Below are 72,089 nucleotides of genomic sequence, written 5' to 3'. Positions count from 1 at the left end.
AGGAGCCCTCATTTGGCTGGGCTTCTGGTCAGGGTCTTACCCCTGCCACATGTATTACTGAGTTTGGGAGGTCAGATGCTCTCCACTGCCTGCAGTAAAGGTCATCACATGCTGGACTAGGAAACATGGAGCCCAGGCATGCAATGCACCACATACTTCCCAGCTCGTTATATGCACTGACAACAGGTAGGACAGTTTGGCATTTGAGATGCAACGGACTTCAAAAATCTGAGCTGAACAGTGTCTATTCAGCAAAGAAGCAAAGTGGATCCATAATTGCCATAATCCAGCAAATTAGAAAGAGGAGATTAAAAATATGACCCTTTCTTTTCTTGCCTCACATAGAATCATAGAATCACAGAATAGTTAGGGTTGGAAGGGACCTCAAAGATCACCTAGTTCCAACCCCCCTGCCATGGGTAGGGACATCCCACCAGATCAGGTTACACAAGACCCCATTCAACTTGGCCTTAAACACCTCCAGGGATGGGGCAGCCACAACTGAGCAACCTGTTCCAGTGTCTCACCTCTCTCATCTGAAGAAATTCTTCCTTATGTCTAGTCTAAACTGCCCCTCTCCAGTCGATACCCATTGCCCCTCGTCCTGTCACCAAAAGCCTTTATGAATAGTCCCTCTCCAGCTTTCTTGTAGGCCCCTTTTGGGTACTGGAAGGTCACTATAAGATTCAGCCTTCTTTTCTCCAGACTGAACACACCCAACTCTCTCAACCTGTCCTCATATGGAAGGTGCTCCAGCCCTCAGATCATCTTCGTAGCCCTCCTCTGGACCCGTTCCAACAGGTGAGGGGTGAGGAGAGCAGTTGTTGGTGAAGATTGAGGCAAAAAAGCTGTTAAGTTCCCCAGTCTTCTCATCGTCTGTTGATACGAGGTCACCATTTCCAACCATCAGTGAGGGTATGTTCACTTTAACCTTCCTTTTTTGATTGATGCATCTGTAGAAGCCCTTCTTGTTAGTCTTTACTTCCCTTGCCATGTTTAGCTCCAGCTGTGCCTTGGCCTTCCTTTCTTCATCCCTACACAACCAGGCAGCGTGCCCATACACAACCCAGGTTACCCATCCCTGCTTGCACTGCCTGTGCAGTTCCCTCTTCTTTAGTTTAACAAGCACATTTTGACTGTAGCTCTCGAATGTAGCTAAAAGTGTTTCCATTTTTTTTTTGTTTGTTTGTTTTGCAGTTTGTGAGCTGTTTAAGACTGGCTGCTTCCAACAAATCCAGTTAGCTCACTGCCTGCTGAAAAACCACAAGAGGGAAAAGCCTCCTTCTTAATGAATACTAAAGATTTAGAGAAAGAAAAGTGTGTTTTCATTATTTGTATTTAGTTTTGTATTTAGTTTTGAGGCTTGATTAGACATCAGCCATACAGATGAACTATACACTACATCAAATACCAGAAAATAGCTGATCATTAGACATAGTGCTCATTGATTCTCATCTAATCCTGGTCTCTGTGTGAGCACGGCTATTGTTATTTCGTACATGGCAGATATTTGATATGGTCTGTGCCCTGTTACTGTGACTGTGTAAAGCTTCTGAGGATTAACAAAGAAAGGCCATAGAAATGTGCTGCCTGAAATGTCAAACACAGAAGAGGAGAAAAGGTAAAACAGAGGAAAAATGGACACATTTTACCTAAAGCCCTCAGGGAATCAGATAATGTAAGTTCAATTTCTTATTCCACTACCACTTTTGTTATATCACCTCGGGCAAATCATTTAACTTTTCTCTCTCCATTTTCTCTTCTGTAAAATTGACACCATAATTTGCTGAAAGGAAGGGAAAGGGACAGGTTTTGGCCTTATTTCATGAATGGATTTCTTTTAGGAAAGTAATTTATAATAGATGCTCCTCCTGAACTAGTTATAAAATACACAGTTCTTAAGTTTCCCTCTTTTTGTTATGTATCTCATATCTCAATAAAATAGGATGTACTGAAAACTAACTGCTTACCTACACCACCATCCCCCACAAATGACAGCAGGCATTTGACCTCTTGAAGAATAAAAAAATGCACATTTAACTATTTTTTTTTCTCCATTAAACTGCTAGAGTTTATTTCTACCTTTGGCAAAAGATTAATTTGTTGTAAATCTTGAGAAACTATGGCAGAAACCTGCATTGTAGCTTTCCATTTTTTGGAGGTGAGCAAAGTCTCACACATTTCAGCAGCAGCTACAAAACAAAGTGAGAAGATTAAAGTATTTCTCTTGTCACCTAGAAGACTTCTGCTAGCACTCCCTTGGGCTGACAGCACTTTAAACATTTATATGAACTGGGTTTTATAGCCTAACTCTGTGCAACTAAAAAATTACCCTAGTTGGTACTAAAAAAGCCTTACTGAATGTGTTATTTTGAAATCAGTTATTTAGTTTCATGCTGAAGTCACATGTTTCTGCCATGAAGAACTGCTTCTGTTCCACTGTTTACATACCGTGAATAAATGTTTAAAAAACTCCTTCCTGTGAGCAAAGCTCAAAAGGAAGAGCTTGGCTACTCTTTACAGAAAGCAGGCGAGATCTGGTACTGCATGCTGGTTCCTGGGACTACCAAGGAGCTGAGCTCTGGCCTGGCCTCCATCCTGCTGCAGTCAGGGAAAAGGTTTGTGCCAATATCGTGAGTTCTCCTCTGCCAACCCATGGGATACAGGGTTGGCTGGGGGACTGTGGTGGCAAGGGCATATTTCCATTTATAAAATGACATGAATTCTTCAACAGATTAGTCTGGTTTGCTCCATGTGGTGGGAACTGTAACCTTCTTCCTACAAATATATTTCAGAAATATTGAAGAATCCAACCTATACAAGAAAAAAATTCTTCAAAGGAGAAATGAATTTATGATCAAACAAACTAAGCACACTTTGAGCTGCTGTAACATCGGTATCTGGAACATCTGTAGAAAAAAAATAGCTTTGGATAGCATTAAAATTATCTAATATTGCATATATATATAAAGAAGTTGAATTAAGGTTCTTTAGGTCTTTACCTTAATATTATCACTTCCTAAGTTTTCTATATTTAACTTGTCATCTTCTGTTGTGTCCTTAGTACTCTTCATGAGTCATACGTGGAGTATCTGGACAGCATATGCTCTCTGAATGAACAGATTTTTAAAACATGATTATTCATAGCTGCATGAGGAAAACTCTGTTCTCAAACATCAGTATGTACAAAAATCACGGTCATCTGAGTACTCACAAGAAAGGAAATGCAATGATATGAAATGGAGAAATTATACTTTATCGTACATTTCATAAGCTCATTCTATCTGCAATTTCTTATTTGTGAACTTCAGGCCTGTCTAAATACCTACTAATTCAGAAAAAGCCCAGTTCCCATGCCTTCACAACACTGATAGAGACAAACAGATATTTTTATATGTTCATTACAATAAATGCACTCCAATTTTTTAAAAATAATTATATGATAGTCCCTTTCTTTCTGAGACTTCTGACCTTTCAATGTATCCCTGCATTTTCTAGCATTATGCACTAATGTGACATGGGAATAAGGCTGAATTGAAAGCCTTTATCACAGGAAAATGCAATAGGTACAGATTCTTTTCTTTCCAGATACAGTTATTTCTTCCTTTCACATTTAAGGAGCAAGCCCTGAGGAATACTTAAGGTAATATGCATTATGAATTGCACATGGCATGATGACCTATTTTTAAACACACTTTATTCTTTTTTTTAGTAGACAAATTGCTTGATTTTTTTCATGTGAAGTTTGCATCCAGGCCAAGGATATGGCAGCAGCCAGTGATTCAGGCTTATGAGTTATTCTACCAAGTTCTGCCTTGTTAAATTCATACACACCACATCATCTTCTTGACCTCATTTACCTCTTAAGAAGCCAGTGCCTGAAGCGAAGGAGATTTCATTTTAAAGCACTTGTTTTGGCTTCATATGTTAAAGCTATTGAATAGATTCCTCTGTAAAAGGGCTTGTGTCCTTGCGGCTGTTGTTCAGTACATAAATAGCACCAGAAAGCATTATACTGTACTATAACAGCAAGCAAGCAACCTTTGACAAGATCATGAAAAGAATAAGGATATGTTAACTACAAACATTCACGTTCTCAACTTTTGATTTCATTTTTCATAAAGAAAAAAAAAAGAGATTTTTAAAGCAGCAAATATGCAGGAATGACACAGACATGATGATTTCTTGAAGGCTCTGAGTCTAAATATAGATGTGGGCTGTGACAGAGGTCTGTTGCTCCCTGAAGTGCAGAAGGTCCACTATGGGACTTGCAAAGTTTTGAAGAAATGCAGTGAACACATTTGGTCAGAGAAAGTTTTTTTACACAGACAAGGTGCTTATTATGGCTGGTTGGAAAGGGATCTGTACAAATGAATGGGCAGATGGGGAGTAACCAGATGCAAGTGTAACTACAAAAGAAGTCGCATACTTCAAAATAGGTCAGATTACATACAGCATATTATCCTCTGTTTAAATATGTGGGTCTCTGCAGCAGCTGGAGGACTAAAGGCTTTCAACTGCAACAGTAGGATTTCATCAGTCCAGAGGGGTGGGTAGGTGTATAAAAAATAGCTACAGAAAAGATGGTGTCCACAGACATAATATAAAATCACATGTTGCTGACTCTGTGTGATACCAGTACTACTTCTCAGCTCAAGGGAGACTGAGATAGGTCTGATCCTCCTTCCAGAACTGCTTCTTAGATGTTTGTCTAATCATGGCTTGCTTGCTTGCTTTTGCTTTCTTGCTTTCTCGCTTTCTTTCTTTCTTGCTTTCTCTCTCTTTTTTTCCTCTCTCCCTCTCTAATCCTTTCTCCCCAACTACTACATATTTTGATTTGTCTTCTGAGTTCCTAGGCCTTTCTCCATGTTTATTTTCATTATAAAAAAGGAGAAAAGAAGTCTCATGCACTGCAATGCAAGTCAAAGGAATTGGGTCTAAAAACCTAGTGAAATGGTTTGTCTGCTTTAAAGGAAAAATCTAGAACTACAAATTCATATGACTCTCTCCTGTGAATCTAAGTTATACATGTGGTTGCCATTAGCTGTAGAATCTGAATGAAGTTGTGTGATGTTGTGGACAAGGTCCTTTGAGGGCACAGGAAAATCCAGCATTTACTTATGAAAATTAAACACCAAAAAACCCTCTCTTCTGGTACACATGTAAAGTTGCTTAATGTTAATTATGATTTTACTTAAATCTTTTAGTTTCCTGAAATAATAATACATCAGAATTATTGCTCCATGTTCATGATTTCTGTTTATTTTTGTTTCTCTTTCTGGTGCTTGGTGTCTAAAGCTTAAATGCATTTTGGTGGTTTAAATTTTACAGCTACTCACTGCTTGTCTGCAACAAATATTCGTGAGAAACAGTGATTCAAGGCTTTTGTATTCCAACTCACTTTGTGCATCATTTGATTTTAGCTTAAGGAAGTTTAAGGAAGTGCAAGCTGATGTAATCCTCCCATAACAAAATACACCTTGAGCACCTCCATACGCATCCAGGGTGATAGTGCCCAGGATCTAAGTTCAGAGGGAAGAATGGAGTGGCTTTGGCCACAACCAGTATTCACAAAATGTTTGGTATAATGAACTCCTAGGCCTTTATATTTTCACCGTTACAGCTTAGAGAGAGTTGGGGTCATTTAGCCTGGAGAAGAGAAAGCTCCATGGAGATCTTTTTATGGTCCTTCATCACTTGAAGGAGGCTTTTAAGAAAGATGGGGACAGACTTTTTAGCAGGACCTGTAGTGATATGGCAAGGGGTAATGATTTTAAACTAAAAGAAGGTAAAGTCACACTAGATACAAGGAAGAAATTTTTTACAGTGAGGATGGTGAAACCTTGAACAGGTTGCCAAGAGAGGTGGTAGATGCCCCATCCCTGGAAATATCCAAGGTGAGGTTGGATAGGGCTCTGAGCAACCTGTTCTAGTTGAAGATATCCCATCTCACTACCATCTACACAGAGACACAGAGACAGCCTCCTCTCTGCCTTTAGCTGCTAAGTCAGTGGCATGTTTTACTCTCCTTACCCCCAAACCATCCAAACTACTGTGAATTGATTCTAGATCTTGCTTTTCACGGCTGTTGGTGAACAAGAAACTTTTCTGAGAAAGATGATGGTAGAAGTCACTAAACCTTAATCCTTCTGGTGGAAGCAGGTGCTTGTTGTACATGCTGTGGTCCCTCAGGAGGGCACATGTCAATCACATCCCTCCCAGTCAGTCCTTGGCAGGTCCTTCCTTACCATAGTGTCCTTTCTTTGCTCCCTGGGTCTCCTTGTGTCAGAACACTCTTCTCTTAGAAACTACTGGGTGTGCCAGCACACTCCTCTTCTAGAAACTACTGGGTATGGACAAAGGGAAAAGGTAGGCTTTGTAGAAATCTCACTTCTCAAATTCAGATTTCTCTGCGGATAGCAAATCCTTAAACCCCACATGTACTCCAGCACAAAATGCTGGCTATACATTCTGGCATTTCTCAGCTGGGCTGAGGCAACCTTTCAGACCACCCTAATATAGTGAAGACTAATTCACAAAGCTGAGGAGATAAATGAACTGCATGTTGTCAAACCCAATTCAGTCTTTCCATGCACTGTTTTCATAAAAATAGTGTGTGAATCATGGTATTTTACCTATATATTTTCTTTTGCAACAACTCATTCTGCAGCCACTTATGGAAGTTGTTTCCACCTAAAACTTTCTGTTTTCATTGTCTGGCCCTTTATTGTAGACTCCTAATCCTCATCTATTACCTTAGCCAGTTTTGCAAGCAAAAACACCAGCCAGCACCTACTTTTACACAACGGAACAATGAAGAAATAGATGTATGTTTATTTCTTCACTGATAATCTTCAAGATTCTTCCACATTAGGCTCAGTACAACACAGTCTTTTATTGAAGCTCAGCTTTATTGCCTTTTGCATTTCTTCTAACCATTACTTCTGTTAGGGAGAGAAGAAAGCAAGGAGACCATCCGTATAAAAGCATTTAGGGAAACATCTCTGTGGATGTCATTATTGCTTTCAGATTAAAAAATAACCAAAAGTGCATCCAGAACTCTTTCTGTTGATACAGTATTTCTTCATAATTTAATTCTGCGGGTCTTACAGTTTTCAAAATCTATACTTTCAGGGATTACCAACTGCAAACTTGTTAAGGATAAAATTAAATTATTGAATTTCAAGAGTGCTTCCAGAAACTGAAAAGTTTCCTGCTCCTTATATAATTTTTATTTGTGCCATTTTCAATGTTCTTTTTCATATCTTTGACCCAAAGATTATTATTTTAATAAATTAGTGCCTCCAAGAAGATATGACATTGTTAAGTATGTAGTCATTTTTTTTAAGAGACAAGATTAAGGATAATAAGATAATGATAATGAGAAGCTATTATTTATTTATTCCAAAGGCTCAAAGGTGTAATTTAAATTTTATTTGAAAGTATTAATTAATGATTGTGCTGCTGCTGCTGCTAATACTGAGCTTACAAAGAGTTGGAATATTATGTCAATGAAGTGCATGGGAAGTGATTCAAAACATTTGTCTCCAGGCTGTGAGCTGGCAACGTTGGTTAGAAATAAAACATGAAGTTTTGAGGCTGATGATTTTAACCTAGATAATGTTGTATGGAGATCTTTGTGCTTTTCAACAGTGTCTGGTTTTCATCATGTTTTCTGATGATTGTATCAAGAATGTAAACATAATCATGAAGGTGGACGTGAGTCAGCATGAGAGTAGGCTCCTGTCTTTTACAGAAAACACTTCACAAACAGGCAAACACATCAGCAAGATCTTACAGCTTTGATTTTGTTAGGTTTTTAAGTAAATGACAGCTAGTGACCAGTTACAACACTGAGACAATATAGTAGTGACACTCCAGGGAAGATGACAAAACAACACTCAGGATGACAGAAGATCTTCACTTGGGGAATAGGTTACTGCAATTACTTTGACCTCTTCTGTATAGCACACTGAGAAGAAAACTGCCATATCAAGACTCAAGGAAATATGATTTCTTTCACAGGATTTTATGAAGGTAACATGGGGATCAGCTCTGTCCCCAGGACTCTTCTAAACCGTGTTTGTTTTGGCCTGCATCAATTGAAACAAGGACAGTGCTTGGAAGAAAAATATAGAGGAGAGGATAATTTTACTCACAGACCTACAACAGTAGCCATTAAAATTACCATGGCTCTTAAAAACACTGATAAATTCAGTGAAAATACTCCTTTTTTGGGGGGGAAGGGCTCTGGATGGTCTTACTGGATACAAAGGAAGTCAGTGCCCCTCAAGACATGATCAAAAAAAAAGGGTTAATAAAGACTTGTAAAAATTTGCTATTTCAAAGACACCTATTACCATTTTCAAATTTAATAGCGTCCAGATTCTTAAAGATATGGCATCCTTTTCCGGACTACTGCTTAAAGACTGAAAATGTATGGTTAACATATACTTTATATTCACATCTGGTCCTTTTTATTAAGAAGATATTTTTTGAGATCACTTGCAATATAATTGTGGTGTGTTTATAAAAATAGATGTGGTACATGTGTTTGTGTTGAAGCCTTCATTTATGCATTTACATGCACCAGTGAAGGGTGAAATATTTCTCACTAACCTCAGCAGGAGCCTGTCTCAGCTTACGTGGGATTCAGGCTTTCATTTACTAATGTCTGTGAGGGATGCTAAGCCTGCTGCAAGGTACCTATACAAATACAGATGGTTGCACACACAAAATATCTGATACTTCACGTGCCTTTTCAGTCTCACCTGCAAATTATGTTGTAGTGTACAGTCGCTGAGAAAGTTAGCCAAAATTCAGTGGTCACAGTTTGTAACTCATGGCTTTGTTACTGGGGCAACTTGGGGTGAGGGGGCTTTGCTATGGAACCGTCGCTTTCAGATTTTGAGATATTGTCAATGTTGGACAGACTTATTTTGATTATTAAATAATTTTTAAAGATAATACTGGAATTAATGGACATGCTTTAAGAAAAACTGGAAAACTTTGTTTGCTATAAACAGTTTAACTATAGCAGCAGGTTAGCAGCAGATTCACAAAACGGAAGTGAAATGAACTTCCAAGCCTTTTGACATAAACAAGATTATATGTCAGAAGGGAGAAAATCTGCTTTAGTAATGTGCTGGACCGTGATTTCAAATCCAAATTTATATCTTGAAACACATTGCTCCAGAAAGACAATGTGGACATTAAAAGAACCTGCAGAGTGCCAGACGCATAAAGACCTGCCCAAATCTTCCATGATCTTCTTTATTTTATAATGCTTCTTTCCCATTTTATTTGGTCTGATGCTGATTTCTAATATGCCATGATGGACTAAGCATCAAATCTCAAATCTCAGCTTTTTTTCTGATGTGCTGTGACTGTGTGATGGAATAGAAGCATCCACTTCAGACTATCAAAGCAAGAGTTCTGACTTGCTGGTATCACTGAAGTCCAGACAGACCTCCTGCTGTCCCAGTTCAGACATTGTTAGAAGTCTGCAAAGGGCCATGTGCCAGCAGTCAGACGTAGCAGAAGCATATGTGGTTCTGATATGTTCTTACTTTACTCCCAAGCTCTCTGCTTTGGGAAACTCAGTGCAGTTCTGTCGATTACTGCTGTTACCCCAACTGCTACCCAAGCGACTTTTCCTTCCCTGTTTGGACAAGGTCCCATATTTTTTCCCATGTCCTTTCCTGAAAATTTTCCTAAACCAAAGGTTGCTTATGCTTAAATGCTGATCCTTTCCTAAGCCACTGTTCAAAATGAGCTCAGGCAAATCATAGGTATTTGATGAGAGAGGAGAAAGTAGTGAGTTATATCATCTAAACTCAAATTATCATGAAGAGAAATGGGATTAGTGTCCCCTTACTCTAGTTGTCTTCACAGCATGTCTGCTTTCAGCAGAGCTACTCAGCCTTGGGGCTCTTGGTAAAATCAAAGGAGAAAAATAGGAACCTTTATAGCAAGTCACCTGGACTGTTTTATCTTTACTAGGCTGCTCCAAAAGTGTCTTTTTCTCTCCATGAGCTAAACAGCCTAAATGACTGGCACTACACTGGGAATGCCTGCACTTAATGAGCTGAATTCCACTGCTGCTGACGGGTTTTTTTTGACATGTAATAAAGAGCCTTCTGACGAAGCAGAGACACCAGTACCTGTTTGTCACCCACACTGCTGTGATGTATTGTGAGGGGGCAGTGGAAGGAAGTGATCACTCCCCATGCTATTTCTGTCTCAACAAAAAATAAAATGGAAAACAACAGTGAGTTTTTTTTATCTGAGTAAGGATGGGCAGGGAGTGAGGAGAGTCAGCCAGTTGTAGATAAACAAAGGATTTGCAACCCTGTCAGCATCAGTCTGACATCTCCCACCTTCTCCTATGTTCACCAGAAAATCACGCTTGCAGAGAAGTCAGAAAGCATAGAAAATATAAAATGCAGCATGAAAATAAACTGAACAATTAGGAGAATTTGTCAGAAACAAGTTTTTCAGAGTAAAGATGCCTGTTGTTACCTATTCTTACATATAGCTGATGTTATTTTCTGAAGTACCAAAGTATAGTTTCTCACTAGTTTTTCTCTCATATTTGCCAGCTACTCATCAACAAAATCCATCTTCTGACTGTAAGAAATGGGATAAAAAAAATATCCTCAAGTTTTTTTATGCAGCTCATAAGCTGGGTTCCAGCTGCATGTGAATCATTATCTCCATGCTGGGCACAACCCATCCATGGCTTTTCGTGGGAAACTTTGAAACTTGTCTTCGGAGCCAGATATGAGAGACCCTTCCATCTCCTTGTAGGCAGAGACTTTTCTGTGGTATAGGTGACCTGCTAAAAATAACTTCTAGGTTTTTTTTTCTCAATGTAAAAAGTGACCTGGAGACTGCAGAGTGCTGCTTCATTACATATTTAATACTTAATATTAAGTGGAGTATTTATCAGGAAATATTAGGAAATAATCACTCTCATAGTTTGCTTGCATGGACAAGCCCTTAATGCCTGTGTTCTTGATTCCCAGCGTGATCTGACGCTGGGTGGCCACAGCCAAAGGGAATGCTGAAATAACCGTGTTTCGACAAAATTCCAGTTTTCAGTAAAAATATTTTTCCAGAAGTTCTCAAGTAGCCCCAGGTCCCGGTTCCACTAATGGTCATTGTGGCTCAAGAGCATTTTTCATGCAGTGGAGACTGTCTCCTGGGTTTCAAATGAGGGATTAAAAAATAAGAAGGTGAAATAACAGCTTGAAAAATATGTTTTAGAAGGACCTTTCTCCTTAGTGTCCTGAAAATTGTAGTCAAAATGTAACCTGATGGAGAAACACAACATGGGCTGATTTATAAATAGCCTGAAGATAGCTTTTTCCCAATTCATCCAGACAGGCTCCTCAGGGAAATTTTAAACACTATGAAAGTTTCCAGGAGGTAAAATGGATGGGTGAATCTTCAAATGTTAGTCACATTAAAATGATCTAGTTTAAATTCATCCTCTGTCTTGTACTTGCTATAATTGCCTACAGACAGTAAATTGGATGCCATTTCTGAATATCAGTGCAGTGCATCTCTTTTATGCAGATAATAGTGCAGATAACATGGAAAACTCAGTCTGTGGATTGAACACCCACGTGTCAAGTCTAGAAGCATGAAGCTTAATTTAATACTAGTTGTTACGATAAGTTAGTGACAGCAAGGTTATTGTTCTGTTTTATATGTAGGAATTCTTGGTCTGCTATCAAAGGAGGAATAAACATCCAGAGAGAAGTGACTGAAAAAAAAATTGGTAGTATTTTCTTATTCCTGACTCTCTCAGCATTTCAATGCAAAAAGGGATAATCCTCCAGATCCCTCTCAGAGATGCTGAGTTCTGCTCTGACAGCACCTCTTGCTCCAAGCTGGGGCACCTAACAGGTGCAGGCAAAAGGCTCACCAGGGGAGTAATAGAGGAGTTCAGACATTCAAACCCAATATGTGCTCAGTGGTGGAGACAGGCAGGTTGACCTAGCAAAGCAAAAATGTTTCTCTGATTAGTTGAACCAGGCCAATGAAAGTGAAATGTAATTGGAATGGTGTCTATTTCTCTTGGTCACAGGAAAACATGAACTGAAGCAAGATAGTTATTTCCGAATAAACCTGTGTGCAGATCAGCCATAGGTAGGCAGTCATCATAGAACAGCTGAAATCTCAGATATTAGAGAGATTGTTTGGCTCTGGTCCTTCAGCTTTTCTGATTCACCAGACGGGACCCCACCACCTCATTCAGCTGAAAAATTATGCAGTCGTCAAGGAACTGGCAAGATGAGCTTCCCCAAACCAGGAGAGCAAACTGAGATGATATGGCACTTGGTAAGGCAGTGGTGGCTGAAAATAAAGCCCCCAAAAGTGATGTTAAGATTTTGATTGATTCCTTTGGTATTTGGATTAGGCTTTCACTGGAAGAGAGTTGCTGTCTGTGTTGTGCCTTCAAACACTGTTGGGCTAATCCAGGTGTTTTGTTTAGGGATTTCTAAGTGACTAATAAGGGACACTAAATATTAGATTAAAAGATCTGGAGAGATTATTTTCCTGATTGTATATGTAAGTTTAAGAGGCTATTGTAATTTTTAGTAGATCTCCACTTGTATTTTCCTTAAGTGTCAACATAACCTGTGGAGGAGAACAGAATGGAAAGCTTTATTATAAAGGATCCTAACTAAACATCCTCTTCCTCCCCTGGGCAATCATTTGGGGCTCACTGTCACAAGTGATCCCACTGGCTATTTTTATCAGTGATTAGTTAATGCATACAAGCTATTCCTCAGTGTGCATAGACTGGGCATTCTGGAAAGCTGAGAAGTTGACGGATGGGAAAGGACTCAGTGAGCCTAACATAGGAACCAAACTTAAGCATTAAGTCTGAAATTTTCCTCTGCGCAGGCATGGCCACAACAGAGGGCAGGCAGCAGTGTTTCCATACGTTCCATACGAGTTTTCCATACGCTTTCACTTGAAGAAATTTATTCCCCAGCAGATGACCAGAGGGGGACCTAGTTCACTTAAATTACGTAGTCATTTCACTGAGGTTGTAGTTAAAAAATTTGAAGCATGAGGTGTGATATCCAGTCAGTGTAATTCTGAATGTAGATGTGCAATGGGGACAGTTGGCTTTAAAAAAATTGTACCTGTACCTTATTGTCATTTCTATAGCTGCCTGGGAGGCATTGCTAAATCAGAGGGCTTGGACCTACACTTGCCTCCTTCTGGAACAATGCCCTTATGAGGAGGCTGATGTGCACAAACTACTCACAGCCATCCCTGTTTGTCACAAGAAGCTAACAGTGGTCAAAACATAGTTACTCAGCTGAAGAGAAATATAGTTGCAGCTTAGGTAGCTGTCATATCCAACTTTTGTGTATCCAGCTTGGAATCACAGAAATGCTCTCTAGGTAAAAGATAACTTTCAAACCCACCAATTTCAGTGCAATTTGTGAGAAGCAGGGTAGCATCTAATAAGCTTAGCTGCTTACAGAATCAGCTGTTTTGTTAGTCTTCTTTCCAATATCCTCTTTGTGACATATCCAACAAGTATTTCTTTAAGTTTTTTTAATAAATTTTATTACACTTTTGTGTAATCTTTTCTTTCCCAGAAAAAGCCAAATTTAGTGATGGTAGTGATAATCCTTTTTGAGATTGTGATATTTTTGGACTCTGACTTTCAAAATGGATAGGAAAATAGGTACTGCTGGCCCATATATATAAAGAAGGATTATCACACAACATTCAGTTGAGTTTTATCACAACATATATTCTTTGCAGTTCATGAATACCACGCTTTTGATATGAAAGATGTATTAATTTCCCCTCTTTTTTTTTGCCTGGAAGTAACATTCAAGCTGTAATCAAGTAACCTTCATTCTTCTTGTTCAAATATCCATTAATATGGAACACGATACTCCAGGGATTTGAACTGATTCCCGCTGATTATCTGTAGATTTGAAAATGCTTCAGATCACAATACAGTACCAAAATCCAAATGGACAGTTCCTATGGCAACTACTGTTTACATGTAGAAATCATCTGTCATAAGCAATCCATTTGTTAACGCCTGAATCAGATATTAGTAATAATTAAGGTATTTTCTATTACATTGATTTGAAATTCTAATTCTTTCTCACTAAGGCTAAGATCACACTAGGCAGACTAATGCTAGACTGTTGCCTTGATGAGTTGCATTTAAAAGACCGTGGCTGTTTGTAGCAAGGATGCTGACAATTCATTCTAATAACATTTGGCAATTTATAATTTCTATGTTCTGTCTGAAGACCTTCTGTCATATTCATAAAATCTCCATCAGAGATTTCCAAACAAAATGAAACATAAAGAGCCATAATTAATTGGAAGAAAGCCAAATATCTAAAACAAACACTACCATTTTGCATCTTCTGCAAGCCCCAAATAGCCTCTAGAATGTCACTGTCACAGTGAAAAAGCTTTCAAAACAGTATGAAGACATATTCTACATGTTAAAGGAATGATTCTTCACAGTCCAAGACCTTGAGAGCTATATTTAGAACACCATTTTGTGAAACTAAGGCACTACATCATTGCTGCTAGCTGTGTAACTGCTGTCTCTAATTTAAGGATCAGGTTATGGTGCAGTTTGTTTGCCTACAGAGTAAAGAGAACAAAAATGCCACCTTAACCCAGCAGCCTAGAGGGCAACATGAAGGCAGGAGATTTCACTCAATTATTTGGATCACACCTGTTACTCAACAGAAATCTGAATTAATTGCATACTTCATAGTCTGTAAGACTGAATCTCAAATTCCTCCCAAACTCTGGATATGCTTAGAAGAATTTAAGATGTATTTATGCTACTAATAAAAAAATAGATTACTCTTCTTCAATTTTTCTGATATACCAAAAAAAACCCACAGTTCTGTAGTAGATCTCCCTGCAGATATATGACTTCATGGCACAGAAAGAATTGAATGTAACTGATTGGCTAAAGAGGAAAGTTGGGTGAGTATGGGAAGTCTATGAAGTGAAACATCTTTCCCGAATGAATAAAAAATCTACATGTCTGTGTTGATTTATAGGTGTGAGCGTTCCTTCTCAAGTGCAAAGTGGAAGCCCTGGCAGCAATCAAGGGCAGTCCTAGATGAGGCAGAGGAGATATGTCTATATTACCATTGTCAGGAAATATAACAAAGCACTACCCTTCCTCATTAAAATGGGAGGCTAGTCTGAAATGTAAGCACATGAGCTATCAAAGAGTAAGATTAGCCTGAGGGATGGATTTGTGGATGAGTCATGCTGATGAGCAGGCCTACAAACAAAGATCTTTTTAAAGGTCTATTTTGTCTCTGTGTGACTCTCAAGTTCTCATACAGAAACAAAAGGAATTGAGTGAAAATCAAAGAGGATTTAAAAATTTCTAAAATCTGTGTTTTATCTATTTCTGTATAGCTTTGAAGATAGATTGGTTTGATGACACAGGTGATAAAAGCAACACAACTTTACTTCAATCAGCTACTCCAAGGAAAGAGCTACTCACTATGTCTTCACTTTCTCGGCATGCAGTAGCTCACCTCCTCCCCATGCTCAATCTCCTTGTCTTCCTAGTCACCTCTTCCTGTCTCCTTGCCTGCACACTGCATGCAATAACACTAAGCCCTTCAGAAAAGCTGTTGATTCTCTCCCAACGGCATAGCTAAAATGTGTATGAATAATTGATATGCTGTGACCCAGTCCTTTTCAAGTCAAAATAAAAATATTTCAGGGTAGGTAGGTGGACAAGACTCCTTCAGCAGTTTCAGGGGTGTTTGATTAACCTGAATGAACTTGAAGATTTTGGCAAGAGTCCACAAGCCCCACCTGCTCTGATCTCTAACCTCTTCAGTGCAATCCTACCCCGTTGTCGTCCCCCTGTGCCAGAAGGAAAAGCCGGTTGGTTTCTATGAGAAGTACCTAATTTCTATGTTGCAAAAATTAGGAGGAAGTATACCCCATTTAACTGCTGCATTTATCCTGGATGATAGTACTTTTATACCCCATTCTCCTTTGGAAACCACAGAATTGGTAATATTGCCATGTCCATTTCACTAATACGTTGGCAAAGGATCTGTCTTCCAATAAACCTTATAGCTGGGAGATGATTCTGTGAAGGGTGTTTGGGAGCTGTTAAATGTGGACATAAGTTTCTGAACGTGCAGATATCCCAGTATGATTAAGAACCTTAATGTCTTTAGTTGGATCAATGCATTTGATGGATGAGATGGACACAGTGCTGCGTGTGAATAGCTAGTGCTTTGTGGCTTAATGACACAACAACAGTGACGTTCTCTGTTATTAAGATGATTAGGAAATGAGTTTTGTTTTGAATGATACTTGACAAAGGATAGCAGGAGTAAAGAGAGACATATAAGGTATCTCGTAATCAAATGAAGGGTGGGGAAGTTCAGCAAGACATATTGAAAGGTGGAAGCTTCTGTATATACACACTTCTAATTTACTGCTCAGTGCAGTCTGATGTTAAGGACAAGCAGTTCCTCCAGGACGAGGCTTATCCATGATGATTGGCTGATGGACATGTGAGTATTGTCTGGATGTTTGTCTGCTAAAATCAGACCACACCAGAGATCATATTAGGAATTAAGAGCCTTTCTCCCCAGAACTGAAATCTTGGAGCATAAATGTGTGAAAAACTACTCACTGAGGGTTGCATTAAGCCAGGACCTACCTAGGGAATTACTGCTAGAAAGTTGTCAGTTGAGAGATCAGTGGTCTGTACTCCTTCCTTGTGTGAGCAAGGAAAGTTGAGCATGCGAAGACTCACAACTGTTTAGCTTGCTTGTCTTAAATCTAATATGCATATCTCTCTCTCTCTCTCTCTCTCTCTCTCTCTCTCTTTTCTTAGGCCTAAGAAGGCATAAAGCATAACTCACCCAAAGAGATAACTTCCTTAACTCTTAGAAATCTAGGATGTATCTTTGTGTCTTAAAACAAAAAGAGATCTCTGAGAGGGAACTGAAAATTAGTAACTCTGTCCATGGAGTACATGATATTGCTGAGAAACAGAGGGGAATGTGGAGGAATCTGTAGACTGAGTAATATTTTCCACTAGCACAAAAAATGAAACGTCTGATGTGTATTGCACTGCTGCCTTCCATCTTCATTTAATTGTGTTGCTTAGTGATCTTCAGGATGGCTGCCTTGAAGCTGTGGCTGTGCGGATACCTCCTACGAGAGTGAAAATCTCTACTGTATCTGAAAATATTTTCCTTTTTTAATGAGGAATTGTGCTGAAATTGCTTTCTTTCAAAACGAGGAAATGTTACTGGATATCTGCTGATTTCATCTTGCTTTCCTCCAAATGATTTTGCTTAGATGAGGAAAACATTTAAACTCTAACCTCTCCCCTCTCTAGTGTTTGCTGGTGTTTTTTTGCTTTTAGTTTTCTGATAAGTATAAAAGGTCCATATAACTTTTCATGGAGATGGAACGTAAGAAACATTTTAAATCTTGCTCTTGCCATTTGAAATAGAAGACGGTGAGAATCTTATTTTCCTTATCTCTAGTAGGCCATTTTGCACCTGGAATGGAGCAAAAGGAGATTATCACCATCATATGTCATCTTATCCCCTAGCTAAAACCGATAAAGAATGATAAAGTAGCTGTAGTCCTGCCCTGATAGAGGAATTCAGCTCTTCAAGTGGCCTTTTACATACTGTGTTGGTATTCCTTGCTCCTAATACTGCTTATAGCACAGGTTGGCGTTCTGGAAAAGACTGAAGACTATGTATTAATGAGCTTCTGTTAGAAATTTTCATGCAGGTTCTCCTTTCAAAGAGCCAAAATAACATGCCAGGAACTATTTAATGACAGACTCTTCAATGATTAGGAGAAAATGTTAAATACATTGGGTAAAAGCACATCCAATAGGAAGACATCAGTAAGTCCCACTCATGAAAATAGTTTTTCAATAGAAGAATATAATATAGATGTAAAGCCTAAGTGAAATGTCACTACAGCTATGATCTCTGTCTCCTGTGGCATCATTCATGTCATTGTAGATATTCGAGTGAAGTGTGTACTTCGCTTCATCTTTCCTTTCTTTTCATCTTCAAAGAGGAAAAAAGCGCTAACTAAAAAACTCAGTCTGTCAATGAGAAATAAATTATGTGAGCCCTTGTACTCAAGATCCAAATGTATCAGACTGCAAAGTGGATTCATCTTTGGAAATCCACTTTAAATTCAAATTGAGGTCATGTGTTATCATTTTAATATGCAACAGTAGTTTTGTTTTAAATCTTAGCCTACTAATCACTCTGTGAAGAGTTAAAACAGGACTTTCCAAATGAAATGGGTCATAAAACAGAGAAAGCTTTTCTGTTTGTTTGGTTGTTTTTTTCCAGTAGGAACTTTGGAATTCAGTTGAATATTCACACTATCCTTCCTTAGTTGTTTTTTTTGTGGTTTTTATTTTTTCTACTTTTAATTTTGTAGTTTGGAGGTCCTGGAAAACATGAATATGAAAAAATCCATTTTGGTGTACTCTACTATTGAGTCAAAAAAGAGTACTAGATTTTACAAAATGCATCCCAACAAAGAAAAAATAAATCTCCATAAGGCTATTGCTTATCTTAAATAACCCAATGCAACAAGCAGATACTTGCATATGGAAATATATTTTCTATCTTCTCAGATAAAGTAGTTAGTGTTTAATGTATACACCTTTATTCATACAAAAAGTTTAATGAGTATGCACATATACAAAAGTTAATGAGTAGTATGATAATCAGAATCAACTGGACAAGTATATTGTGTTCCTTTGATAGCCAGTATCCCACTCTTCGAACACAACTTATTTTGGAAAGAATACTTCCCCAGAATTCTGACACAGAATTCTGACAGTTATGTGTTAAGGGTAACAACAATCACTTAACAGAGGTTTTATTTTTTAAGTGCACCGAACTAAAGTAAGCCTGGGTCATTTTTTCTGCTTCTATTGTTATTTTCTTACATTTCAAATAGTTTTAAACAAAATAGACAACATAGAAAAATGCCTTCACTCACAAAAAAGCTTTCAAATTTCTTGAGGAAAACAGGAAATATTTTATAGAAAGTCCTTGAGAATCTCAAAAACACAGTGGTCTTTGGGACTTCAGATGACTGAAATTCTGATAAATGAAATGAAAGACTGAGGCGAGACCTTGAGATCTCCTGAAGCTTGGAAAGAATTGCCTGCTCACAAGTCATATATTTTTAATTTACTATATTAAAATATTTTGAAAGGATTTTAAAGAATTTCATATAAAATATTTTCTTAATTTACACAGTTACTTTTATTATATGTTCTGCTTTTATTTATTTGAAATTATAGTGTCAGCTACTTTCTGTCTTGCAAATGTAACTTTATACAGTTTAACCTCTATGCTTCTATGTTGCTAAAACATCAGAGATTACAATTACAAATGCCTTCTCATCCATGTTTGTCATCCCATGAAAAACAATGGGAAAGTTCCTGAATATGTAAAGTTTGTAGTCTGTTTGAACTTTCTTCAGAAATCAATTTGTTTTAGCCTGCTACCTGCAAATTCAGTGTAAATCCTAAATAAATCTCCTAAATGCACTGGAATCATCTGGGATTTACACCAGGATGTACAAGGAATGGCAGCACTTCACTAATGTCGGTGACTGGAGGAGCCCACATGCAGTGCTGCAAAGAGCACAGAGAAGAGGCAGGAGTGAATATGGGCAGGGTAGCAGTTCCCTTGGATCTGGTCCGTGCCTCCAGCACAGTGATGCGGGCCATTCAGGATGAGAAAAGGCATCAGACTGCGCACACATCTTCCACTTAAGGAAAATACTGCAACAGCAAAATCTCCTGCTACACTGCATGAAAATAAAACCATGAATGGACTTGAAATATTTTGGTGCAAGGTCGATTTCACTATCTTCTTTCTACGGTATGGCTGTAAAATGACGTCAGCAGTCAGCTCAGACTTTATAGCTGTACATTTGTCACCATGCCCAGAGTACTCCCCTAAAGCAGTATAGTTTGTGACATACAAAGAAGATCCCCAAAACAGGATTCGTGGCTATGTGTCCAGCCCACCTTCCACCGATTCAGATTACATTCTGCAACTGAGGAGAGGAAAAATAGTATCACATCCTAAAATCTTCTGCCCTGAGAAGAAATCCAACAGACAGTAACCAAGAGAAAAAAATGCAATGATCTAATATTCTTATTACGTTATGATGAACTGCAGAGCTCTGGCTCTGTAGTCTTTCTCTCTTTCTCTTGCTCTAATCTACATGGACATTTCTATTATGCCTGTCAGCACAGCCTCTGAAAGTTTTACAAGCAGGAAGAAATACTACTTCTTCCCCCTCCCCCCCTCCATGAAATACAGACTTTATCTCGGCTGGCATGGAACCTTCTAAAAATGTCAGTGTGACAAGAAGGAGAACATGGAGATTTATCATAGATAAAACACCTTATTCTCTGGCCTGTTTTCTGCTGTTTATGCATTGTGTTGGGTCTCTCTGTGACAATGAAGACAAGCTGAAGACTATTATTAATATCGTATTTATATAAGCAGTACTTCTTTAAGTATAGCAACAGAGTTTAGTGTGATGTAGCAACTCTAGAAATGCTTTCAATAAACTGGGTAACTCTTTCCAGAAGAGTGTTGTCTGCTTTATTTATATTGCAAGGTGCACTTAAATGTAAGATACTTGGCAGCACTACTTGCAGTACTAGGTCTGCCTTCTTTATGGTTTCATGGTACACAGTTTCTGTAGAAAGACAGAGACCTACCATAAGCCACAAAGTAATCACAAGTCACCGTGTAACAGATGTTTTAGTTGTGGTTTACCTGATGTAAAATGCATAAAAAGGTGTTCATAGTAACTTATGCTGTCTTGACAGGGTTTTAATTAATGTTTCGTGATGTTCAATCAGTCTCTGTTATGCTGCTGACCAGGGAAATATACTAGAACCCTCTCATCTCCATTCACATTTCGAAACGAATCAACCTACTAACAATGCTTTGTTTGTATTTTCACTGAATAGATGGAGAAACAGAGAACTAATCTCTAAAAGTCCTTATTAGTTTAACAACATTTATTTTACTGTCATACTTCTTATTAGTTATTCAGACTATCATACAGTATACTTCAAGAATGAGACAGGAAGAAGCTTGTTCACTTCTTTGCGTGTGGTTTTTTGTTTTTTATTTTTCTTCTCAGAACAGTCCTTTGAAACCTTATTTGCATTGAAAATACTTCTTGAAAAGCCGAGTCTTATGTCAGGGTTTGTATTCTACTCAGAGGATGTAATTTTGCTTTGTAAATTGTTCTTTCATCTTGAATGAACAAATAAGCATCCTGATGGATACCAATTAGATGAACTTTTGTATCCCAAGTAGAACTGCTGAAAGCAATTTTGATAGATGGATTTTGCATTTGAATATGCTTTCAACTGGATCTAAAATATACTGTAAAATCAGATTGAACTCTCCAGTGTTTCTCCAAAGACAAATATTCCAGTAGTGTTTAGCATTTTATTTGGACAGATTCAGAGCAAGACATTTTGATTTCTGTTTAATTCCTAAGGCTTTTTTTTCATATAACTATCCAAATATCATATCTAAAACAGTCAGTGTGAAAATATTTCAAATTTGCTGAAAGCAAATATTGAGAATGACTGTAGCATTTTTATTTTTGTCCTTATCAAGAAATAAAACTCTGGGACACTGATTCCTATCAGAATCAGGTCAAACATTGAAATCCTGAAATTCTTTTGAAATGCAACTTCCATTCTCACAGCTCATTTGTAGAAGGAAATGCATTGGTTGCTTAAAATGTTTCCAGCTGCAATGGTCTAAATAAGGAATTTGAAGACATTTTAGATATATGCTACCATAGGTAATGACAGCACTGAGTGTAATCACTGATACGATCAGCACTGATTACTGGTATAAGTTACAAGCTTTACCAGCACAGACGGCCTGTCTGTCATTTAGAGCCAGTGTCCATACCCTTAATGTTATATGCAGTGTCTCAAGAACTGCTGGCATTTGTACCAGGATTTGAGCCTATTAGAGTGCGTACTAACCTGAACTTTCCCTGCTTCCTCATATCTGAGGCTGATGTTAAATTTCGGGGAAATTATTTTTCAAGACGAGGTGCCGATCACTATCCTTTCATAAGCAGGCAGGATGTGTGTCCACTTTTAAAACCCTTTCCACTGCATCCTAACCCCCCCAGGCCCCAATGAAAGCAAATTATTCCCTTATTTTGCCTTTGGACAAATGATATATCAATCTTTTGCTGTAAAAACACTTTTCTCTCAGCTCCATGGGGCTGCAGACTGGTGCTATTGAGGTACTGCTCTAATCCTTGTTCATTTGGACTCAGGCATGTAACAGCAAATCTTTTGGAAGCAACTGTCAGGGAAGATAAAAGGTACTGAACTTCCTATAAAACCAGTCGTGAATTATTAATTCTGGTTGGATTTAAAAGAACAGCTTCAGCAGCAGTTGGTATTGCAGCATGAGGACAGACACTGGCCAGTGCTCTGTAATAAGGGATCACAGCAACTGGCTAAACAAATGTTCCCCAAGATGTTACACTTATGCAGTTTCTGAAGTCTAAAATAGAATTCTGTATCAGTGAGAGGCATTAAGTGCAGTATTGTAGGCTAAAAATCAAGAACTAAAAGAAAGAGAATTCAGTGAACACATAAAAAACCTCCAATTCTTCAAAGTAGCAATGGTAAAAGACACTGTGCTTCACTGAAAAAGAGCGAGATTTAGCAGGAGGTGCCTCTCTCCCTTCGTTTGTCAGCAGCCTACTCCACGTTGAAGATTCTTTTGTAAGGATTTATCAGCATGGCTAACCTTATCCAAGTGCTAGGTGGCTCTGATGGGAGCCCTGGTGAAGATGTTTGGCCACTACTGTTGTTTTATGTAATCCTGGTCTGAATAAATCTAACTGAATCAGTCATTTAAAAAATATTAGCAACCAGAGGCTGAGCTGGAGGAGCCATTCTGTGGGAAGCCATCTCCTGCAAAGAGCAGCTAAGAGATTGCTCTGCAGTCCAGAGCCCCCTGAGAGTTGTCATCCACAGATGGCTTCTGTGTCCACCCCACTGGCTCAGTCCCAGTCCCAGCACCCCTTCTCTGATGGAGTTCGCAAGAGATGGCTTAACACCAGCACTGAGGACCTGCGCTTCTTCCACTGCCTCTCGGAGCACTTGTATGCTCAGGAAAACTGGGAATAAAGGAGAAATGCCTTTCCTAGCTTTTTGCCCTTTCTGTTGAACAGATCTATTTCTTCAGTCAACACCTTTACAATTCTGCCACACTCTTGTGCCATGCGCTATTCCATTGTAGCCAAAAGGAGGCTGAATTTGGCAAATGACTTCTGTTCAGCCACTACATCTGTATCATGGTGAATGTTTCTGCAGACAGCTGATGTAATGACAGGGAACCTATGAAGGGACTGGATGGAGAAGAAGAAGGAGGAAGAGCTGTGTCATCTTGACATCTGAAAGTTTATCAGTTTCCAGGAATAAAGATCACCCTTAACCCTTCCAGACCCTCCCAGCCATCAGATCCCATCTCCCCAGATCCATCTCCCACAAAACTCTGAGCTATATTGCCCTATGAAGGACAACCCTACAGTCTTCTCAGTTTTTACATAAAGATCTGATGTCCATAAAGGCAGGCCTGTGTTTATAATGGCAGTTAGACAAACTCATAACCGACAAACCTTCATGACAGCCCAAGTTCATATAGAATCCTAGTCTTCAGGAAGCTGGAGGATAAACATGAATCTGTGTTATGCTTTTGCAAATGGTGAGGAGCAGAACCTTAAACAGAAAGTTCTACAATAAATCACATCTTTGCCTCTTTAAATGTCTGTCCCACAATTTTGTGGGATAAAGTTTGACTCTTTATTGTAGGTTACTAGAAGCACAAGAAACACTTAGCTACAGCTAAGAAAAGCCTTCAAATCATTATGAGTTTAAAGCTTCATGTTGTTCATGCTGCTGGGTTAGCAGCTTCCTAACTGTGCTGTAATTTTTATATCTGCAGAAAATGGTATGTTGCAATTCAGAACTGCTTGGGAGAAAATATCTATTGCATACAGATGGAGGGGCTGGGATATTTTATCCCAGGAGGACTCTGTGAAATGGAATATATCAAAAGCAACCCATAAACTCTTCATATTCTCATGTAAAGACTCTTGCATGTATGCACACATGCACATTTTGGCACATTGCTTTGCTCTGACTTATGTACAGTGACAGTGCTTCATCTTGTGGACCAACTTTGCTTTACCCATTTATTACATCTTCACCTCACTTCTATTTAGCTATCCTGCTGAGAGGTCAGAGTTAGAAGTATAGTTCCCAGAGACTGCCTGTATAACCAGTGCCAAGGTGTAGTCACCTTCAGCAAAATTATCCAGGTCATCCCTCCCCCAGGAAATCTGGAAAATGCTGCACCTCCTTCCCCCCACCTCCCCCAGACCTTTTCCAGAAGAATCCCTTGGATTGCTTGTCATAAGGTGTGTGGGAAAACATGATTCTAATGCTCTGCTTGTGCTTCTTTGTGCTGGTGGTCAGTTGATGTTGCTAACCTGAATCACTCCTCAGACAACACAAAGGGTTATCTGGCAAGTGCTTTTATAGTACTTTGAAAACGTGAAATAGAGATTTGATGCAGTGCTGCTGAAGGCCACTGGCTTGTCTGGTGTAAACTGAAGGCAAGATCTGCCCTCGTTACATTGCATGTTTTTCTCCTCATCAAATAGAATTGCTAAAGTGCAGAATATTTCATGGCAAATTGTTTTCTTCAGAGGAATAAAGCAGAGCTAATGAACCTGGGAAAGGGAACCTCAGTGTTAGCAATACAGACATTTTATTCTCTCTGTTATTCATGAGGAACACTCTGTTTCAGCCCGCCAGATTGAACAGTCATTAACAATTTTATTTCACAGTATTGGTTACAGTAACATTACTCTTTTGTATTGTACAATACTGCATAATACTAAAACCTTAAGGAGCTAAAAACTAAACAGGGAGGCAAACAAGACAAATGCATTACTGCACAAGCTGGAAAAAATCTAACCTGTGACTGGTGCATCTTGAGCAGGAAAAATTCATTTCCTAATAAACTATTCAGAGAGACAGAGAAAGATCTAGAGAACAGGCTAAACACTTCCACAAGATGCTAAGTGCAAGATTTTTCTTCGCTAGAATCTTTTTTAGTCATGACCACTCTCAGTCAATTCCAGATGAAAGCAGCTGCTTCCCTAGAATGCTTCCCTAGAATGGGTTGTAGCTTTACTAACTTTTCTCTCTTGGCCTGATGTCTGTCAGTATTTGATATACAAACTTTCACTAAAAAACATACGTAAGCCTTTTTTGGGGGGCTTACCTGAAAGGAGGTTGTAGAGAGGAGGGTGCTGGCCTTTTCTCCCAAGCGACAGGGGACAGGACAAGAGGGAATGGCCTCAAGCTCCGCCAGCAGAGATTTAGGCTGGACATTAGGAAAAAATTTTTCACAGAAAGGGTCATTGGGCACTGGAACAGGCTGCCCAGGGAGGTGGTTGAGTCACCTTCCCTGGAGGTGTTTAAGGCACGGGTGGATGAGGTGCTAAGGGGCATGGTTTAGTGTTTGATTGGAATGGTTGGACTCGATGATCTGGTGGGTCTCTTCCAACCTGGTTATTCTATGATTCTATGATTCTATGATTCTATGATTCTATGCTTGCTCTTGCTACCTCCCTCCGACTTGCTGAGCTTTGTAGAGAACTTCACCACTGTGCTCAGGAAAGCGACTTTTGCTTTGAGAGCTTCCTGTCCCTGCGTAAAATGTGAGCAGAAACATTTGCTGGCACCCAGGTCTGGATGTCTGTCTGAGCTACCTGACAATACTGTGATGAGAGCTTAAGAACAGAGAAATCTAAAAGCAAAGGCAATCTTTGAATATGCTGTATTTTAAAATCAGTGAGCCTGTTTGCTTTTTGCTTTCTGCCTCCTACTCCTTCACAATCCATCTGTTGGATCTGTACCAACAGTCAGAACCACATGACTTGCACTACAGGATGAAATGACTTTAAATGGCAACGTGGCACTAGTACGGCATTAACATCTCAGCGGCAGACTGTCACAATTAGCAAGTGGATGTTGGATATCTTAACCCCAAGGATTCATTACACTTGTAAATCTGCAGGGGCTCAGTTGGGTGCTCAGTTGTTACAGATTACAGAGATAATGTAAAGAGGCATTTACTGGGGAGTGGTGGAACCAGAAGGTTTCTGTTTGTATGAACAGTCTTTTTAAAAAGTAGGAAACTTGTTGTGATATAAACACCAAGGTATGTGTGCATAAACACTGTTTTATGGAAGAAAATGTAATAAATCTAAATTCAGTGTACAGAAGTTAAAAGCAGCTCCATCTTAAATATTGAAAGGGGAAAGCTGCAGCTCCTTCATGCATGTGAGCTCAGAGGGGATAAGTTTAAGCAAATATTGTCAGCAGAACTCCTCACTGTTCCTTTCAACATAAAGAAGAAAATAAATAGGAACAGCAAAACAGCTATCACCTATGCAGAATCTGAGGTGCAAAGATTAAAGCATAGCAAGCAAACCTAATTTTGAGAGAGCTTTCTGGATGCCACCTGCAAGTTAGTGCCCACAGGACTCACTGTGTAATTAAACCAAACAAAACCCACTCAGATCTTCAGAGTCTAGCCCTTAATGATGGGGACACTACTGCTCTCTGCTGGTGCAAAGTCATGACTTCATAAAACATTGCTTGAAGCAAATCAGCTCTGAGAAAAATAAATGCTGCTGCCCAGAGCTATACAGAGAACGGGCAATCCCCAACAGGGAAGATACTGAGGTTTTCAACATTTGTCTTTGTTTCTGTTTTTAACAGATACTGGTAGTTCTTCACATATGAAAAAGAAAATAGTTGAGAGCTATCAAAATATTTTATTTCAAAAAAACCCAAACTCTTTTGTCTGAGCTTTGAAATTTCTAAGTTATAATCTGTGAAATTAAGAAAAACAAGCTAACAATGTTTTTGAAGGGAGAAAAAGAATGTTGCTTAGTTTGGAAATGTACCTGTCCTCCATTTGATTCCCTTTCCTTTGAGCCTGGTCACTTTTACCTTGTTTCTCACGTTCCCTGAAGCCTCAAATCCCTTACACAAGTATTTTCTCTGCCTCTTGTGGCTTTTCAGAGGGAAATTCATTTAGAATTTCAGATAGCTCACAGTGTGAAAAATACTAGCTGTAAATGAGCTCTAAAGTAAATGATAGTTTGTTCCAAAGAAGAGGAATATTGTATTTTATTAAGATCTAGCTGTCATTTTTCTTTCATCTGAGTTCTGCTTACAGTCTCTATTTAACCAATGGCTTCTTTTTTTTCCAGTGGAAGAAATTCTGTTTTTTCTACCTTATTCTAAGCATTGAATTGAAGCACATAAAACAAGACATATTATTCAACAGGGTAATTATTGATCCCATGTAAAATGAAAAAGAGGGAAGACAGAAGAAAATAAATTTAGACATTCACACATACACAGAGTAGAAACTCTTGAAGAGCCAACATACAAACTAACTGCTAAATGCTGTTCTATTATTAATACAATATATAGTAAATGACAATTGCATGCAGAACTCCTAAACAAAATTTGTATTGGTTTTCCAATAACAACATGGGAGAAAAAAGTTACTTGATCAAACTGAACACTAAGAAAAAATACCCCTTATAGTACATCCTGTTACACAGAACAATCCACTAACTTTTAATTCATGGTAAACTCTGGTCAAAACTTAGTAGCATGAAGTGGTCCACCTATAACTACAGCTGGTGCAACTCACAAACCAACTAAACACATACTTTACAGGAAAAAAGTACATTTAAGAGAGACATTAAGGTTTCCTTTTTACAAATCTCTATTCGTAATAAGAATGAACATGACATCCCCTTAAACTGCAGCTCTTGAGCACAACTTCAATCAACGCACACAACTTGTAAAATTATACTCAGCTCTGCTGTGTTCTTTCCCCTTATAAACTGAGCAGAGGATCAGTCCATTTTGCTGCTCTCAACACATCCTGCTATCAAAAAAACCAGCCGCTGAACAGTGCTGCTAGGTAGCAAATTGCAGTTTTGTATCTTCTGAGTAAGGTTCCATATGAATGCATCTCCTGGTTGTATAATTTCATTTTACAGCTATATTATCCTACATAGAAAGGATTTGCACCCCTGGATAAACTAGAGGTTTTGATCAATGCATGTTCAGCATGTAAATGCCCTTGGGTCTCAGATGATCTTCCTATGTGTTTCAGAATTTACAATTTGTTTTTAATGGACTGTACCAAGGACAAGAAGCTTTCACAATGCTCATCATCAGAGTCTCACTGTCCTGTGATTTATATACCTTCCTAGGCTTTTAAAATCTTATAGAAAAGGGCTGTATTTATGGTAGATTTTCTGCAATGTGGCGTTAGGATATGTAATGTATCTTACAGATGCACATTGTAAGGAGGGTATATTATCTTTTCTGAGTGTCTTGCAACCTTCATTGACACTAATAAGATTTACATGTCCCAGTGGATGAAAGAAGGGACTGCAGAGTCTTTAATTCAATTTATTAGAATAAGTGTCTGACTCAGAGTTGAGAAGGAGTATGACCTTTCCACATCAGTCATTTGCTCCTAGGGCCAATGTAGCAAAACTCCTTGTAACCCCCAGGGAGAAAAGTATTCTTTATGTGTTTCTTGAGTGGCCTCTTTGGCCATTTGTCCCGCAGTACTGCAGCTCTACAGTACAGTGGTTTCACTCGTTTAAAAGGTTCCTTTCACATTCTCAGTGACCAACAATTTTGCTGTATCAGGACCTTGGGAAATGTTTTATCTTCAACGATAAAGCAGAGCAAATGTAAGGATATCACAAGGTGAGTTGTTTTCTTCTCTAAGACTTTCCTTATTGCCAGTTCTTAAGGCAAGAGTAGAGTTAAGATTGTATTTTCCTGTCTTATAATAAAAGGAGTGAAACATTGGAGTAGGTTGCCCAGAGAAGCTGTGGGTGGCCCAGAATGTTTTCAAGGTCAGGTTAGATGGAGCTTTGAGCAACCTAATGTACTGAAAATTGTGTCTGCCCATGGCAAGGGGAGTTGAACTAGTTGATCTTTAAAGATCTCTTCCAAGCCAAACCATTCTATGATACTTACTGACTCTGGATATTTTCTGGAATTAGATGCAGGAAAACAGAGGAATGAATGGGGATGCAGGTTGAGGAAACATTTAGTCAAAAGTGAAAAGAGGAAGAAGACTGACATAAACCTAAGAAACGGAAATTTGCAGTGCATGTAGAGACATCTAGTTGCTGAAGTAGCCCATATCCCAGAGGAAACCTCATGGATGTTTTACTTTTAATTTTTGGATTTCAGAGAAAGGGAAAGCAGTCAAGGCCTAGTCTATTTCTTGTAACTGTAGAGATAATAAAATTAATGATCAATAAGACATAAAAAATAAACCCTTAGTGTTCTTATAGTTTATATACATATGTATAAGTCTATGTAGAAGCCATCTTAGCAATGGGTAAGGTTGACACACAGTGCTCTGTGCTTGTTGTGTAACAGAGGAACACACCATCAGTGCAAGTTCAATACATCAAGAAAATAATCTCACACAGACAATTGAGCTGGATTTGCAATGCTATAGAAACAAAGCTCCTCTGTGAGGTTTTGGATGCCAGTTTCAAATTAAAGATGAATCATTCAAACATTCATGGGCTATCAAGGCTGCATGTACAATATCATAACAACAGCACAAATAAAAATAGCCTTAAAGAACAACTGAAAGGTGGTAGCTTTCGATCATTCCATCTGTAGGTTAGTGTTGATTGTTGGAGAGCTTGCAGAGTAAGCAAAAGCAATTTTTCTTTTTTTTTTTTCCTTTGTAACAAATACATTATTCCATACCCAGAATAAATGCTGAAGAAGCTTAGGAAATAAAATATACAGAGTCAGAAATGTAGTTCTTGAAATCATAGTATTATAGAATTATAGAATCTCAGAATCATAGAATAATTTAAGTTGGAAGGGACCTTAAATATCACCTAGTTCCAACCCCCCTGCCATGGCCAGGGACATCCCACTAGATCAGGCTGCCCAAGGCCCCGTCCAACCTGGCCTTGAACACTTCCAGAGATGAGACAGCCACAGCTTCCCTGGGCAGCCTGTTACAGTGCCTCACCTCTCTCATTGTGAAGAAATTCTTCCTAATGTCTAGTCTAAATCTGCCCCTCTCCAGTTTATATCCATCCCCCCTTGCCCTATCACCACAAGCCTTTACGAATAGTCCCTCTCCAGCTTTCCTGTAGGCCCCTTTCAGGTACTAGAAGGTCGCTATATGATCTCCTCGTAGCCTTCTTTTTTCCAGGCTGAACAAGCCCAACTCTCTCAGCCTGTCCTCATAGCAGAGGTGCTCCAGCCCTCGGATCATCTTTGTAGCCCTCCTCTGGACCCGTTCCAACAGCTCCATATCCTTCTTATGTTGAGGATTCCAGAACTGGACACAGTACTCCAGATGAGGTCTCACAAGAGAGGAATAAAGGAGCAGAATTACCTCCCTTGACCTGTTGGCCACACTTCTTTTGATGCAGCCCAGGATACAGTTGGCCTTCTGGGCTGTGAGCACACATTGCTGGCTCATGTCGAGCTTCTCATCCATCAGCACCGCCAAGTCCTCTGCAGGGCAGCTCTCAATCACATCATCCCCCATCATGTACTGAAATTGAGGATTGCCCCAACTCGGGTGTAGGACCTTGCACTTGGCCTTGCTGAACCTCATGAGGTTCTCATAGGCCCACTTCTCCAGCCTGTCCAGGTCCCTCTGGATGACATCCCATCCTTCCAGTGTGGCAACCGCACCATTAAGCTTGGTGTCACCTGCAAACTTGCTGAGGGTGCACTTGGTCTCACTATCAATATCATTGATGAAGATATTAAACAGCACTGGTCCCAGTACGGACCCCTGAGGGACACTACTTGTCATGGATCTCCATCTGGAATTTGATCCATCGACCGCTACCCTTTGAATACAATCATCCAACAAGTTTCTTACCCACTGAATTGTCCACCCATCAGATCCATATCTCTCCAATTTAGAGATGAGGATGTTGTGGGGGACAGTGTCAAAGGCTTTACAGAAGTCTAAATAGATAACATCCGTCAGTTTACCCATGTCCACTGCTGCGGTCACCCCATCATAGAAAGCCACTAAGTTGGTCATACAGGACTTGCCCCTGGTGAAGCCGTGCTGGCTGCCATTAATCACTTCCCTGTCCTCCATGTGCTTTAGCATAGCTCCTAGGAGGATCTGTTTCATGATCTTCCCAGGCACAGAGATGAGGTTGACAGTTTGGTTGTTCCCAGGGTCATCTTTTCTACCCCTTTTAAAAATGGGCACAGTGTTACCCTTCTTCCAGTCACCGGGGACTTCTCCTGACTGAGAGGCTCAAAAAGAATTAGGAAGAGATGTAAGGGCAAATATAAGACCTTCTAAAGTACAAGGGCAGGAATGATGTTACAAATATGATACCATGACTACCCCAGAGTATTTATATATGCCACTAATTCTGTGGTTAAGCATCTTGTTAGAGTCACAGGAAAGACCATGTCTTGTACTGGAAGCCAAAATCTTATTGTTCATCTATTTTAAAGGTTTGACAGCATAACCAAAATATAGTAAACAGTTAATGACATTTAAATCTGGTTTAAATTTTCCAGATAAAAAATATATATCTCTCTAACTATATTATAGTTAAAAGTTATAATAAAAAAAACCTTCCTAGTATCCAATCCTTATTTGCTGGTTCTGCATTTAACTCTCCACTGCTCCTCTAGCTTCTAATGTTGATGGGTTTTGTCTGAGCGAAGAGGCAGGACAGCAAATTGTCCTCCTGATATGTTTACTGGGTGGAGTATGATGTTCATAGTGGGGCTTTTTCTCCCCTTTGCTAGGAGGAGTATGATGCTGATGTTGGCAGCTGCTCCCTTCTCCCTGTAGGGGCCACTTGGGCCCATTTTTATATGTTCACTAACATACTGATTTTTCTTCCTTGATCTGCAGTTCTAGTGTCACAACCAACTTTACTAGTTATAGTAAGGCTTACAGTCAAGACATTTTTATTCTTTGTTGTGCCTACAACTGGTTTTATTCATCTGCTAGGTTTGCAGTGCCCTCACTGGCGAGTTACTGACAGCCCTGGAACCTCTGCTATTCTACACTCAAACCTTTACAGCCCTGACTTTCACGACATAACTTTGCTTCTTTATGCTTCATCATTACTCGAGGGCCACAGACATTTCATTCTACAATCTGACTTATTTGTGATTCCTATTTATATAAAAACTTCTAACAGCAGATATTACATCAATTGTAGAAAGCTAAGCAAAATTAAAACAAAGAAGGTAAGAGCCATCTGCTCATTAGACAACTGCTGATACAGATAAACAAACTGAAAACAAGCTCCAAGCTAGTTTAAACTTGTCCAGACAAAACCTGACAAGCTCTCAGGCCTGTGTTAACATAAAACACAAAGCTTCTGGCTTGTTAGCAGCAACAGCAATACTGTATTTACTAATGCAAAGGGCTACACAGGGAACTCCTAGGGTGATGATAGGATTACAATTTGGACAAGAATAGTTTTGATAAATCTAAATTCTCAATGCAGAAAAATTGGAAAGGGCTCATCTTATTTTCAAGTACTGCTTTATTTTCTGTCGTTCACTTCTCAAAGACTGATTCTGATTTCTAGCCTAGGGTAAATTTAAAATTAGGAGTAGGGCTATAATTTTGTAAAGTGCAGGCTGAGAAGAGCAGGCTTCTTTTACACCTTGAAGATCTCCTGGAGCTGGAAAGAAGACTCATGCAGTTTACCTCAGAACTATTTTTCTTTAACTCTTCATTGACTCCTGCTTCATGTCTACCTCATTCATGCCTTCATTTTGAAATGAGGTAGTACCAAGATCAGTATTACAACTCTAGTTTGGGAAAGCAGGCTCAGGACTGAGATTTCTGCTGTAACTTGGAGGTCCCTGAGTGCACAGAACTGTTTTCAAACTGTTGAAGATACCTTTTCTTGATCATTCTCTGCTGATGGGATCAACTTCATTTCTAGCTAAGGTAAAAACTGTAATTAGGTTTAGGGACTGGGAAATTTGTTTTCTATTGTTTACTGCCTTTTTTATGGAAGTGAAGACACATTCCTGGGAAGACTATCTGACCTCTAGCTATCTTTTTTCTGGAAGTCATGTTTCATCTTTCCATCTGATCTCAAAGATTTCTTTCACTTGTAAATAATAAACCATTTTCAACAGATTTGGGAAGATGTTTTTCCTGTGTGTATATGGAGAGAAAAGTATAAATAGTCTACTGTGCACAAAAAATACATGGCAGATATCACGGTTTCCCCTCTTCTTCCTCGCTGTCAGCACAGCCTGCCCACTGAGGTCCTCTTCACACCTCAGCTTTTGGCTTTTGGGAATTCAGGAGCGGTTTGGGTTACTGCAGAGCTACAGCAGGGTCAGGCTTCAGTGCCCAGTGGCCTGTCAGCGCAGGTCTGGCACTGCCAGTCACCACCTGGTGCCTCTGTTCAGACGCTCAGTGATTCCACAAGGTAATTAGGAGATATTTAATGATTTTAATGGATTAATGAGTCTTGAGGAGAGAGAGATCCAGCTTTCTGCCTAGGATAATCCAGGCCAAGTGGCACGGAAGTCACCTAAATTAAACCCGAGGTCGCCAGCACTGATGCATTTGGATCTGCCAAGTTCTGATACAAGAAGTAGTTACTATTAAAAAACATGGAATATTTTGATTTAAGCTAAAGTAAAGTTTTCTCTGAGCAATTGTGTATTTTGAAAGTTATGCAGAATGTCCCTCTGACAGCACGTTTTCTTTCTCTCATAGCATGTTCTCTTTCAGGCAGTGGTTTTTTTTCCAGACATTGTTCATTCTTTGAAGATGATAATGTCTTGTGTTAAGTTTAATACGTGCTGAACAGATGTCTCTTCTTCTGCAATCACCTTTGTTTGGAGTTTCTCTGTATCTCAAAGGCAAGGTCAAACAGAGAGTTGGAGCCAGCTCCAAATTAGCAAAAGCTTTGACTGTTGTGAAGTTTATAATAACATTAAAGTTAGTCCTTGGAGAGTAATAGAATATGCATAAGATTTCTGGGAGAATATCTACATATGCATGTAAGTAGGAAATCTATTCTCTAATCAGCTTTTGATGGAGATCACTCCCTCGTGTTGCCCAGGCCTGATTAAAGGCTGCTTGCTTTACAAAACTCCAAAACGAGTCTTAGAGAGAGTTTGTTTGCAGACATTTTCATCATCATTTCCCCTAAAACCCACAAAATTAAAGGTGAAGAACTTGTCAGCAGGAAAGGGGGTTCTGCCTCCCTACTCTTTCCCTGCCTCCCTGCTCTTTCCCTGCTTCCCTCTGCCAACAGAGCTCTGTGTATGGCTGGAAGAAACCAGAAGGATGCTGAGATTGCACTCCTGGCTAACTGTGCCTTCCTGGACCCAACTAGAACCGGGATGGGGAAGGGGATAGGGTTTGGGATGGAGATGAGAATGGAGATGGGATGGGGAAGAGAATGGGGATGGGGATGGGGATGGGGATAGGGACTGGGGTGGGGACTGGGAAGGGGATAGGGACGGAGATGGGGATGGGGACGGGGATGGGGATGGGGATGGAGATGGATTTGGGGATGGGGATAGGGATGGGGTTGGGGATGGGGATAGGGATGGGAAGGGGGTGGGGATGGGGATGGGGATGGGGATGAGGATGGGGACGGGGATGGGAATAGGGGTGGAGATGGGGATGGGGATGGGCCTGAGATGGGGATGGGGACGGGGATAGTGATAGGGACTGAAGTGGGGACCTGGATGGGGATAGGGACAGAGATGGGGATGGAGATGGGGATTGGGATGGGGACGGGGATGGGGATGGGGATGAGGATGGGGACGGGGATGGGAATAGGGATGGAGATGGGGATGGGGATGGGGATGGGCCTGAGATGGGGATGGGGACGGGGATAGTGATAGGGACTGGAGTGGGGACCTGGATGGGGATAGGGACGGAGATGGGGATGGAGATGGGGATTGGGATGGGGATGGGGATGGGGATGGGAATGGGGATGGGGATGGGTACGGGGATGGGAATGGGGATGGGGATGGGAATGGGGATGGGGATGAAGACAGGGACTGGAATGGGTGGGGACCAGGGTGGGGATAGGGATGGAGATGGGGAAGGGGATGGGAGTGGGAACGGGGATGGGGATGAGGACAAGGAAGAGGATGGGGATGGGATGCGGATGGGGATGGGGATGGGGATAGGGACTGGAGTGGGGACCTGGATGGGGATAGGGACGGAGATGGGGATGGGGATGGGGATGGGGATGGGGATTGGGATGGGAATGGGAATGGGAATGGGAATGGGGATGGGATGCGGATGGGGATGGGGATGGGGATGGGGATGGGGATGGGGATGGGGATAGGGACTGGAGTGGGGACCTGGATGGGGATAGGGACGGAGATGGGGATGGGGATGGGGATGGGGATGGGGATGGGGACGGGGATGGGGATGAAGACAGGGATGGGGATGAAGACAGGGACCGGAATGGGTACGGGGATGGGGATGAGGATGGGGATGGGGATAGGGACTGGGGTGGGGACCGGGATGGGGATAGGGACGGAGATGGGGAAGGGGATGGGGATGGGAACGGGGATGGGGATGAGGACATGGACAGGGATGGGGAAAGGGACGGGTAGCGCGGGCGCAGCGGTTCCACTGCTCCCCCTGGCGGCCTCTCTGGGCAGCGCCGCAGGGCCCGCGGGGCTCCTCCCGGAGCAGGTGGGTTGGGATCCAGCCTCCAGGTTTGATCCCTGTGCCCCCGGCGGAGCCGAGCAGCATCACAAACCCCGCACCTCGGGGCTGCACTGGCGTGCTAGAAATTCGGGAACTCTGCGGCCAGCCTGACTTCTGAGAGCAGGAGGGGGAAACCCAGTCGGTGCAGCCTTACCTGTTCGAGGCTGCGGCATAAAGTCATCCCGTTTCTGAGGCGTTTGCTTGAAAACCTCCTTTGAGAAATGTGTTTGCCCATGGACTTGTTTCTTAAAGGCTTTGGCTTTTATTTTCCCATCAAGGCATCCAGAAATTCATATGGATGCCACTATAGTTCAAATTATCCAATTTAAAATAGATTTTTTGCTGGGAATGAATGCAGAAACCTTACCACCAGGAATCCGTTGCTTTCAGTGCAAATGATGTACAGATCAGGCAGCAACAGAAGTCCAGAAGATCCAAAATATATTTTCATTCTCCCTTTCCTAGTGGTGCTGAGAGTCCTGCACAGACTGATGACCCTGTTCATGTGGAGAACTTGGCAGGACCGCTGTTCAGTGGCCAAATTGCCTACTCTAGTGTTTGCAATAATTAGATTAAGCAGAACACAATGAACGTATGGTAAAAAAATACATTGAAATGTCCTTTTTTTTTTAAAAAATAATGTATTATCCATGACCAGATTTCATAAGTGAGCATTACTTTAAGAGGGCCAACCATGTCCTGGGGTCTATCTAGCAGGGCGTTGCTAACTGGTTTAGGAAGGTGATTGTCCCACTGTACTCTGCACTGAGGTGGCTCCACCTTGAGTATTGGGTGAATTTTCAGGTACCACAGTATAAAAAATATATAAAGCTACCAGAGAGTTTCCAGAAGAGGCCACAAAGTTGGTGAAGGGTCTAGAGGGGAAACCATATGAGGAGTGACCAAAGACATTTAGTCTCTTCAGCCTGGAGAACAGGAGACTGAGGGGAAATCTCACTGCAGTCTATAGCTTCCTCACAAGGGAAGGAGGGGAGCAGGTACTGATCACTCCTCTCTGGTGACCAGTGATAGAACCTGTGGGAATGGCAGGAAGATGTACCAGGAGAAGTTTGGGTTGGATATTTGGAAGAAGTTCTTCATCCAGAGTGTGACATAGCACAGGAACATCTCCCCAGGGAAGCAGTAATGATGCCAAGCCTGATGCATTTGAACACCACCCCCAGACACATAGTGTGAATGTTGGGGCTGTCTTATGCAGGGAAAGGAGCTGGACTTGATGATCTTTGTGAGTCCCTTCCCACTCTGGACATTCAATGATTCTACGACCAAATTTTATAATTCAGCTTAATATATTTAGAACTCCTGTTTAATGTAATTAAATATTTTCTGTAGTTGTAGCCACAGTAAGTCAGGAGGAGTTGAAGAGGGAGCAGTTCTTCAGTAGTAAGATTTTTGCATAGAGGATGGATGGCTGTGCCAAAGTCATGAGGATGTGCTTTTCCTACGAAGACTGGTGGGTTTATAGCTCCTCTGCACCGGTGGATGAGACTGTTGCCGTCACAGGGCACTGGAGAAATTGTCCAGCAGAAAGACTATTAATTATTATTAAAAAAGTCAGATTTTTAATTGTTAAAAAAAATATTTCATCTTGCCTTTATGGCCTGCACAGGAATTGACAGGTACTATAATATTTTTTTTCTCCCTTAGAATTCAAAAAACTTGCCTCCATCATACTGTGTTTTGTTTTTTTTCCAGAAAGGATAGCAGAATCTATGAATATTATACATGCGTAGTTTTCACGTATGTGTCCCTCAGCTCTTCTAAAAAAACAGTATAATTACACATTCAGTTTTGCAGTGATTTTTTCAGTTATGTCTGGCTGGATTGCATTTTTTGAATTAATGGTATGTCATTTTTAGCAGTTTATGTAACAAATAAACGAAAGAGTACTGAATTGAGATTATCCATTGATATTGTTTAATGCTATAGCTTTCTTAATGCTTCAAATATAAATAGAAGTCAGTTATCTGTTATACATTATCCTTTTTCCTCCCATCACTAGAAAACACAGGATACTGGGCTGTCCTCAGTTTCCTGAGAAATGCTGATTACTGTCAAATTGTGTTGATGAAAATAGGATTTTCCCTTTGATTCCAATAGGATATATCAGCAGCTAGCATATCTGTGGAGCAGGAACTTTTTTTTGAATCTTTACATGACAGACAGAAAGTCAGTGGTGCTGCAATGCTCAAGTTACAACCCAGGCTTCAGCTGACAGCTAACCAAAGCTTAATTGATACTGTTTCTTTCCTAGAGTTTTTTATTTCAGTCAACACGCTGGAGGAAGAGAGGAAAATGGACAGAGATGAAGTCAGGCTATGAGCAAGGGGATAAAAGGTTAGAAAAGCCCACAGTCTTTCAGATTTTCTTTGATTATTATGTCTGTGACTGCATCAAATACAAACTTGACATTCTGCGTGTCTGTGGCACATGTCAAGTGAGAATAGATCTCTTTATCTCCTTTCTTCATGTTCAAGTCTAGGAATTGTTTCTTGATGTAATTTCCAGCATCTTCAAATGTATTTAGTCCTAGTGGAGAGAAGAGTAAAAGGAGAAGACACATTTCAGCTGCTACTTCCTTACAGCTGCTAAGAAACAAGACTTTTTTTTTTAACTGTTCCTTCCTTCTTTCTTTCTTTTTCTTTCTTTCTTTCTTTCTTTCTTTCTTTCTTTCTTTCTTTCTTTCTTTCTTTCTTTCTTTCTTTCTTTCTTTCTTTCTTTCTTTCTTTCTTTCTTTCTTTCTTTCTTTCTTTCTTTCTTATTTCTCTCTTTCTCTCTTTTTTTCTTTCTTTCTGTCTTTCTTTCTTTCTTATTTCTCTCTTTCTCTTTTTCTTTCTTTCTGTCTTTCTGTCTTTTTCTCTTCCTTTCTCTCTTTCTCTCTTTCTCAGGAGATTAACTTATATCTAAACTACCCCTAAATTTCAATTTAAATTTCAATTTCAATTTACTAACTGGTAGTATTCATTTCTGAAGTGAAATGCCTTTGAATAAATCAGTGTGAAAGAGTTAAGGACCTTAGGGAGAAAGCAGAAGGTAAGAGAAACAGACGAGGAAAGGAAGAAGCATAAATTCAAAGGGAATCAGGCAGACAGCAGGCAAAATTCATGGGAAGTATAAAAAAGGAAGAGGTAAAGAAATGAAGGAAAGATACCTCTATATTCAGTCACAATACCTTCAAGCAACTTTTCTGCCTTCTGGTAGCACTCCTTTAGAACAACAGCAGGAGTGAACACCCTGGGTTTGCTGTGTGTTAGGTAGACTTGTGCCTAGAGCCCTTGCTGGCTCCCATTGTGTCTGCAGCCTCAGGCAGTGTTAAGAGATGTAGTTCCACTGAGTCTAGCCCATAATGTTTGATTATCCCAGTGAAGCACTGATCACTTTTGTGTTGCTGTGTTGATGCATTCTAAGAAAGTGTAGCTGGATTTCAGGAAATGCACTGGACCCATCTTCTAATAATAATTCTTTTTTAAGTATGCTTGATTCTAGACACTGCCTAACACAATTACATTACTAAAAAACTGACAATGTTTGGTTTTTCTCTGGCACTTTCTGACAGTTTCATAGATTCTCTTGCATCAGCTTAGAACAGCTGCATTTTTCTCTGTCCAGGAGACACTACCGTGACATACAGAAAGATGCAGACTTCCTTTGTGGAACAGGTCTTCAAAACAGTGCCAAAACCCCTGGATTCCATTATTGTGTGTGTGTGTGAGTGATAAGTCACTAACTTATACTGAAATGCTGGCTGAGTTCTATACCCCATTTCAGCCATCAGAAACTTCTAATTCCCTGAACTTCCTCTACTGCCAGTGGAGATAAATAATCATCTCCAGAGAGAGATGATACTGCCCTAGGACAGGCATCATGAATAGGTCAGATGAATTGCATTCTGGCCACATCTGTCCCATACTATTTTTCTGAGAGAAAGGCTAATTGCTTGAACAAGAAGTTTAGTATTTAAATTGGTGACCTGAGTCAAGCTCTCAGTCTTTAATGTATGACCTACACTAATCACCTGAATGCATTTTCTTCTGAAAATCCCAAACTTACCATTATACTCAGGAAAGCAGATATTCAGATGAACTTTTGTTATTTTTTCTCGAAAGAGGTCTTTTTTATTTAGGAACAGCACAATGGAAGTGGCTGCAAAGCACTTGTGGTTGCAGATGCTGTTGAACAGCTGAAGGCTTTCATGCATTCTGTTCTGTTGAGATTCAAAAGGTGAACATGAGAGACAGACAAATCTTATCCTCATGTGTCATTTTTACTGCAATGTTCTTTACTGACAACAACCAATACAGCATAATAGACTTTAAATGGTTATCAGGGAACAAGAATAGTTCTGATATGTCATCAGAGAGTACATTAAATCTTTGCATCAAAAAGTCTCTTCTGACTCACCACTTCTTTATCTTCCACCAAAACCATGTCGTAGGCACTGAGTGCAGCACAGAATATGATGCAAGTAACTCCCTCAAAGCAATGAATCCACTTCTTTCTCTCTGATCGCTGTCCACCCACATCAAACATCCTTTGCAGAAAAAAAACAAACCCAAAACATATTTACAATGTAAAGCACTAACTAGTAAAGATATGCTCATGCTGTTAACTTGCAGAGTGCAACTGGACACGAATGACCAATATCCAGCTTTTCCAAATATTAGTCTATTCTATTCCAACAGGTTAAGGAGTGTTGTCTATTACTCACTGCTTTGTAGTGGACATAAAATGAAATGTAAAGACTTAAATACCTGCATATAGGAAATATACTTGGTAATTTCAGGTGGCACTTTGTGATGAAGAAGTGGGATTCTGCAGAAGATCTCAGTGCAATCCTAAGGCCTGCAGGCAAGGATTTATTCAGGACAGAGTTCATATGTGAAACATGGACAGACCCCTAAATCCACAGTCATTTGTTGCTTCATAGTTTTGCATGTAGTGAACTGACACATTGACCAGTAAGGCATACAACTGGAAACCAGCCATTGGTTGATCCACTAGTTATGTTTAATGGCTGGTGTCAATCTATATTTAGTCATTTATTCATTGCCCTGGTGAGATCTCTTAACCAGCTGTATAACCTGCAGCATGCATTTGTGTGTATGTCTCTGCTCTATCAATCTTATTTGTTGCTGTTAAAGCAGCAGTTCATGGGGAGCAGGAATCCCTTCATGTACAGAGAGCAAAATGTAGGGCTGTATTAATTTCCTTCAAGCCTTTGCCAGAAATTACTGTCTTTGGGTAGAGTCATATGAAATTTTTATGGACTTTTCATATGGGGTCCAAAACTAACTAGGCATACCTCACTAGGACCTAGCTAGGGCTCTAGTTAGGGCCTAACTGAGATGGAGATATTGTCAAAGCTACCATTTTTCTTCCTAGCACTAGCTTTCAAAATTCACACTTATATTTCCAGTTCTTCAGTGATAAGGGATAGAGCCTTCTTTTCACTATCTTTCAGATGTAAAAGGTGCCAAACTTGAACATTTTTCAAGTGCATTACAAAGGAGAAAACATATGTAATAAAGAAAATTTATTGTACTTATTTTTCCTGTTTCCTTGTGTGTGTGATGAATTTTCCCTGTGCTGTCTGTTGTTGAATTACAAAACCTGATCCCCTGTTGCATTTTCTTTTAAAAAAGTACATTAGATCTCACTCTGTGGGTGTATTTCCTGCAATATCTGAGATTCACATGCTTTATGGCAACAAAAATGTTGGGATTCAATATGAAAAAATCACAACAGTAATAAATGGAGCAAGAATAATTTGTTACTGAAACACTGGTGTTTTTTTATGTGGTGTATTGATCTTCTATTTTCTTCATCACCAGCAATGCAGTTGATGGAAACAAAGATTGCAGTTTATTATTTTCCATCCTGCTTAGAAGAAATGAAACCCTTCCCAATGCTTGTGACGAAATATTTCTGCAGCCAAGGAGTAATTAGAGAAAATTTTTATACTTAGTACATTCCATCTCTCTCTCTCTGATCGTCGGCTGTCTATAAATGTGAATTATTAAGAAATAAGGAGGCTGTTATGGAGCAAAGTTTTGATAACAGTAATGGCATTCTTCCAAGCATTTCTTCACTGATTTCCATATGCCTGCTAAAGAGTGAAGTCAGTGTGAATAAAGCATCTTGACTTTAGGCTGTGATTAGTGCCCCAAAGTTGCCTGCCATTATGTGTCTTCCTTGATTTGTGGTATGTAACCCTGAAGTCAAGGTTATAGGGTGAAAAAAAAAAATCTTCAAAATTTAGCCTGCAGTAAAGTTTCATAAATGCACATAATCGTATGTATCTGTATCCACTTCCTGCAGGCTTTCAGCATATGGCCCTATGAATATTCATGTGAGTCAGTTAAAAAGAACACGATCAAGGCCAGAGGCAATGCCTATGGGCAGTTTTGTCATACTAATCATAGCTTGCTTAACTTGTCTCATGTCAGCCCAGTATGTAACATATATATATGTGTAAAACTGAAGTCATTCTGTGAGTGGCAGGGAATGTATTTCATAGAATCATAGAATCACCAGGTTGGAAGAGACCCACTGGATTATGGAGTCCAAACATTCCTATCAAACACTAAACCATGCCCCTTAGCACCTCATCCACCCATGCCTTAAACACCTCCAGGGAAGGTGAATCAACCACCTCCCTGGGCAGCCTGTTCCTGTGCCCAATGACCCTTTCTGTGAAAAATTTTTTCTTAATGTCCAGCCTAAATCTCTGCTGGCGGAGCTTGAGGCCATTTCCTCTTGTCCTGTCCCCTGTCACTTGGGAGAAGAGGCCAGCACCCTCCTCTCCACAACCTCCTTTCAGGTAGTTGTAGAGAGCAATGAGGTCACCCCTCAGCCTCCTCTTCTCCAGGCTAAACAACCCCAGCTCTCTCAGCTGTTCCTTATAAGGCCTGTTCTGAGATTATCTTCTTCTTTTACAAAAACAGTCAAAGTTAATCTTGAACACTCTTATATTCCCAGCACTGCTCTTGGAAAACTTAGCTACAGATATGGAACTAACTGTATGTTCATTTGTCATAATGGTCTGTGCATGGGACCTGAAGACTAAATAAAGCTTCCCTGATTTCAGTCAAACTTTTCCTAGCACATCAATGGAAACTAGAGCAAGAGAGGACCTATGAGGATCAGATCTTCTTTTAAAAATATTTAAGTATGTTTTGAGCTCTTGAAATCAAAGTACACATTAGTGAAATAAATTGAAGAGCACAAGAAAGCTAGATCATACTTAACCAGCAAAGTAATCAATAAGAAGATAGCAAAAAACAAGGAATGTTGTCTGTGCAACTGTAGTTTAGTTCCCGGGAGCAGTACAGAAATTTAGACTTTTATTGCACAGATATAACATGTTTTCTGCCTCATTCAGTTCAGAAGACGGGTGAGTCTTCAGTGAATGAGGTATCTGTTCATGTTTTCTCTCTATGTATGGCTTGTGACTTCAAGTCTCATTTAAGTATATCCACCAAAACTCACTCTGAAGTTCTATGTTATCAAGCTAAGTCTGGTGGTAAATGGAGTTCACTCCAGCTGGAGGCCAGTGACAAGTGGTGTCCCCCAGGGCTCAGTGCTGGGTCCAGCCCTGTTCAATGTCTTTATCAATGACCTGGATGAAGGCATCGAGTGCACCCTTAGCAGGTTTGTGGGCGACACTAAGCTGGGTGGAAGTGTCGATCTGCTGGAGGGTAGGGAGGCTCTGCAAAGGGATCTGAACAGGCTGGACTGCTGGGCTGAGTCCAATGGCATGAGGTTTAACAAGGCCAAATGCCAGGTCCTACACTTGGGGCACAACAACCCTGTGCAGTGCTACAGACTAGGAGAAGTCTGTCTAGAAAGCTGCCTGGAGGAGAGGGACCTGGGGGTGTTGGTTGACAGCGACTGAACATGAGCCAGCAGTGTGCCCAGGTTGCCAAGAAGGCCAATGGCATCTTGGCTTGGATCAGAAATGGTGTGACCAGCAGGTCCAAGGAGGTTATTCTCCCTCTGTACTTGGCACTGGTGCTCTCTGTAACTACCTGAAAGGAGATTGTAGAGAGGAGGGTGCTGGCCTCTTCTTCCAAGTGACGGGGGACAAGACAAGAGGGAATGGCCTTAAGCTCCACCAGGGGAGGTTCAGGCTGGACTTCAGGAAAAAATTTTCACGGAAATGGTTATTGGGCACTGGAATAGGCTGCCCAGGGAGGTGGTTGAGTGACCAACCCCAGAGGTATTTAAAAGACAGGTGGATGAAGTGCTGAGGGGCATAGTTTAGTGATTGATAGGAACAGTTGGACTCAGTGATCCTGAGGGTCTTTTCCAACCTAGTGGTTCTGTCATTCTGTGGAGTCACCAGTATCCCTTAGCTGTTTTGGATTGCTCTAGGATAGTAACTGTCTGGTTAAGACAGGTTTATTGTTGTCCTGCATCCATATAGCAGCTCAAAACCCTCCAACTATTTTGTAGTTGTTTTACTTCAAGTGCCTAAGACCATCAACATATTTACTCACATTACACTGCTGTTGGGTGTAGATACTGATTCTGATATTCTAGTACAAGAACTGGTAGCATTTCTGTCAAAGAGAGTTTGCGCTTTGATTTCTTTCTCTATCCTGATTTATTTTTTTATTTCTTAGGTAAACTATGATGGTAAGTGAAGGTCCTCAGATTTTTGTTGTACAAAGCTGTCTGGAAATACGTTATTCAGAGAAAAAGATGATGTCTGTGACATTGTACCATAGCATTCATGGGTAAGTGCTTAATTTTTGGGAATGATCAGTGTAGTAAGAGGTGATAATATGCACTTTATTTGTAGGTCTTCTACTTCAGGACCTTGTTTTGTATGTGTAATCTTTGTCATGTCAAAGCATCTGTGTGATAGCACAGGTGGGTTGGGAGATGTTTTACTGCCACATGAGAAAAAAGAGAAGATGGCTAATACAAAATGTAAAAATTATAATCCTAATGCTTTATATATTTGCCTGTCTCTATAGACAGCTTCTCTTCTAGCCTATATTGCTCAATATGCACTTCCGCCTCTACATTAAGAATGAAATAGAATTCAATCCATAAAGGCAAGCTTCATAGAACACTGAAAATATTATAATTAATTCAAATACATTTTCATGTGGAATTAGATGTTTTTAGTTAGTTCACTAAGCATAGCAAAATCTCGAATCTTGAGTATCTGAAATTGTAATTTATTTTCAGTCAAATTTCTCAGAGACATTATTTTCAAGATTTTTTTCTGAACATTTTTCTTTTTATCTTAAATGAGCATGCAAATACTGAAATATCCCATGAGACAGATATTATTATTTTTTTGCTAACTGTAATGCATTCCAGTATTAAGAGCATTTATTTCCGTTCTCATAGGAAGAGAGTAAAAGGTTGAGAGTGCATGCAAATTAGTAGTCATCAAATGTTTTGCATGCTGTTAAAGACATTTAAGTAGGCAAATTTCACAAATGTCACAAGCAATTATTCAAATAGCAGGATACAAATAATGCTTTTAAGATACTTGCATATGTAAAAATGTCCTTTTAGAGTTTGATATTCTGCAATGTCTGAATAATGATCCATTATATTCTTAAAGTTGGAGAAGTGGTACTAAAATATCTTGAGGTGTTTTCCATTTCAAAATATTAAATAAGAGTGGATTCAAAGTTAGCATAATGCGTTAGCAATATTATAACAGACCGATACTGTAGAAAAGAAAATACTTAAAGATAAAACCACAGAAAACTGTCAAATACAGCTTTTGTACCTGAAGTTCAAATCCTTGAAAGAAAATTGAGTCTCTATAATCCCAGTTGTTTTCACTCGGGAATGCAAAACATCTTGCTCACTAGGCACATAATCTGGCATTGCTATCCTCTCTAAATCATTGAGGTAACTAAGGAGAAGAAAGAGAAATAGCAATTGGTGAATTCAAAGTGTGAAATGAATGTTAAGTAATCACTTCATTTTGAGCCACTTCTAAATATTTTATGCAAACTACACATTTAAATACAATACTATTGCTTTTTATTCAACCTAGATCCCTGATCTACAGACTTTCTTTTGTTTCCTTGTGTATAGAAGTGTAATTTAGTTGCATATAATAAACAGCTCCCTGAGAATTTCAGTTAAAGAAAATATTTATTTTCCTCAGGGATGCTAAAATAGCATCTTGTCGATAAACAGGTTATGTCCATTTGCTTTCAGCAAGTGGGAATTGCTACCACAGAGAAAGGATTGCAATCACCTCTCTAAAGCAGATTGACTAGAAACTGCAGCCTATCAAACCTGTTGTAACAATATCTTCCTTCATGAAAGGGAGAATGTAATATTTCAGAGGAATTCACATTTAGGAGCTGTTTTCCCTGCAGTCCTCTAAGTTTACAAGAAGTAGGTACATAATAGTTAAAAATATTTTGTTACCAAACCCAGAAGATTCAATGAAACTGAGTACCTCCTAGGTCAGTATTCTCACAACTCCCTGGAAAAGAGTGGGTTATCTGATTTTATGTCTGAAATACAGAAATAAAATCTGCGTGAAATGAGAAGTTGAAGCAGATTTTGTTAGCCTGTTATTGTTCTTCCACTAACCCTTCTCTTCTCTTCCAGGGGCACTCAGCTGTCTCAAAATCCTTCTGGCTGATCTAGGAATCTGTGTAAAGAGATTATGAACTGACAAAAGGAGAAGAGGTGACATCTGAGTAGCTTTTCATAATTTAAGTTGAAGACACTGAATCCACTTAAGCGAGGAGTTCTGAAATTGATCTGAAGAACTCAGTGTTTGCCCATTGTTTCAGCCCAGAAAGCACTCTATTTTTAAAAAAAATCCAGAACAGACTCATCTCAGCTGACCTCTGTGCAACTTACGAAGCGTGTAGGCACTAAATAAACACTTCTATATGAAATTCATTATAAAGACCTGATAGTTCTTAGTCATGAATACCAGTTCAGTGCAGCCTATTAATTGATCAACTTAATTACTAGTTAATGGAGAAAGAAAAGCATATTCAGATTCTTCCTAGAGCTGTAGGCAGCTCTAATGAGACACACTCAAGGCTGGCGTTTCACTGGCAAAAGGGGGAAACCAAACTACTAGGTTAGTCTAAATGCCTGATCTTTCTTCAGCTGGATGTAGGTGACACGAATCCTACCTCAAGAAGCAAGTGACTGAGCAAGCAAGAAACACCGTGTACTCCTGGAAGCTATCTGATAACTTTTAAGGTCATGATTTATAAGCCTGCTTTTACCCCTTCATTACCCATCTATCCATCTTAAAACTGGATTAATTCCAGGTGAGTCTAAGGAAGAAATTCCAGTCAAATTTGACATACAGGGGTTTTGCTGTTATTCAGAAGGTCTTGGGTTTTTTTCAACTAAAACACAGAGAGGAAAGGCAGTGATCAAACTTCATTAGCATGAATTAATAATGAAAAGACTCAAAGAAGATAACCTCAGAAAGTTAGAGTTTGCACAGTTTAAGTCAGTAGTCTCTGGAGGAGCTGAGAAACAGGAGCTGAGAAACAGGCTTTTGGTTTTAAAAGAAGTTGAAATGTAGCATTAGATGGTTGATTGACTCAAGCTGGTTTTGAACTGATCATTAGAAGCCCAGGAGAAAGGGTGAAAATTAAGTTGTTTCTAAAGTTTCAGAGCCAAAGACTAGATTTTCAGAAGGGTCAGGTACCACAAGATGAAGACGGAGGAGTAGTGGGATTTTCAGTAGTGTTCAAGCAGATGTAAAACAGCACTCTGTTTTTAATATAATTCCAGCAATAAATAATTATTTTGCGTCCTTTACAGTTTGTAGTAGCTCCCTTAAATACTGAAACCTGTTGCAAGTTAAAATATGACACAGCCCCTAACACTGATAAAGAATTACTTTAGACTATCCTGTCTGCAAGGCATGGTATACACACTAGACTGCTACCTGGTAAACAGTTTTGGTTTGGGTTTTTTTCTGCATTAGTTTTGATTTTGTTTTTATTTTGGTTTTGTTTTTTTTTTTAATTTTGAGAAGTGTTTTCCCTTTTAATTATGATGACTGACTTGTTATTGGCTTTTAGTGCTGGGAACTGCATTGTGGCCTGTCGGAAATGATATGCAAAGAAAGTAAAGTTTGATCTGTGCTTTTCCTACAGAAGTAGAAGTTTGCCATAAAATATTGCCAAGTCAGGCACAAATAAACACCCATAATATTTTCTTTGTTTAGGTGTCTTGCGGAAAAGTTTTCATTCTTATTTTGAAGATATAAAGGATGAAGAATGGACACCCAATGCTTTGGGAGGTTTCACCCTGCAGGTGCCCTCAGACTCTAGGAGGAGCTGCAGGAGCATACAAACTTCTAACCACAGGTCTTGAAAATGGACCTTATTTGGAACTGCCCTCTGCCCCCAGGTCTAGAGTCAGAGGTGTGCACTGCAGGAATAAACTCCAATCCAAGAGGCACCTCCCTTCTCAATCCTGTATAACCTTAGGAAAAAAAAACAGTAGAGCAGGACCACTCTACACAGCAAGAACAGCTGTAGCAGCAACCAAACCAGGGAATAATGAAAATTTTAAGCTTGCTGACTACATCTAAGTGAGAAGATATATCCTAGCTGACTGGTGACCTTTCATGGAACTGGAGCTCAGCAACCCAAGTCTCCTGCTCATCTGTCCGCCACCTCTCAGGCTGCAGAAAGGCAACTAGGCTGTCAGGTTGGAGAGTGGCAGTACCAGCTGGATGCTGAGACTGTAACAGCCCAGGGAACATCCGTCCATGTAGCCAGATTAGTTTAGAGAAAAACTACAATAGATTTCTCCAGACTTATGTTTAGCAACTTGAAATGTATAGATTCAAGTACAACTCTAGGTAAAACCTAAGATGTTTCAGCTCACTTTGTCCTTCCTTTTGTCAATCGTAGAATTACCTAGAGAGAAAATAGTCTCATGAATTATTCCTTATTTTCACTTGTTTCCTTTAGTTAAACGTTTCTAAAATATTATAAACACTAGCAAACCCCCTCATTCTTTTTCAGGTTAACAAGCAATAATTTTCATAGGCACATGCAGAAGGGTTCTTGTAGCAAACCTTTTATCTGTTACAGTAATAGCCAGCATTTTAGCATCTGCAGCTGGTGTCACCTACTAGGCTGCTGAGTCATTGAGCTGGTACTCCGCTGCCCTTGCAAAGCAGGCCTGGATCCCACCATCTCTCCACAGTTGCTTGATGGCTTCAGCCAACTCAGGAGTCATGTCTCCGTCCTCCAGTGTTGTTGTCAAGGCACACAGTTTCCTTTCATCTTCCTAAAGAGAAATTTCAGTAAATATTGTGCGAGCACGCTGTGTTGCACCACCTGGATTACAATGAATTGCAGAGGAAAAACTTCTCATTTTCACTGATTTTTCCAGGTAGCTGTACCTGCCTGTGTGTGTAAGCGTGCTTTTACAAGCTCACTTCCCTTTAATTAGTGCCAAAGTTAAACTTAAATTGTGATACACAGTGTTTTCCTGGTTGTGTGTGTGTGTGTTTGTTGTTTATACAAGGGCTTAGTTTCATCTTACCATAGATTTTTACAAGAAGTCCAACTTGGAAGGAAAGCTTTTATTGTAAAAGAGAATATGGAAATATCAAAAACTAAACTCAAAATTATATTGAAAGCTTAAAAATATCATATCAAAGCTGAAATATAGAGCACAGCATATTTTTTTTTATATTGGGAGGAAAACATTTCTAGCTTTAGATCACAGACAGAAATGTGTCAAAGTGAATATAACTAGTGAATGCATTTCCCATATTTTTTTTTTTTTCCCTTTGGAGAAGAAGAGACCTGTAACTAAATAAAATCCCAAATATTTCAAATTCATTTTTCTGTAATTTCTTCCTTTTATAGTTAATTGAAAAGATTTTAAATGATCTATAATGTTAAAAAAAAATCTTTTCATTGGTTAGTAGCTTAGAAATGTACTGTCAATGAAGAGCATGATTAAAATAGGGACATTTGATACACTGTCAGAGCAGTGGATAATTATAGAACAGAATTCCTTCCTAGCCGCATAAGTAGATAACTAAAGTGACTTTCAATCAATAGTTGCAAGAGTAGCAATGGATTCTGACAGACATTATTCTGTCAGGGAATACGTTTTATTAAAAAACAGAAAACATCTTCACAATATTTTGTAACATTCATTTTAAGAATCTGCTACATCTTTACATTTCAATAGAAATTGCAGCTTATGGAAAATTTGTAAAGGTTAAAACCAAAACACTGCAGGTTTTCTAAAATATCAGTTAAATAGAGTTAGAATGGACAAATTTTTTTTTAAAAAAAGGGGGGTGGGGAACACCCAGTAGAAAACTGCCTTCAGTTGAAAAAGGAGGGAGGGCAGCTGTACAATTGCCCTTCTATATTAAACAAAACCAGCTCCATTATACAATCCTATCCTCCTACTTGGTGCCAAGATCAGTAGACCTGAGTCATGCTTTCTCGTATATGCCCCTCATTTGTCTCCAGGGCTACTCTCCAGAATGCACGCTGGTTCAGCTTCAAGATAAGAAATGGAATGTCTCTCTTTCAAGATATCACCTATCATTTAATGATTATAACTATCCTCCTACAAGGCTGGATTTGTTGGTTGAGTGGCCTACAATGAGAAGCCTTGAGTTCAGAGCCTTGAATTGTATTGTAGATGTTCATTGATTATTTGGTAAAAGGTGGCAAATGTGGATTTTGATACATACATAAAAAGGGAAGATAGCAGATTGAGGTTATCATAACGCTGATTCATATAATGTTTGGTTTCTCTCTGATGTTTAGACAGACTTCAGCTGATTTTTCCCATTAAAAATAGATTGTGCCAGGACTTGTGACTAGGTTCTGCAAGATTCAGTTGTCTTAGGTCAAGTAGCCTGGCAGAGGGGTCATTGTGCAGTACGCATGCCTATCACAACTGAGGAGACTGGGCCAAAATGCAGAACACTCACGTGGGCCTATTTGTTATGTGCAGGTTTTGGTCACCACTACGTTTGTTTGAAGGACTTAAATTCATAGAATCATAGAATCTAGGTTAGAAAAGACCTTTGAGATCATCAAGCCCAACTATACCTGTCCACTACTAAATCACATCCCTAAACTTTTCATCTACCCATCTTTTAAATACCTCCAGGGATGATGACTCAACCAGTTCCCTGAGCAGCCTGTTCCAGTACCCAATAACCCTTTGGGTGAAGAAATTTTTTCCTAATGTCTGATCTGAACCTCCCCTGGAGCAGCTAGAGGCCATTCCCCTCTTGTCCTATTACCTATCGCTTGGGAGAAGAGACCAACATCCTCCTCTCTACAACCTCCTTCCAGGTAGTTGCCAACAGCGATAAGGTCCCCCCGCTTCTTATAAGACTTGTGCTCCAGCCCCTTCACCAGCTTCATTGCCCTTCTCTGGACACACTCCAGGACCTCAATGTCTTTCTTGTAGCGAGGGGCCCAAAAATGAAAACAATATTCGAGGTGTGGCCTCACCAATGCTGAGCGCAGGGGCACAATCACTGCCCTGGTCCTACTGGCCATGCTGGTTTTGATACAAGCCATGAGGCTATTGGTCTTTTTGGCGACCTGGGCACAATGTAGATTCACATTCAGCCGGCTGTCAACAAACACCCCCAGATCATTCCCTGCCAGGCAGCTTTCCAGCCACTCTTCCCCAAGCCTGTAGAGCTACATGGGTTTGCTGCATCCCAAGTGCAGGACTCTACACTTAGCCTTGTTGAACCTCATACCATTTGTCTCAGCCCATTGATCCAGCCTGATCAGATCCCTCTGTAACCTTAAAAGACCTTTAAAAGAATACAGAGGCGCTGGAGCAAGTCCAGAGAAGAGCAACGAAGCTGGTGAGGGGGCTGGAGAACAGGTCTTACGAGGAACAGCTGAGAGAGCTGGGGTGGTTTAGCCTGGAGAAGAGGAGGCTGAGGGGAGACCTCATTGCTCTCTACAACTACCTGAAAGGACGTTGTGGAGAGGAGGGTGCTGGCCTCTTCTCCCAAGTGACAGGGGACAGGACAAGAGGAAATGGCCTCAAGCTCCGCCAGCAGAGATTTAGGCTGGAAATTAGGAAAAAGTTTTTCACAGAAAAGGTCCTTGGGCACTGGAACAGGCTGCTCAGGGAGGTGGTTGATTCACCTTCCCTGGAGGTGTTTAAGGCACGTGTGGACGAGGTGCTAAGGGGCATGGTTTGGTGTTTGATAGGAATGGTTGGACTCGATGATCCAGTGGGTCTCTTCCAACCTGGTTATTCTATGATTCTATGATTCTATGATTTAGTTGGTGTTTTTTCAAATAACTGTACAAACTTTTGTAACCTCTGAAGCATATGTTTATCATTTTTAGGTCACTGTATGAGCTTTAGTAACCTCTGAAGCATTTGTTTATCATTTTTAGGTCAAAGTACCACATGTCATTGTAATGAAATGCAGACTTCTGGAACGAGAAATGTTCTTTCAGATAAGCAGAAATAATTCCTCTAAGATAAACCTCCAGGGAATAGGTAGAATTTACCAAAACTGGAACCAACTGATATTCTGACAGGCCTTTGAGAAATTCTCAGCAAGGTCTGAATTACAGGCAACAAACTAAATCATTGCACTGAAAAGAAAAGCATGTGTTTTTCCTTTACTTCTCTCCCTGTGGGTCTTCAGTTATGTACTTGTGCATAGGATTGCTAACAGCGTCAGGAAGGTCAGAATCCACTTCTCTTCAGTGCCAGTTTGCCAGTGCTGCTTCTGAACAACAGGGAGGTCTCAGCTCCAGGACCAGTGACAAACTGAAATATTCCCAGCATGTCTAGATGACCCTTACTTACATGGTTCAGCCCCAAGATTTGTTTGGAAAAGGGAAACATTTATTACATTTCCCAACAGCAATAAATAAATGGCTAAGCAGCTAAGAAAATGGTTTGGTTTCATTTTCTTTTTCTCACGCCTTTGCAAGCTGAACATTTCTTGCTGTAACAAGCAAAATGGCACTTTATGCAAGGATTAGACCTCAGGCATCAGTCTTGAGAAAATGAAAATAAGTCAGGACATCTTGTCACACATGTAACAAATGGTACTTAGTTACTGCTATCTTAAAGTGAATACTGAATTCTCTTTGTCCTACTAGTCTCTACTATTATATTACAAAATTGGTATTCTAATGTCTATTTAAAGTGAAAGAACATCATACTCACAATTCTAGCTGGATTCTCATAATTAATTCCTAACTTAGTCATTGCTTTCACAATAGAGAGGATAGACTGCACTGCATTGCTGTAAATGACAGGTCTGAACTCCATGCGTTCCTGGTAGGTGAAACCGTCTTTATGGATGATCCTGGTGCAAAAATGGAAAACAAAGTTTACAGGATACACTAAAAGAAGGAAAGTAATGAAAAGTTGGATCAGATGCTTTTGTGATCAATGTGAGAAAGAACAGAATCCATCTTGGGAAAACATTTATCCATGGTTGATCCGCCTACTCTGCTGGAACAAGTTAAGAACAGTTTCTGGAGATACAGCAGGTTAAATTTATGAAGCTACATTTTGATTCTCCTGCCTGAATTGAGTGAATACCTTTTTTTTTTTTTTCCCTTGTGAGTCAATATAGGATAATATATTAATCCAGAACAATAGACTGTCCTGTTCCTCTGGATACAGGCCCAGCTGCATAGCTGGACTTAGATCCCAAGCATTCAGTCCTGGGCTCTCACATTGCTTGTTTAGTCATTCTCATTTTCAACCTGAATCTTTCCTAGAGTAGAAGTATGGCAAGAATATTTCTACACTGTGAGGCACTTCCTCAAGGTAACAAAATCCTTGATATTTCTTCGTACATGAGTTACAATTTCTAGTTATTGAAAGGTGTTACTGTTATCTATTGGGCTTGGGGATGCACATATTACTCCAAAGGATTTTCCCCATATTCCAGAGGGCAGAGAATATAAGCAAATTCAATGAATCTAATTTTCATAGATAAGTTATAATTTCATAATCCTCCCTGACGGAAGAACAGATTGTGGTTAAAGTTCTCCAAGATCAGTGTGCAGATTATATCATGACTCAGGGATAAATGTTTCCATGAATTGTAGAAAAGGATAAGAACTTGACCCATTTAGGTGCAGTGTGCTCTCAATGAACAGTCATCAAACTGCTTTGGTTGCTGCTGGAACAAAAGCTCTGTTCTTCCTAACCTCGTTTAAAGTCGTTCATTAGGTTCTTAAGTAAATACTTTCTGGGTTTGGTTTTTTCCTCCCCTTCTCACTTGCAAAAGATAAAGTCGGGACATTTATGCAAAGAGAAAGTGGTTGTGTGAAAGGATCTAACAGGTTAGTGCAGAATGAGTAGAGGTGTGTGTCTTGAGGAGACTTTCTCATTTAATGGGAAAAGTCAGCCGTGTCAGAAAATAATTCATTCACACACACACAAATCAGCTCACAACTGAATGTGCAGGAATCTTAACATCTATCTAACTTATGGATGTCAGAAAACTTAAAAGTTACCTTCTTGGGTCAGTAGGAATAGCATCTGCAGGAAAAAAAATATCCGTTTCCCCAATCACTTTTGGATCAGGCAAATCTATAAACTCTGTTTTGAAATTTTGGGTTTTCTGAATATGGTTTTCGGCATGAGCTCAAACAAATCTGCAGGATTCAAAGGAATCTTCTTGAAATTAGGTGAAAGAAAAAGGGGAGCTGTGTTATGCAGTCTTGTGTCTTGTATACTAGTGAGTCTTTTTTTTTCTACATCCTCTGAAATATCCATGTATTCTTGTGTCAGCACAGGGATTTGAACGAAATAATAATTATTTAGAGGGGAAACTTATTCACTTGAAGGAGTTTAATATAGCTCTATGATAATGTGCTGGATAGTCTAGATTGCTGTTTGGGCAATACAGGTCATTATACAATGTTCCCAGAGCTCCCCACTGGTGTAAGTGCTCACCCTTAATGGGTCAGATCACCTTTAATAAGAAATAATTTCAGTTGCCATTGCTGTTGGATCTTGCACTTGTATATAAGCATATTCTTCTTAGTCTTACCCTTACTACCTGTGAAAGAATCAGCTTTTCTATAAATAATAGGAGACTATTTATAGAAATATAGAAATTCAAACCCCATGAGGTACGTGAACTTGGTTTAACTGCTTTATGTATCTCTCAGTGGTGGCCATAACAGGGTTTCTAGGGAAGATGAGTGTTTTGCCTGTGGCTGCAAAAATCTTGGATGAGTGAGAAGAAAAGGCCCTAATGTAGTCCGCAAATGGCTGTTTTACATTTACATGTTTTCCCTTTGAAGAACAAAGGAAGCAACAAAATATAAGATTCTTAAATAAAACTAGATCCTGTAATAACAGAAAGAAAATTTGGTTTTGCTTTGCTTAAGGCTTTTCATTTTTTTTTGGTTACCTTGTTGGTTTCAGTTTGATTTTTTTTTTTAAAATAATATACTTATTTCCTCTGGCAGAAGGAATGTTAGCCAATCTTTAAATCAGTAGTGCATTTTGCTTCTTTTATTAAAGATCTGTCATTTATAAGGAAGGATTGTCAGGCTGACATCTTCTATGGTCAGAAGGAGCATTTTAGCTAATGGAAATTTTTGTTCCCTGATCCTCTAGGGAAAAAGTAACAACATTAAAAATGAATGCAGGATGCTGAAAGTATGAGGTGTTAGGCTACCAGTCACAATATCTACATTGTACTTCTATTGGAGGAAAAAATTAGTCTCTTTTTTTTTTTTTTCACTCAAGGAGGGCATTCACCAAATAGGTGGAGTTTATTCAGTCTCAACAGTTATTATGAATTATCAGCTATTTTGTTTCATCCTTTTCATTTTCTGAATAATTTGTAGTAAGTTTATATTGCTAACTTAGGGCATAGGACAAAAATACTCAACTTGGTTTTAAAAACATTAGATCACATGTTGGAAATGATGTAGTCAAAAGCACAGAACTCCAGAGAAGCTTATTTTTTTTCCCCATTTTACTTATTCCTCATAACAATGGAAAGTCTGGAAAGAATATGGTGTATGAATTAGAAAATTATATTAATAAGAATAACATTAACCTGATTTTGGTGGAAAAATGTATTTTTAGCAAAATTATTTCTTTTGTAAGGAGCTGTCAGACTTCTCAGGAAAATATTATGCTTTGCTGAAGAAATTAATAAATTATTTCTCTTTTTTTTTAAACTGAAAAATATCCCCTTTTAAAAAAGGCCTTGGTTGTGACAGAAAGGTGACATTTTACATGAAAAAGAACAGTTTTCTTGTATAATAATTCACACTTATGATCAAATTGACAGCTCATAAATGCACAAGGCTTTAAATATAGCTCTCAGCACAGCAGTTTTTCATCACCCCCCTTGAAGCTGTTAAGAGTTACCAGTCTTCTTAAAGTGCTCAATAAGAGGGAAATCTTTAATCTGCTTTTCCTTGGGAAACTTTCAGCACAATACATTGGTTTACTGAACACAATGGTTTGCTGAACAGTGAGGGTCTCCTAACTGGGACTCAAAACAGAAATAAAATTAGCCACTATTTAACTGGAGCAAAAACGTTAGCAGAATATTTGATGGATGGTTCTAAAGCTGTCTTATTAAAAAATGAGCTGCTTAAATAATAGAAAATTGCTCATAATATTTTTTACTTGACTCTTTAAAAGGTGTTGGTGAAGATATGAAATAGTAAGAAGAACTTAAACTCAGAATACTACTACTGATTTTGGAAAACAATCTGCTTGATTTTTACCCAGGAAGAAATTGGTGACTGCAAAGTGGGGTCACGTCTAAACATCTGCAGTTCCTGTATAATTTATATCTCTCCTTAGACAGGTTTAAGCAGCAGATATGGACACTCTTTGTGAAAATAAGGCTAGATATAACAGTAATATTTAAGCAGGTTGCACAGTGAAGGAGGACTTTTGATGCCTGTGTAAGTATGATGTCTTAAACCTAGCTTGATTATCTATATATATTCGACACATGATTAGTATTTTGACTGTCTTTAAAAGAATAACATGAATATTTTACTGTATGTGAAAATATTGTGATATTAAATTGTAAATGGCAGGGCAAACACAAATTTGACCTTCCTTTGAAGCCAGGAGAGATAAAGCTAGACTTCAGTCTTTGTGGCACCATATGTACAGTGTTATTTTACTAGATTTATAGTCCAGTCAAAGATCTTCCTAACCAGATACGCAGTCCAGATTTGAACAGGGATTTCTGCAACTGACATTTCTTTTTTTTTTTATACAGTAACTGTATGAACACTTCTTTGGGTGATACTTTCCCTGCTAAAAGCAGTTCTTGTAATTGCCCCTAACCATGCCAGATGATAGGTAGCAGCTGCTCACTGTGTAGTCTGGCAGCTAAATTTCTTGTCACCCGTGGGAGACCTGAGAATATTCTTTCTGACCTCTGGCAGGAGCTGGAATAAGACTGTGGAGACCAAGGATGATCTACAGAGCACAGTCTGGGGAAAAAAACGACACCCCAACAAAACTTTGCACTGTTACACAACATGAATATTCCAATATTTTCTCTTGCAGTACTGTGAAGTCAAATGAGATTGAACAAAGGGAGATTCTATAATTCATATCATATGTAATTAAACTGTGGAATGAGTTGCCATAGAATTTTATGGATTTCATTAGTTTATATTAATTAGAAAAGGATTCAGGAGAAAGGCATGAATTAACTAAGGGCTATTAAAGACAGTGATACCATTTCTGGTTCAGGATGGTGCCTAAGTCACAGATCATCAGATACTATCAGGTTATCCAGCATGAGTTTGTTTGTTTACTTGTCTGATCTAGAACCATAGAATCATAGAATCACAGAATAACTAGGTTGGAAGAGACCCACCGGATCATCGAGTCCAACCATTCCTATCAAACACTAAACCAAGCCTGATGATCTTCTGGAAACATCATTAGCTACTGCAGAAGACAGGACTCTAGGCTAGGTGGATCTGCCATGACTGGTTGTCTTACACATTCCTACACGTGTTAGAGTACTGTAACTTCTATCAAATCCTATGAAGAAGCTTCCCTGGTCTTTATTGAGGAGCTGGACCAGTGCATGATTCAATCAGACAGATTTGATTACCAATCCATCTGTGCATCTTAGTCACTTTATATTATTCTTTATGTGTTTGAATGAGAACTTGATTTGAATGATGTTTCTTTGCATTTTATTCAAATAATCATAAATATTGTAGAAATACATTAGCTAGATAGCTACAAATACCAGCTTCAACAACTGATATGAATACTCATTAACTTACTTCATTTGCTTTACAATAGTGCTCTTTCCGGACTCTCCAGCACCTGCAGAAGGGGAATGTTGAGAAGACATGGTTTGTACATGAATAAGAAGCAAGTATTAAAAATAACTCTCATCAACACAGATTTTTGTATCTATGAAGAGATATACAGATGTTTTAGATCCTCATTGTGCTAACTATAGCCCTCCGTAGTGTCCATTCAGACTACAAAGAATGAAATCTTGATAAAAGTATTAATTCTGAAAAGGAAAGAGATATTTGAAAAGAAAGGAACATTCAGTCAATTAAGAATACAGATCCTTCAGCTATCAAGCAAATAGAATATGGGTCATATTTTTATATCATTCCTAGCAGATGGGCAGAAAAACATGAGCATACTACAACTTCTGATAGTGTCCCTTAATTACTACTCATTGATTGTGCATTATGACCTTTTATTACCCAAACCAAGCAGTTCCATGCTTTTCAACCAGCCTCAATGAGCAACTAGAAAAACAGAACATGGAGACTTGCATGTGGTCTGGCTCATGATGCGCTGGCAGCATGTGAGCAAGTATCTTGACAGTGATGTTTTGCCGGTTCCTCTGCTCTGTGAACTGCTGTGAAGCAGTGTGGATGGAAGTGGGAAACCCACAAAGCCATGCGGCAGATCCAGCTTGGGAACGATTTTGCAGGAAAACCCCATAGCCAGAGGGGAAGTACAGACATTTGCTTGTACAGCTAGTTGCAGGTCTAGGGCGTAGGTTTCGTTAGTTTATGTATAATTAATTTGCCCTTCTTATCTCATGTGAAGTGAGTCACTGCAATGCAAGCCTTCTCCACTGGAAATCAGTGTGATTGACTATCATCAGTGGTGAGGCTTGGCAAGAACTGCCAAACAAAAAGTCAGATTTTGAAAGCACCTGAAGAGAGCATTTAATTTGACTGAGAATCTATGGAACAAGATTCATCACTGCTTTTCTTTTTGTAGATTGTCATTTACCTCACTGGGTGGTGTCAAATAGTTTTAACAAAATCGGAAATCTGAGGCATAGCTATTTTAATTGAGGGCTTCTTAGTGAATGAAACAAACTGATTACAGACTTTCCAAACAGATTTTGTAAAGCTGATCACATTTAAATGTCAGGGATTAATTTACTCAAATGAATCACAACACACAACAAACCATACACCAGGCATTTCCTAAAGCCCATGATGTGAAAGGCAGAAAGTGTGAGAGAAAAATGAATCTATGCAAAATGGGCTGGTGCTGCCATCTGCCACAGTTTGGAAAAAATGCAAATTTGCCATAGATCATTTATTATCCCTTCAATACCCTTCTGAAAAACTTGATAAAGCCCTGTCATCAAGGTGGCATTTACTACACTTTTTGTAGGGAAGAGAGCAGACTGTGCTGAGAATACATATATTCACCTCATGGAAAGACACCAGGAAACATAATATAGAAATGAACTTTTCCAGATCTGAAAAGCAAAGTTAAAATAGAGTGGGAGGCATAATCGATACCTTTTGGGTGCATTTTTTACCTCTGCTCATCTTTAATTTATGATCCAGTAATGTTTTTATTCAAACAACAGATGACTCTCAGACTTTGGCTGTGCTCTGGAGTACTGTTAGTTGTAGCAGCATTTGCACCCCAGGAAATGGGTAGAAAGCAATTTACTTTGCACCTGCTTCCTTTCTTCCTTCCCCCTCCTGTTCAGCGCACTCCTGCAGCCAAGGCCTCAGGATGGGACAGAAGGGGCAGGGCTGCATTTCCACCCACCACAGTAGCCTTTGGCTTGCAGAAACAGCAGCAAGAGTGTATTATGATAACCCTCAAGTGACAGCATGGGGAGCTGAAGGCAGTTTTCCTTTTGGAGGCAGTGAGAAGGGCAGTTACAATTGAGCCTAGATGTTCTGAAGAAAAGAGCTTAAGTGAGACTTAGTCTTGTCCTGAAGCTTGGGAATTTTAACTGGCTTTTTAAAAACTCTCTGTCTCCATAGCTCAGCCTGAGACAGAGGTGAGCTGACAATATACCTATAGCCTGTATTTTGCATGTCACATATTTAGGAACTTCTAGCTTTTCAAAATTTACCTCTGATTTCTCTGTTTCTATTTGAATGTAAAGTTCCTTGAGTTGCATAAAGGCACAGAAAATAAAGGCAAAAAAATCTTTGTCAATGCCTGAAACTCTGGACTTGCTTTTGGGAGCTGAAGATGTCCTCACTGCCAGTAAAATTGATGGAAGTCTGCTCCCACACTTCTTCCACGAGATCACATTCACCATACCCCGGGGCATGCCACATTGACCTTCCACATGGTGCTGTACGCACAGCTCTCTGGCAGGCTAACCTGCCTCTTTTCTTGCTTTGAATGTTTTGAATGGCACTCCCAGTCCCAAGCCCATTATGTTTCTGGTAAGGCTGGGGCTCCAGGAGAGACTCAAGAAGAAGCGCTGTACATAGAGCTGCAGAGGAGCTGTCCTCCAGCCAACTGACATGAATCGCCCGGCTGCTCCGGGACTCCCTAACCTCTTCCCAGCAGGCCACCAATGCATATAGGCAGAGCAGAAAGAGAGAAAAAATTGAAGGCAGCTTGACGGCCAGGGAGAATCTTTCAAATTCAAAGGAGAACAGAACCCAGGACCTCAGCTATAACTTTGCATTACTGGTTTTCTAAGCAGAATTGGTTTGAATAGTTTGTGGAAACTGGGAAGCCCCTGTCAAAGTTAGCAACTACTGAAGATGGTTCTTTTTAGATATTAAGCTGCTTTTGTGTCTAAGAGCAAGAGCTATTATCTCTTTGCAGTTATTATTTATGGTTTTGGAAAGTTTCCAGAAGTAAAGGTAAGAAATTTTTTAAAAAATTTACCGGCTCAATATTTTGTTTGAAACCGGTCTGAAAAGGAACTGATAATGACATAAACAAGCAAAAAGCAGTATAAGAAAATCTTCAAATTAAATTCAGAAAAGTTTCCACACCTCTGCCTGAGATTTATCTGTTCCTTTCAGAGCTCTGCAAACTGTGAACTAGAGTGGAAATTATATCTTTCTAGCCCTTTTACTAAACTGAACAGTCTCTCTCCCTGGGAGAAAGAAACCAGAAAAAAGACACAAGATCTAGCCCTTCTGAGGGATCTGTGCTCAAAGATTTTCCTTCCAGTGCAGTTGTTAATAACAGGAACTAAAACAAGACTTCAGTACTACAGCAAATGATTAATTTAACAGGTCTTAAATGTCTATACTATAAAATTCTGTATTCAGACTACTTCTCAGAGACCTCTTACAGTCCATGAAGAAAAATATTTGCTACTAAAACAATAAAAACAAACAGCTTCAATTTTTGTCAACCTGAAGAATATACTTAAATAAAATTGGATGAGTCATGCCCTAAAAGTGAGTATTTCTTGGTAAAGTGAGCTGAGGATGACCAGGTCAGATGTGAAGGTGAGTTTGGTCCTGCCATTGAAAACTGTAGACAGTGAGACCATGGAGGATTACTTTGGAAATTAATAAGTTCAAAGTTTTAATGGCTATTTAAACTGAAGCTAAATTCTTTTTTCTGTGAACCATCACTGTATGCATCAACTGTTTTGGCTACATTTCATACGTGCACTGTACTTTGCACACAAATAATTAGCAAATTGGCCTCCTACAAAGTATATAAACTGTGTGATATGTGGTAGGCAAGATATGGCCCTGATAAAAAGGAAATAAAAGTTTCACCTTGGAGTTTGTTCCAGATTCATAGAACAATCTGATGTTTTGAACTATAAATATGTAGAGGCTAGGTTTGTGGACAAGGTAGTGGGTTAGGATGGCCTTGACAACACAGGAACACCTGGCACAGAGGATACCTCACCTGGCAACTGGTGAGAAATGTTAGGAAGCGGCATAATTTTGCCCCTCCCCCAGTTTACACATGCAGTTTTTATATGCATGTCATACAAACCATAAATTATCACCTTGACATAGATGATGGGCTTAGCCAGAGCATGGAACTTAACATAAACAAAGGCAGTATCTTTGGTCTCTATATAATTTATTTTTGTGAAGGGACTTATTGGAAGATGCAGGGAGACCAGACTAGGTGTTAAATGATCCTCTCAGGAAATGGTCAAAATACCGTTTTTTACAAAAGGGTAAAAGGGTAAAAGCATGGTGTTCACACTGAAAAAAAGCTTCGTATATACATATCCACTTTTTTTTTTTTTTCTTCTGAGTATTTTCTACTAACCTGCCTACGGTAAAAGAAAAAACGATGCATCTGATCATTAATAAAGAAGCAATATATGATCTGAGCAAAAGCCCGAGACTAGGGTAGAACTAGGCTGGTGGGCTTAAAGGGAGCTGCCCTTGATTTATAAAGTGTAAAATTTGGATCATTTCTGGGATCACCTCAGAGGTATAGAAAAATAACAGGAACAGATCTGAACATAGTAGATTTAAACTTACCCTATCTGACCATTCACTGGTTTAATGTGGAAGAGTCTGGAAACCAGGTATTCAAGAGACACGTTAACTGTGCAATAGGCTCAGAAAAGACTTAGGTTTAATTCACTTCTTGCTTTTTTTTTAAAAAAAATTCAAGCTGTTAAATCTATAACATCTTTTTTTCTGTTTTTTTTCTCCAGCATGTTTTTTACCAAGTCCTTGGCTCCTTGTGATTTGTCATAACAGTTCTCAGGAGAAAAAAACCTTCCAAAACATTACCCACTGACAAATCTGAATCTTTACAATGTGTGGCATCAATAAAGGAAGATATTATAGAAATATACACTATAAAGATGACTTCAGCAAAAGTATTTCAGATTCTGATGATAATCTTGTCTCACTAAAAGTGCTTGTGCAGTTGGTCAAACTGAACTATGCTCAGATTTGAAATGAATGAAATAATAGAAAACTTTTTCAGGTAGCTTGCAATTAATCTCAAAATATTTAACTGAAGTTATCTTGAGTATGTAGTAATGTCAGAAAAATATAGATTGCATACATTGTGAAGCATTAAAAACTGAAGTTCTTAATACTAAACATACATTTGTTCTGGGAGAAGTAATTTAGTTAGTGTCTTAGTGTAAGACAGCCTCCAGTACTATTGTTAAGATATGAAGGCTTGAAGATCAAGTTATATAACAAAATTATTTATTTTATAAATTCTTCTTTATCTTATAAATTCCTCTTTATCCTATAAATTCTTCCTAAAGGATTTGGTACATCTTCCTCATGTCTCACTGCTGAATAATTTCAGAAACAGAACTCTGGAGAAGATGGACACTGCCTGTAAGTCAATATGAAAAATACTTTTTGGAAGAGTTTATAGAAAGTATTGAAATTTTACAGAAGTTCAAATGAAAATATTCCTGTTTTTTGACCGACTCAATCTTGTCTCAGTAGGGGCAATATTTTATTTCAATGTGACATGGAAAATCTTCATATTCTCCACTCAACTGAAAAGCTTTTTAAGCTGCAATCTGAACACTATTCATAAACCCTATCAAACTGCTACTTTCTATGACTATTTGACAAACCTTCATGGTTGTGGTTTTATCTTATTTGTTTATTATTAATAACAGAGTCTCAGCTGGTATGAATAGATTTTTTTTTGCATAAGATACAAAACAACAGTGTTAAGCCTATTTAATTTATCAAAAGTATCTATCTAAATCTTAACAAACATTGATTTAGAAGCATCTGTATGTACTGGGCTTAAATTAAGAAAGACAGCAACATTTCAATGATCAAAGGGTGGTTTTCTATCATTTGGTGGAACAATGTAAATTCTTACAGTAGGCAATATGCTGTTAAAAGAAAAGTGGTGGCAGTGTTATTGTGCCCTTGGATATTTCTTGTAGGCTAAGCAGTTCTATAGGGGAAAAAAAAAAGAGAATAAAGCTGTATGAGGAAACAGCAATTTTATTTTGTCACTACACCTATTGGCTGTTAATAAATTCATAGCAGAGTGGATCAGATGTAGTACTCCATGAGAGTATTCATCTGTACTAATCTCATTTCATTGCCTTCCATTTCACTCTCTACAATATCATTTTTATACATACATTAAAAAAAAAATCCTAGTCCTTGCAAGTCATTTTCTGCTTTTGCAAAAAATGAAGTGCAACAGTTTGGAAGAAAAATGATGCCAATACTTTGTGACACCTGTGGAACAGTAGGTCCTCATTTCCCAGATCTTTTCAAAATCAAGCATTTATAACATTCAAGATTGAATGCATGCAGTGACATGGCCATTTTCAGCCTGTTCCTTGTGAATTAATTGGTTACTTCATGAGCGTCCGCAATCAGAAAACATTTTGTGCATATATTACAAGATTGTCTTTTTCAAATAAAATACTAAGAGGTGGAAAATTCACTGTACTGAAGTGAATTTCCAGAGCAAAATAAAGCCAAAATAAAAGCACTGTGAGCAATTTTTATTCTATTTACCCAACAATAGTAGTTTGACTGTCCTGGCTTCCCTCTCTGCATCTGCCTGGAGTTTCTTTTCCAGTTCTTTGGATCTCCTGGATGACTCCTTGCTCTCAGAACTGGCTCCACTGCCCATCTTGAGTTGTTAAAAATCCTCTCGTCGTCCAGTTGATTTGCTTCTTATGAGGCTAGTTGCTTTAATTCAGAAGAATAGGCTGTGCTTAAAAGAAAATTGAAAAGTCTTACTCAACCTCTGCATTCAGCCTCCGAAACAAATGGACCCTTGTCACCTGTCACATGATCTGGATCTATTGTGGTCAAGGATTTATATAGGAACATTAAAATGTAATGTTATGATGTCATAGAATTAAAATGATGTATTCAAAAGCAAAACCGAGGTACGGGTAGATCTCTGTCCTTTTTTGGATAGTTTCCAGCCTCATATTCCTCAAAGAACTGTGCAGAATGTCTTGAACTGATTAAATTGAGAATAACTCAGCTCAAGGAAAAAATTTTCAGCTTGTTAATGAGTGTTTGTGCCCAGAAGCAAACCAAACTTTTATGTTTTGAAGCATTTGCATAATTAATTTTTCATCTCTCTCAGTGGTCATAGCTCTAAATACCTGTATTCTTCATTTAAAAATGACTGAATTTGTATTTATATAGTTAAGACATATTTTGCCTTGGATTATTAATTAATGCACAGAATGTTTTCTGCATTATCATATTATGGCAAGTACATTTATTTTCTTGCAATGGGAGTGTGTATTTTACTGCAATTTGTAATATATTGTGATATTTTTGTGCAGCCACTCCTTGATAAATGTCATAATCTTTTCCACTTTTCTATTATTTTATTAGCATTTATCAGTTTTGACTGAAAGCGCTGCAACTTCTTTGTGTAATAAAGGATATAGGCCAGATTCTCCACACTGATGTATTGATTTCATCTTAATTTCTTCATAGTGCAATAGTAATACAGAAATGTTTTATGCAATATGGTGGAAATATTGCTTCGTATGTGATGTGAACAGTATATTGAGAAAATATACTTTACTGCAATATCGTCATAGCTGGTAAGTGTAGAACTACTGTCAAGTCTAGAAGGTCCAGAAAACTTTCTTTTTGTTCTTTCTCTTCAGATTAGGAATTTCAATAAAAGAAATCTCACTGGTGTGCAATACTGTAATTAATTGTAATATTATATTTACTCACTTTATAAAGAATTTAAATTATATGGAACATGCAAACTTAAAATTATACTACAATTTTAAAATTATTGACTAGTAATACTCAGTAATGCTCTGACTTTACAGTATGTAAGTTTGTAAATTTTAGCCTGGAAACTGTTTGAGGGAAATAAAAGCATATAGGTCAGTTTGAGTGGAGAAAGATGTATTTTTAGAGTGAAGACAGATAATGAAGAGGGCTAGACACAAAGCATCTACTTCATCCTGTCCTATAAAAAAGAAACTTTCTCTCAACAGAAATAGGTGGACCCTAGGTGTAACAGGAAAGCGATGGGGAAGATGGGAGTAAAAGAAATAAAGATCAGCAGCATTACTAACGAGTTCTGTGCTATTAGAGCAGGAGAGTGATTTCTTCTGGACAAGACAGGTCCTTTGCTGTGCCCATCCCATTTAATAATGAATGTCTTCTCTTACTTAAAATTAAGTAATACTGCAATAAAGATCTTAAGTTGTGCTTTTTCAGTATATTCTTCTCAGTCAGTGGAGGAGGAAGCCCTGTTTCAGTCTCCTTGTACTGCTTTGCCAGAAATGAATCATCAGTACTCGTTAACAGCTGAATTTTTGCATATACATTTGCAATGCAAGAAAATGCTCTGTTTTGTTAAGCCGATATTCCTACTTTGTTTATTCTTTAAAATAGGCTGAAATAGGATCTTTTGCAGCCATAGTAAAAACTGGTTTATTTAAAAAAATAAAATAAGCAACTTCACAAGTGCGATGTCAGTGCCAGGTTTCTGTTATCCAAACCATAGTAATTCCAGTGGGTTTGAAAAGTAAGTCTGTTTGAGCATATCTGAATGCTAGCAGAATTTAGAAATTGACTGCTATAGTCACAAATCATGGAAATGAACTTCATCTCCAGATTAAGGGCCCATTTCACCTCTGATTTGTTCCATGCATACGTTAGTACATATCCAGTCTTTTTGCATTTTATTTTTACAGTTTTGAATGAGAATAGTGTAATGGTAAACTAGGCCCTGTTCAGTTATACCAGAAGAAAATGAATGTAAATAAATCAAGATGAAAGCTTTGCATCTTTTATCCTAGATGGAAAGCAATGGAAAAAGCACAGCAATCTATGTCTCTTCCTCTGGAGAGTCAAAAAGATTTAGAATGTACAAAATTCTGTTTTTCTTTGGACTTCATCATCATCATGACTAACTACATTTTGATTGCGGAATTTTCTGCTAATGATTAAGCCAGAAGCAATTAACACTGCCATACAGGATCAGGTTGAATCTAAAATGTTTTGTGTTATGTTTCTCCACCTCTTCTAGGTGCAATAATAAAAATACGCCTCCCTGCCTCTCTTCTACTTGATAGGGAAGCATTTGAAAGAGAGTAAGTCTGGAAAATGCTCCTTTGAAAATACAATCACACTTAGTAAAAAATGAGTTTTATGTTGCTGGAGTTGTTTCTAGTGATGCACTCTAGGTGGTGCTGATAACATGGAGGGTACAATAAAGGCATTCTGTAACTAGTAAGAGTTATAAGAGACTTTCTGAAAGATTCTTTCAAATGATCTGTTCAGAAGTCATGGATTTGGGCTTCTAGATTCCAATTCCAAATTTGTATTTTGGAATACAGTAAAGGTGTATTCATTTGGATCTATATTTGGCAAATAATATAGACTATTCAGTTACTAGAGTAATTAAATTAGGTTAGGTTTTTAGTTTCAGTTTATTTTGAAAGTACTATGCTCATCCCAGTCAAAGAAAGAGGTATAGCTTAAGAAATTCATGCTTTCTAAATTTTTCTCTTATTTTCTTTCTAGGTCTTTGCATTTACAAAGTATTCAGACTGGAGTCTGTTCATCTTTTTCCACATTTCACTGTAATTAACGTTTACCCTTTTGCCTGATAAAATTTGGAGCAATGACATTGATGAAAAAGGAGGAAGTTTCAGTAAGAACAGAACTCTCTAAATTTAGGAACTTTCTATGCATTTCCTACAGTATGTTCCTAAATAAAGGAAGCCAGAAAAAAATCTTCAGCACAATGCCTGTTACAATCAAAGGAAACCCTTCAGCTGGCTACTGAATTGCTTCTGATGCACAAGAAGAAAGAACAAAAGAAAAACCCTTCTAATTAATTTGTGGCTCATTGGAAACGTTCTAGTGGGAAAAAAGGTTTCTCTTGCACCCTGAAAACTGACAAGACCATCTAGACTTCTGTAACTACAGATGTGCAGAGATAACTGTCAAATGACAATATCCTAGAGACTTGATGGAGCAGGTACAGAGACTCCTTATGTGCTCCCTGTCAGGGCTGATATTAGCTTGGATCCATGGCAAGCTGCATTAACAGGCTTTTGAAATCTGTTAAGAGTCAAGTTTTATTACCTTTGGAACTTGACCACAGTCATGCAGCTGAAATGTTTGTGGATCTAAAGTACTGTCTCCACATAGGGCTATGTTTCAGTATGTGATGATTACAGTTCAGATTGTCATCTGTCTTGTACAGTGTAGGGATACCCATATTGCCTGACTGCTATAAATTATATACCAGATGGATGTTAACCCTTCTGAGAGGTTTTCTTATATCAGACTCACAACAACTTAAAACAGACCTAGAAGAAGGTGGTAGGGCTGACTTCAGAACCAGTCATCTAGCCGAGCAGTAAAGTGTAACAGACAAAGAATCTTAAAGGTAGTAGACTGGCAACAGAGGGCTTCTTAAACTATCTCCCTTTGCCTCCAATTCTCTTCCAAGATAGTGTGACTCATTCACAAAAACTGAAACTGTTGAAGCTAGAGTGTGACACGAAGCACACAAAAAATTGTTCGTAAGTGTGTCTAGCTCCTCTTAAGAATTGCATCCATACATCTCATGCCAAAGGGAAAATGTATCAATCTCAAAAGCAACTGTACTGGCACATCTGACATAGACCAAGTAAATGTGATAATCGTCAAATTGGTGTTACAAGACAGCTTCATACTACTGCAAATGACAGTAGGAGAGTTAATTACTTATGTTACTGACCATTCTAGCTACCCGAAGGAAGCAGATCTCCCAGTGTTTCTGGAAACAGGTTCTTCAGGTTCTCTGGTTTGCCCTGTAGCATTGCTGCATAGCTTCTGCCAACATGCGTATATCGCATGCTGAATCTTATTGACTCAGGGTAGTCAGAGCTCAGACCTTCTCAGTTTCCTGCTGCATAATCCAGACACACTCCTTTAGGCACACTACATTTAAGACTTGTCCACAAGATCTGATGGAGAGATAAGTACTAAGCTCTTACCATGCTACTACCTTCTGTTCCGTTGTCTTATATGTATAAGATGAGGTGACTTAATAAAAAAATCCACTTTGGACTGTGTACTCTCAACAGCGGAATATATTGAAATTCATTGTTGCAGATCAAGTTCACAGGTTGGTCTCCTCTATTCTATTCTGGATGACCAACAATTCTATTTGTGGTTGTACACAGTTATAAAGTGGCATCCATTAAGTTTATTGACTGAGAATGTCAAGATGTTATGGAATAGAAGTCTGTTTATACTTCATATACCTGTGCTAGAGAAGTCAAAATAGAGTATAGTGACATGAAAGTAAGACGATATCTGAAATATATCATTCACCAGCAAGGATGATTCACTTTTCCTAATCCCCCCTTTCTCCAGATACACAGGTAAGTAGTCTTTTACTGAACTGATTTTATATTAAAAGATAGAGATTCCTTGTGAAATAGTCATTGCAGAGTGTCTTGCCAAGCAATACTTGAGGCCTGAGGAACTCAAAGCCCAGCTTTGTGATTTAAACTTAAGTTTAAATCTTAATCTCTTAAATTGAGATTTCTCTAACAAAATAATAGAACAATTTAGGTTGGAAGGGACCCACAGAAGTCTCTAGTTCAACCTTACGATGCTGTGCTTCCAGCCCTTTAATCAGACTTCTTCCCGTTATTCTGATCAAATGATAATCCCCTGTGGCAGTTGTGATGGATGCATCTGGTCTGATGGCTACATCTGGCTCAAGGTGGAATTGATGGAGATAGATAATGCAATAGCCAAGGGTTAATTTATGATAATGTGCCCACCTTGTGATAGTGCTGTTTGGGTTCCAACTCAAGCCAAATTTGGAAGAAACTGGCATCTGCAGTCCGTGTGTAAATATGAGTCAATCATTTTAGTCCATAAATAGTGAACAGACCAAGAACCGTTTGTGCACTCTTGAAATGACAGTGGGCTGCATGCTGGGATCTACCCTTGAGCAGGAATGCTTCTCAAGGTTACTACTTGCAGTTGAGAGAATCCTTATCTTGTCAGATACTTGGTAAGTGAATTGGAAGTAAGTGCACTGAAACTTGGAAATCTTAGCTAAATGAAATAAAGGATTGCTTGTGCATATATATTCTTCTAGACATAAACTGTTGACCAAGTCTGGGGCTAAGCTGGGATCCTGTCGCACCTAGACTCCTCACTGAGGAGGAGCTTAGAAAGAAAGAGAGGCTTTTCTGAACCTCATGACTTAATGGGAATGTCTCCCCTACAGTTTTGTCTGAATCTGTCCTCTGTGTAGTAAGTAATCAAGTGCACTTTGCCATTGAACCATGGTAAATCACTATCACCTTTACTGTCAAACTTTTTCAAGCTGGTTTTATATCATTAAACATACTGCTGCTTCTCTCTTGCTAGTGAACTGCATCACTCCATCCATGATAAACCCTCAGCTCAAAGCAGAGGTAAGTGCAAAGTTAGTTTCTCAGGGCTTTGCATTGCTATATGATGAAGTATCCAAAGACAAAAATTTCACAGCCTGTCCAGGCAGAGAAGGGTGAAGAGATTTTTTGAATTTTCTCTGCTGGAACACATGGCTGTTGCCTCTCTTTTCAGGAGAATTTGTCTCTATCAGCTTCCCTTTATTTCTTAATGGAAGACTACAGTTTACTCCTCTTTTTAGTGAGGATAAACAAACCCAGCGTCATCTTCCCCATGTTCTTCAACCTTCTAATCTTCTTCATTGGCTCATGCAAATCTCTTTTTTTTTTTTCATTAAACATTTCTCTAGATGTGCTCCCAAGAGGGCCCTGTTCAGGGATTCCCTTGACCTGGTGGCTGTATTCTTAATGCAGCCCAGTATGACACTGGCCCTGCCAAAAGGCATATTGCTGTTCATACTTAGCTTACTGACCACCATTCAGGTCCTTTTCTGCAAAGTCACTTTCTCTCTAGTCATCTCCCAGCTCGTGGTATTCTGCTCTGGATGCAGGAGACTCCATTTGCCCTTGAGCTTCATGAGGTTCATGCTGGCCCATTGCTTCAGCTAACTGAAATCTGCCTGAAAAACAGGTCTGCCCCATAGCATACCAAGGACTAACAAGTACTGTCCAAATTTTATGTTAATTAAGTTAACCTAGAGCAGTAGGCAAGCACACTTGAAATTCAGTGTTTGGGCAACAGCACTATATGATGCTGGGAAAAGTTAAAAAGTTACTTGAGGTTTTCAAACGCAGTTGAAAGCAGGTCCTCGTGAAAACAGATGACCACTAAACTCAGAACAACTCAAATATATGATGTAGCAATTCCTTAATATTGTTCCTGTTATGTACCCATTGTGAAGCTTTTTCTGTATACACCATATAATTCCACAGTGATTTAAATATTCTATTATATGAAAGGCAAACTTCTTGTGATTCTGCTGCTTGCAATCACCTGTATTTACATCAGATTCCATTTAATGATGAATACTGCTTTTTAACCTCTTTTCAGTAATTAAAATAACTAAAGCATAGCTGTTTCAGTAAGGTCACATAACGGATGTTAACACTCCAAATATCATCCTGGATGTTTGTGTGGTGAACTATCTACATTTTCCTTACTATGGAAAAAATCTTATTAAAGTAAGAATAATTTACTCATAACAAGTAAGAAAAACAATGATTTTGTTAATATCAGCTGAGACAGATACATACTTGTTTATCAATAATTAACATTTTGGTGCTCTTTTTTTCATGTTTCCACATTTTGACAAAAGAATATCTTGCAGATTTAATATTCAAGTTAACTGCATTAATGTGGGAAAAAAAGATATGATAGCCATATTTTCAGTTCTATGGCTACCTTTAGAAGCAATATTATTCTTAAGCTGCAGTTTCCTGAAATTTTCCAGCTGAAATAAAAAAAAACCTCCAAGTTTTTCATGGGGAAGAAAAATATTATTGCTGTGAATAAAAACCATTGAAAT

General features: G+C 39.0%; 1 protein-coding gene across 1 annotated transcript; it reads right to left on the bottom strand.

The window, feature by feature from the left end:
- Window positions 1-37,914: 37,914 nt before the first annotated feature.
- Window positions 37,915-64,828, bottom strand: GNAT3 (G protein subunit alpha transducin 3). Its single transcript, XM_069877680.1, has 8 exons — window positions 64,673-64,828; window positions 58,250-58,292; window positions 53,160-53,301; window positions 49,090-49,247; window positions 45,733-45,861; window positions 40,380-40,509; window positions 40,029-40,182; window positions 37,915-38,507 (listed from the first exon to the last, which is right to left on the bottom strand). Exons 1-8 carry the CDS (start codon window positions 64,788-64,790, stop codon window positions 38,317-38,319), a joined length of 1,065 nt encoding a protein of 354 aa, XP_069733781.1. The 5' UTR covers window positions 64,791-64,828; the 3' UTR covers window positions 37,915-38,316.
- Between the last annotated feature and the right edge of the window lie 7,261 nt (window positions 64,829-72,089).

This window comes from Phaenicophaeus curvirostris, chromosome 1 (assembly GCF_032191515.1).
Source record: "Phaenicophaeus curvirostris isolate KB17595 chromosome 1, BPBGC_Pcur_1.0, whole genome shotgun sequence".
Taxonomy (NCBI): domain Eukaryota; kingdom Metazoa; phylum Chordata; class Aves; order Cuculiformes; family Cuculidae; genus Phaenicophaeus; species Phaenicophaeus curvirostris.
This window is presented reverse-complemented; position numbering and strand designations above follow the sequence as displayed.

Bases quoted from the DNA above. Each gene is read 5' to 3' on its own strand.
- GNAT3 (XM_069877680.1), bottom strand. From the start codon at position 64,790: ATGGGCAGTGGAGCCAGTTCTGAGAGCAAGGAGTCATCCAGGAGATCC. The intron at 49,248-53,159 runs GTGAGTATGATG...ATTTCTCTTTAG, and splicing joins ATGAGAATCCAGCTAGAATT to GAAGATGAAAGGAAACTGTG. The intron at 40,183-40,379 runs GTGAGTCAGAAG...GAATCTCAACAG, and splicing joins TGGTGGAAGATAAAGAAGTG to AACAGAATGCATGAAAGCCT.